Source organism: Myodes glareolus, chromosome 2 (assembly GCF_982192425.1).
Source record: "Myodes glareolus chromosome 2, mMyoGla1.1, whole genome shotgun sequence".
Classification (NCBI taxonomy): domain Eukaryota; kingdom Metazoa; phylum Chordata; class Mammalia; order Rodentia; family Cricetidae; genus Myodes; species Myodes glareolus.
In genome coordinates, this window is record NC_142027.1 from 70,913,431 (window position 1) to 70,984,310 (window position 70,880).

The 70,880-nt window shown below is 49.4% G+C and overlaps 2 protein-coding genes across 6 annotated transcripts; both read left to right on the forward strand.

Annotated features, from left to right (window-relative positions):
- Positions 1-3,952: 3,952 nt before the first annotated feature.
- On the forward strand, positions 3,953-17,653 carry Lrrc15 (leucine rich repeat containing 15). The gene is made up of 2 exons (XM_048453955.3): positions 3,953-4,034; positions 12,488-17,653. The coding sequence occupies exon 2, from the start codon at positions 12,491-12,493 to the stop codon at positions 14,246-14,248; it is 1,758 nt and encodes a 585-aa protein (XP_048309912.3). The 5' UTR covers positions 3,953-4,034; positions 12,488-12,490; the 3' UTR covers positions 14,249-17,653.
- A 2,890-nt stretch (positions 17,654-20,543) lies between these two features.
- Cpn2 (carboxypeptidase N subunit 2) lies at positions 20,544-33,129 on the forward strand. Of its 5 annotated transcripts, none has more exons than XM_048453951.3 (3): positions 20,554-20,678; positions 22,081-22,267; positions 27,431-33,129. In XM_048453951.3, exons 2-3 carry the CDS (start codon positions 22,238-22,240, stop codon positions 29,075-29,077), a joined length of 1,677 nt encoding a protein of 558 aa, XP_048309908.2. In that variant the 5' UTR covers positions 20,554-20,678; positions 22,081-22,237; the 3' UTR covers positions 29,078-33,129. The 5 variants fall into 5 exon arrangements, with proteins under 5 accessions (XP_048309906.2, XP_048309908.2, XP_048309907.2 ...); XM_048453950.3 differs by having other exon boundaries at positions 22,099-22,267; XM_085685391.2 differs by having other exon boundaries at positions 22,099-22,267; positions 27,434-33,129.
- Positions 33,130-70,880: the final 37,751 nt, after the last annotated feature.

The following is a 70,880-nucleotide window of genomic DNA, read 5'->3' on the forward strand; positions in this document are numbered from 1 at the left end:
TAAACAAACAAAACACAAACAACCTGTATCTACGAATCTCTTTGAGATTCACAGCTTTGGGACTCAAACTAGACTTCAGAGAATAGCTGAGAACCATAAGCCACCCATTGGCACCTTAGAGGCCCATGACCATTGCTGCCTCAGAGATGGAGGGATCATGGCGAGGGGTGGCGTGAGTTGAGGGGACCTAGAAGGAGAGAGGTGGAACGGCTTTGAAGGCTATTTAAAGGGGATGCTGGGGCTTTGTTCTGTCCTCTGACTTCTGGGGGGCCATGATTGACAGCCAGCAAGATTGTTCCCCATAGGCTGAGGTGTAACTGAGGAACAGTGTTGCTCTACAGCATGGTGATAATGCATCCAGAAACGACTGCTACCTTGCTGTAGCCATGCTGTCATCTGTAGAAAAGCTGGAACAAGGGCCAGGAAAAGTGCTGTGCAGGGCTAGCAGGGAGAGTGGCAGGTCATCACACTGTTCCCCTGGGAGGGGTCTCCTCTGGCAGTTAGAGCCTCAACTATCCTTACCCCCACTGTGGTAAGTTGTGTTGTTGTTGGTTTTCTTTCCCTTGGTTTTCCAAGACAGGGTTTCTTTGTGTAGCTTTGGAGCATGTCCTGGAACTCACTCTGTAGACCAGGCTGGCCTCGAACTCACAGAGATCCGCCTGCCTCTACCTCCTGAGTGCTGGGATTAAAGGTTGTGCTCCACCACCGCCCAGCTTCCTGGACGAATTTTAATTCTTTTGGCCCCATACATGGGTCCAAGTCCTTTTTTTCCCTCCCCGGTTTTCTGTCTGAGGAAGACAGATGCCAGGCATCCGTTCCGAACACTCTTGAGCACAGGTACGTTCACCGTCATCCTGTGGGAGTGAGACGACCCTGGCAAATGGCTTTACACATCCTGCCTGTGGTAGAACAAACTAGGTTGTTGTGTTGCCCACAGCCTTGCAGCCTTCGGTGCTCGCTGTCCTTTTCATTTTGTCACTCTACTGGGAGATCCATGGGATGACAATGCCATGTGGTAGGGTGCTAAGAGGGATTTCCTCCACAGAACAGAAGCTGGATCCCAGAGTCCTAACTGCCCCATCCTTCGTGTGTGTGTGTGTGTGTGTGTGTGTGTGTGTGTCTGTCTGTCTGCCTGTGTGTCTGTGTGTCCAAGAGAGAAAGTTCATGTGTATGAGATTTGTTGTGTGAGTCTGGGTGCTAGCATACCGCGTGCATACACAAGCCAGAAGACACCTTTTGGGAGGCCTTCTCTCTTTCTGCCTTGCTGAGGGAATCTTCCATTCCTGCTCTGCAGCAGCTCCAGGCTGACTGACCTACGAACTCCCAGGTGCCTCTGCTGTCTCCTGCTCCTATCTTGACTTAGGAGGTTTGAGACTGCAGGGGTGCGGGCGGCTTTTTCATCCAGTTCTGTGGATCCATCTCCGGCTGTGAGGCTTGTGTTGCAAGGACTTTGACCCATAGAACCATCTCCAGCTCCCCTGTACCCTTCTTAACCAAAATAGATCCACGTGGGTTTGGGGGAGGGGGACAGATTTCCCTTGAGCTCTTCAGCAAACCTGGCCCTTCTGGTTCTCCCCCACAGGATAGACAGAAAGTGTGCCCTGAGGCCACAGGGCCTAGGGCGGGTGAGTCAGACTTTTCCTTTTAGTGGTAATGTGCCTCACTTGTGGGGGCTGACTGGGCACCAGCTTGCTTTCTCATACTTGAGGAAGCGCACGTGTAGGAGGATGGGCAGGGCACCCAGGGTGGTCCTCCTGCATGTCCTGGTTACCGTACATCAGCTGCGTGTTAGTATGAGAACCAGAAACTTGGCCCCCGCTCCCCATGCCAGCGTCCTACAGATAGCTCTGCTCATGCTTCTTGTCCCTCCCCACTGCCTGCAAGGCCACACACACAAGGCATCCCAGGCTCCCTCAACTCCATCCCAAATCTGGGCTTCAGACAAATGCGACATTTGCTTCCTTGTTCCGCCTTGATGGTTTCCCTTATCCGCTCCGTTGTGTTTCAGCACCGTGCCTGCAAACCTGCAAACGCTTCCTTCCACCCTTACCCCAAGGACTGCTCAGTCTTTCATACCCCACCCTCTGTTCACGGTTCTCCCGCCACAGAGCCTGTCGAAACTGTGCGGTGTTTTTAATCTCTTGAAGTCATAGCCTGTCTGAGCAATTAGTCCTTTGGATATATGAACAGCATAGAAGCCACAAATTTGGATCCTCTCTGCCCCTTGATGTGTGACCTCTGGGGAGTCAGCATGGGCCTGGGTCTTGTGTTGGAGACAATGACATCATTTGCAGTATAGAGAACCATCGACAGACCCTCCGTCACCCCTCCCCATGGAAGGCGATATTTGGCAATGTCTCAGGACATTTTCTGTTGTCACCACTACACAAGTGATGCTGCTGGCTTTTAGAGGATAGAGACCAGAGATGCTCTTGGGTATCTGAGCCTGCAAAGCACTGGGCAGCTACACACACACACACACACACACACACACACACAAATCACCAAGCCCTGAACATCACCGTAGTATGGTTGAAAACAAAGTGTAGAGGAAGCAATAGAGAAATGCAGCCCAGGTCCTTCCTGACATCCATCTACAGTCGTGCCGCTTGGACGGCCATCCTGACATGCGTCCTCTGTCGACTACAGCTCTCAGCACAGAGCCAAGCACTCTGACTGTGTGTAGGAACTGGATGAAGGAAACAGGACACACAAAATATTCTTATTTTTGAAGGGACACAGGCAGGAAATTGATGCCTTTGGGTTCAAGAGGTGGACCAGGGTTGTGGGGGGTGAGAAGGGAGGAGTTCTTCTGGGGGCTATTAGTGGGAGAGGAGTCTGAGGCCCCGAGAGCTGGTGCTGGGGGTGTGGCGGCCGAGCTCCCAGGCTCCTTGTTTAACAGCCAGGACACTTGTCTCTGGCCATGATTCATAGTGCCATGGTGAGGCGTGATTCAGGCTGTTGGGTTTGAGCACCCAAATGACTGTTTCAGTAATAACCCGGCACTTTTATGTCCTCCTTTCATGGCAGATCTTAAAGCTCTCTGCAAACATTAATTAAGGCTCTTGGCGTTCCACCAGGTGCTGGGTGCAAGCACCGCTCTCGCCGCTTGGTGGAGAAGGTGAACTGAGTCAAGTCACCTTCAGTCTCTAAGTGGTTCCTGCTTTGTTTGAGGGTCGCGAAGCCCCTCCCCAACTGTGACAACCCTTTCTTCTTCCCCAGAATCTCTTTGGGGGGGGGGATGACCTTGAAGAGAAACTGTATCTTGGTTCCCTACCAGGGTAGGGGCAGCAGGGCAGGCTCAGGCTCTGATGCAGAGGTGGGAGGTGTGGAGAAACCTCAATCTCAGTCACCATCTCCATGGCTGTCACAGTCCAGGGAAGATGGCCTCAGAGGGACATGAAGGGCTGCTTTTGGAAGAGCCATGGTTCTTCCTTGGAACTTAAAATAAATGTCTTTTCTAAAATGTTAGCCGTGGCAGAATTGGGTGAAGTATCTGAGTATTCCTTATATTGGTCTTGCATATTTTCTGGAAAATAGGAGCTATTTCTTTATACAAACTTTAGAATTAGGGGGAAGGGAAGGGAGGGGGAGAGGAGGAGGAAGACGAGAATGGCCACAGAAAACAGGACTTGAACCACCCCTGGGCTGGTGCCTCAGGCAAGTACAGGGTCTCAGTCACTCAGATTCAACGAGGTGGCAGAAAACCCCCTTTCCAGCATCACAGTGGACACAGAGTACAAATTCGGGGAAGATGGGGAAGGGCGGGGCGGGGTGGGGGAGAGAAACTTATTTTCCAATTCAGTCAATGAACACCGCTTGAGCTTGAACGCAGTTCCCTGATGATGTGCCCAGAGTCGGGTGCCCCGCCCCGCAGGCCGACACTGCCCCCTGCGGTGACTCACGAGGGGATATTTAAATGACAGGGAGGACCCAGAAGGCCCGCACTCATGCTGCAGCCTTGAGCCCGCCAGGTCCTCCTCCTCTCCTCACCGGCTCCCTCTTGTTGACCGGGCAGCCGCGTGGAGCTGCTGGTAAGTGAGTGCCAGCCCTTCCCTCCCGGCCGCGCCCCACCTCCCGGCTGACCAGAGGATCCCGGGAGAGATTCCAGAAGGGGCAGGGCTGGCTCGTGCCTGGGATGCTCTGAGGACCTGGACAGGTACAGCCTGCGCAGGAGCTGGGAGAGCCTGCCCCCCACTGCTCCGGTCCCAGGGTCTAGCTGTGTATCTTGATGCCCTTGTTTGCTTCCCTTGTCTTTATGGTCTGTGGAGTCAGCTTGGGGTGCAGCCGGGAAAACTTTTGACATGCAGGGAATTAGTTGAAAGTTGACTGAAGTACAAGGTTTACCTCTTCCAGGATATCAGATCCACAAGGGTAGGAGTTTCTCTTAGGTTTCAGCTGTTGGAACCTGTATAATTTTTTTTTGCACCTACTGAGGTGGCTGCTTATAGGGGTCCTTGCGCAGAGATCTGTCCAGGATGGTGCACTTTGCCTCACGGGGTTTCTGCCTGGGAGAAGTCAGCTCTCTGTCATAGATTGACAGGGTTGTCTGCTGGATTCCAACGGATGTGTGGTCTCTCTTTAGGAATGCCAATATGTAATCCAACTATCAGCTCAGGTGTCCAGATTCTAGCTCTGTGTGTGGCTTAGATGGTCCCATTCTGGTCACCTCGAAGTGTCACAGGGCCTAGGTCAGGGGAACTGATGAGTTTGGGAAGGAGTGGCTGGAGGTGGATTTGTGATGAGAATTGGGTGCTGTGTGTGTATACATATACGTATATATGTAGATGCATGCATTCATGCATATATGTACATGTGCATATATGCATACACGCGTGTGTATATGTGCGTGCGTATATATGCATACATGCATATATGTATATGTATATATATATACATGTATGTGTGTATGTATGTATGTATTCCAGGGCTGAGGATCAGGGAGCTGACTGGGTGGGTTTTAATCCCATCCTTACCTGAGTCTCTGCACACAGGCATAGGAATCAACTGTGGAAAAGCAGAGGCTTCTGAACCTTTCAACCTGAGCCATTCTACCTTTAGGGTCCAATGCACTGCCCCAGCACAGACTCATGACTCCCATGATGACACATGTGCTCACTGAGTGTTGCCTGTCCCCCCTCCCCCCGCGCCAGCCTCTCTTCCAGGGTAGCTCGCTGCCACTACCTATAGCAGGCAGCTCTCAGATGTGCGGCTGAGCCCGCTCTGTGACTTGGAAATTCCCTTACTGGGTCTTTTTTTTTTTTCCCCCTTTCTGCATTGCCTGAACATCTGGAGTAAATTCAGGGCCAGACAGTCCAATTGTCCTGTGGTCGTGAGTCAGCTGTTGGTCTCAGCAGGGACAGTGGCAGGGGAGGCACGTGAGAGGGTCCTGGCCAGGAAGAGCTCTGAGAAGACCCCACAGCAAGTAGAGGGAGACCCGTCCCAAGGCTGGCTAGCTAGTCCCCAGGTTAGCTCTGCAAATGGAGGCTGTGAGGCATGGGTGGAAGTCACCCCAGAAGTGCAGCTATGGCAGCTGGGAAAGACGTTGCCCAGACTTTGTCCTGCCAGCGCACACACGAAAGCTGTGATTACAGATGAGAGTTTGCTTCCTGACTCCTGACCACAGTAGAGCCGCTGAAGCTGCCCGTGCCGGTGCCTGCCTTGGCTGTGGGATGCAGGACAGGGTTGCTTCTGAGATGTTCTGATTGGAGACCACAACGTTTTCCGCTGCTTCAGACCAGTGCTCCACTGGGAAGGAGCCTCCCATTGCTCCACTGGGAAGCAGCCTCCGTCTCTGTGCTCTGTGACTTCTTATAAAAAGGCCCCACTTCCCGACGTCTGCCATGGTGCCAGGCAGTTTGTACTCTTCCAGCTCTTGTCTAGCAAATTACAGCCCTGCTCTGGCCTCTGCAGGAAGCCAGGCTGGGCCTACCCCAGGCTTGGGAGGGTCCCCACAGAGGGCCTGGGGAGAAATTGCTTTTTCTTATTTATTCTCTTTTTCAAAAACAAAACAATGAACAATATTTTGGCTTTGAAGGGCCCTGGAGGATGTGGTTGTGACAGTCTTACTGTGGGATTCAAGGGTCCATTGTCTCTGGTGTATTAGTGTTCCTAAATCATGGGCTATGTATGCAGAGATTACCAAATTCAACCCTTCTGGTGCCCCCTCCTTCTGAACTTCTCTCCCCTCTTCCAGGTTACTCCGTTAACCCTTAACAGCACAACATCAGGGCAGCCTTGCGGAGTGAGTTGGAGGAGGACTTGGACTTGGCTAATAATACTGGATGGTGGAGGGTGATTGTATATTGGCCAGTCAGGTTAGGGGGAGGGACAAGGTGTCTCCCTCTCTCTCCCTGACACTGCCCAAGGTGGTAACTCTCACAGACAAGGCCCTGTAGTAGCCCATGGGGAGGTCCAGAGGTTCACCGAGCTCCGTGTTGAGTCTTCGATTGCCTGTGTGACCTTGGGTGAGTTCTTTCTTCTCTACGGACCCATCAATTTCTCAACTACAAAACAGCCAAATGGTCTGACCTGATGACTTCAAAGGGCCCTTGTACTGATGCTGTCCCGGATTCCATGAACTCTCTCTGGAAACAGCTTGTAGGCTCAACTCGTACAAGTGGCAGACTCCAGGTGTGTCTAGAAGACGAAACAGCCTCCAGTCTCTCCTATTCCCGTGCTTTCTCTGTTCTTGGTGACTAAATAACACAGGCTATGAGCGTAGAGCCCAACCTAGAGGTTAGGAGCGCTGTGGGTGGAGCCCCCAGAGATTTGATTTTGCTCAATAACAAGCTAGCAATAACCAGCCTCACTTTCTTTTATTGGGAGCCCACTTTGGTCCCAGAAACACATTAGGTCCCTTCATAGTCGTAGTAGTGATGCTGGGAGATCAGATCTAGTGTGTGTGTGTGTGTGTGTGTGCGTGTGTGTGTGTGTGTGTGTGAGAGAGAGAGAGAGAGAGAGAGAGAGAGAGAGAGAGATCCCGAGGTCTGACCAGGCCCAGCCTCTTCTGATTTCACGCCTCTTAGACTGCACCCAAGAGCAGCCAGTCTGAGGACAACACGGGTGGGACTGGGCAGTGCAGGCCCAAGCCTGGCCTCTCTGACTTGGCTTAGGGGCCATCTCACTCCAGAAGAGGCCTTGATTAGGAAGCCATCTTCAGCAAGGGTCACGGGCATGAAATAAGATCCTCTTTGTGGGCCTCTGTTCCTTCCGGTGCACTGAGAAGGGCGGGAGAGGCCCTTTAGGGTCTTCTCAGGTCTTGGGCTGTGTGAAGATACAGCGGTTAACTCATGGGATTGTCCTGCCAGGGAAACTTCTGAAACATGCAGGTGTGAGAGAGTTAGGGTTTTCAAGCCTTGGGGTACAGTGGGACCTAGGTGGGCGGCTCTTCATGGGGAATAGAGGACGGAAGAAAGCTAAGTCTTCATTTTAGGTTCCTTTTTGCCTTTAGCAGAGACAACACTAGAGCTATAAGGGCTTCAGAAGCTTTTCCAGAAGGGAAAGCCAAGGCCTACAGTATTTACCTAAACTCGGCTTGCTAATGTCAAGACCACTGTAGAATAGGTGTCTCCCTGGATCTCTTCAAAACTCTCACTTTGTGGCCTTGGAATAAGGAGTCTCTTTCCAGGGAACACTGTGCTTAGGGAACATGAACAATGGTACGAATCCAAGAAAGCCCAGCTCCCAAGCAGAGACGTCCAGGGCTTCAAAGCTAATTATGTGTTCGCTTGTGAGTCACAGGGTGTTTCTGCAAAGAGACCCACAGCCAGCACCCTGTTCAATCGTTTCCACTCCTGGGGAGGGGCTGCGTCCATGTCCAGGTGAGCCATCTGTCCTTCTGTCTGTCTGCCCAGCTTTTCTGACTACATGGGTCCGACTGACGCCAGGTGTTCCCCCCTCCCCAGGGGCTGGCCCAAATGATTGAGGACGCGCTCAATGCCTGGAGGAGGAGGCTGTAATTAGGGCAGCTTTGAGGGCCTTTAACTGCCATTGTCGTGGCTGCCAAGCAGCACTGGGCAGCGTGGGCTATTAGGCCGACATCGGCGGTCTCCTTGAGGCCAAGGGCCATGGGCTGCAGCACTGCCAAGAGTTTAAGGTCTAGCCCCAGGCAGGCTTTGAGTGCTGCATCTGCTGGTGTAGGGCACCTTCGTGGTGCTCTCTGCAAGGGTCAGGAGCAGGCAGGTGGGAGGAGCGGGGCTCCAGCTGTCACAACCACTGGAAAACTGGAAACAGCTGCAGGCAGCACTGGGTGGGCCCAGCAGAGGGGGGAGGATTTATAAAAAGACATTGGGAATTCTTGAAATATTTGTTGTGCTGAGTGTGGTCCATTTTAGACAGCAATGCCTGTTCCCACAGGGAAATATCTCTTTGGTTTTCCTCCTAGGCTACCACCAACCCTTCCACCACCACCACCACCACCACCACCACCACCACACACACGCACACACACACACACAGCTCCAGAGCTCGGAGTCTTCACGGGGCTGGCCTGATATCCCTGCCTAGCTGGGGGATTGGTCCTCAAAGGAGCTGCTTCCTATAAGAAAAGCAACAGTCAGGGCTTCCGGGTGACAGGCACATAATCACTCTCCATTACTTGGGCTATGACATCGTCCTTGGAGCTGGGCAAAGGAATATTTATGAAAACTTAGTAGTTCAGACTCAGCCGGGGTGAGTCTCACACACATCTACCAAGGGGATGGACAGACACAAGCCCTGACTGCCCAGCCTTCTGGAAGATGGGTGGTTCTCACTTCCATTCTCTGGGACTCTGCCATGGAACCTGAAGTCTTAGCCACGGTCTGGGCATCTGCTGTCTTCTCCACTGACTGCTTGCTCGGAGTGCAGGGAGGAATCTTCTCTTCGTCTCAGTCTGAAAGTGCGCAGCTATGCTTGAACACGGAGCTTGCTGCCTCGGTGAGACTGTGCACACTAAGTGTGAACTGAACTCGGCTGCGCCACAACCCAGGCACGCTGGTGTTGGTCTCTGGCAGTTCCTCACACTCTGGAAAAGCTCGTGGATTCTCTGTCTCCTTCCGGCTATCTCTCTGCTGCTCCTTCAGTGGATGCTTGGGTGGTCTATTCCTCTCGCCAGCCTCCAGGCCACTGGTTCTCAAAAGTTACAGTGATGGAGTAGCAACGAAAATAATCTTACGGTTACCATAATGTGAGTAACTGTATTAAAGGGTTGCAGCGTTAGGAAGGTTGAGAACCCCTGATCTAGGAGTTCTTTAAGAAACCAGTTTGTCAGCCGGGCGGTGGTGGCGCACATCTTTAATCCCAGCACTCGGGAGGCAGAGGCAGGTGGATCTCTGTGAGTTCGAGACCAGCCTGGTCTACAAGAGCTAGTTCCAGAACAGGCTCTAAAACTGCAGCGAAACCCTGTCTTGGAAAAAAGCCATAAAAAAAGGAAACCAGTTTGCCATTAGCTTTAATGTTCAGAGTGGAACCAAGCATGGCACAATAAGAAGGGGCCTGATCCGGGGCTTCTGAGTAAGACCAACACCCCTTCCCCACCACACTCCCTACTTCTCTCGAGACTGTTAGTTTTTGTTGCAGCGTTGTTTCCTTGTTCTTGGCAACACAAAACCTGACATTTTGGAGATGAAGCCATTTTTTCCTGCGCTCTCTTTGTGTGTGTGTTTGTTAGGGATGGGGTGGGAGGTGTGCCCTTGTGCCTTTGGGTACACACGCGGAGGCCAGAGGTCAACTTCACGTGTCTTTCTTGATTACACCCCTTCTTAATTTTTGAGATAAAATCTTCCACTGTACCTGGAGCGCCTCCATTCTGCTAGGCTGGCTGTCCAGCTGGAGAGCTCCCAGGGTCCACCTGTCTCCACTCACCCAGCACTGGGTTGACAGCTCTTTGTGCCTAGACTTTTTTTTTTTAATTTTTTTATTAATTTTTATGGTTTATTTATCTTTTATGTGCATTGGTGTGAAGGTGTCAGATCCTCTGGAACTGGATTTTCAGACAGTTGTGAGCTGCCATGTGGGTGCTGGGAATTGAACCCGGGTCCTCTGGAAGAGCAGTCAGTGCTCTTAACCGCTGAGCCATTTCTCCAGCCCTGTCCCTAGACTTTTTAATTAATTTTCTTAATTTTTTTTTTTGACCAGCTCTCACTCCATAGTCCAAGCTAGCCCCAGGCTTGCGGGAATCTTCCTGCCTCAACTTGAGTCACTATGCTTGGATCTGTGTGTCCTCTGTGTAAAAATTTTTCTCTCTCTTTTTGGACCTGACTCGCCGTTTAAATGTGGTCCGCATCTTTACCTGCCTCCTAGACTTTTGCCACCAGACTCGAGGGGCCATGCAGTTCTTTTGTCTTCCCCCATAGTCATGCATACTTAGGCAAGTCCTTCATCAAAGTTCAGCAAGAAAGGGCGGAGAATAAATGAAAAGTTGAGGGCTCTGTGGGTGGGAGATAATAATAGGGTGTTTCTCAGCTGCTTTTTTGGTCAGGGAATGAAAGGGGTGTAGGAAGCCTAGGCCAGGGTGGGGAGCTAGGTTCAGGACCCCATCATCTCAGGGTACCGAGAGAAGCTACCGAGCGCCCCACCTTGCCCAGTGTGTGCCTTGACTGCCCACTGGCATCCCTGCCTGTCATCAGTTTTGCCCCTTAGGAGGGGCACTGCACGCCACCCAAAGTTTTCACCTGGAAGTCTGGGGACCGGAGCCTTAAGACTGGAGCCTCAGTTTCCCTGCTGCCTGCCTCCCCATAAAATCATGAGCGGTGGCAACTTCTTAGGCCTCAGGAGTTATAGGCTTCTTTGAACTGTGGGCAGAGATCATGGCCTCTCATGTCTACACAAAAAATCCTTAGTCCTTTAGCTAAGCCGGCCAGACAAGAGACACGCGGAGGGCTTGCTGCCTTCAGGGGCCCATCAATGTGTACTATGGGTAAATTGGGAACAAGAGCGTGCATTAATACAGCCATGCATAGGATGCCCTTTGAGTCTGTTCTCCCATCTAACTCACACAACCACCCCAAGAAAAAACAGAGGTTGTCTCCCCTACTTAGCAGATGAGGAAGCTGAAGTTTGAGGCCTGAGAATTCTCATTCAAGGCCAAGCAGTACCTCGAATACCCATGTAGGGAACTACGCCCTTGGCTCTGTATTTAGCATTGCCATAGGTGACTTCAAACCCCAAGCCTTCCCTGTATTTGGCTCCTGCGTCTAAGGAGACATCTGGACCCACTTACACCCTTCAACTTTAAGTGTGTCTTTGTTTTCAGGGACTTACTCCAGGCCACCCAGTGTTTTCCTGTGGGAACCAGGACTCACACCAGGAGCCACACCCTAGGCATCAGCTGAGGCCCAGCCCCCTCTTCCAGACAGGCAGCCTGTGGTGCAGACAGCGGCTGCTTATCAGAAGATGGCTTGGATTAAATCTAAATGAAGCACATGTGGACAGCCTGAGAAAGGGCCAGGGTGGTGTTGGTGGCCAGGGGCTGGTAGGGAGGGTCAGGAGAGAGGGCAGGAAGAGCTACTTGGGGTTAGTAGCTCCTCCCTCTGCTGGCCCTCACTGCCCCTTCCTGTGGCCCGAACATCCCAGGCTCAAACCTTATTGATAGACTGACTTATTTTCAATGCCTTTCTGGTCCTTCCAACCAGGCCATGTTCTGCCAGCCATGGGCTGAGAACTATAGAGGTCATATGGTACAGTTCCTCAGGGAATTGAAGAGGGGGCAGGAGACTGTGAGAGTCTCAGGTGGGGGAGGGCCTGACAAGGACTCGCCACAGCTGCCTAAGACCTGCACACAATCGAGCCAGTCCACATTCCAGCAGGGGTTTGGGGAGGGGGCTTGTGAGCCCCCACCCCTAGCCGAGGAGCTATTGAAAGTTGAGTTTTATTTAAGGGTGTGGCCCCTGGTAGGTAGACTCTGCTCGAGTGGCTGGCCCCACACCCATGTGTGTATGGGCAACACAAACTGGACTGCGTGGGTTACTTTTAAAAATAAAGAGGACGTGAATTGGGATGAGATGAGTAGAGAGGTGGGATGTGGAACCAGGCAGAACTAGGAGGAACAAAGAGGGGCGGGAATAAGATCGAAATACAACATATGTAGGCACAAAAATTCTCAAAGACTTAATTAGCAATATAATACATATTTAAAAAGATACAGTTTCTGTCTTAGCAAGCTGCAAGATGGAAGACAACACCCTTAAAAAGCTTGTTGGCTAGGGAAGGAGACAGATAACATCCACCTAAGCTTAGCTGGCTGTGACATGGTGGTGGCAGGGTTATTACCCGCACAAGGGGCATAGGGGGTGACTAATACCTACTGATGAGATCTAGAAAACTTCTTTGAACTTGACCCAGAAGCAGGAGGAAGGCTTGAGCAAGCACAAGGAGCTTTTGGGTGAGGCGATTGCTCAGGCAAGGGTGCAGACGTGGGAAGGCCAGGGGCTCTCTGGTCAAAGCAGAGAGAATGTTGAGTTCCATGTATGACCACAACTCACACGTCTTCTCTCTTCCCACACAGGCCATGTCACCGAAATATTATCTCCTCTTGCTGGTGGGCTGCCAAGCCTGGGCTGCAGGCTTGGCCTACTATGGCTGCCCTAGCGAGTGTACCTGTTCCCGGGCCTCCCAGGTAGAGTGTACAGGGGCACGGATTGTGGCAGTGCCCACCCCTCTGCCCTGGAATGCTATGAGCCTGCAGATCCTCAATACGCACATCACCGAGATCCCAGATACCCCGTTCCTCAACGTCTCAGCCCTCATCGCCCTGAGGATGGAGAAGAACGAACTGTCCAACATCATGCCGGGCGCCTTCCGCAACCTGGGCTCGCTGCGCTACCTCAGCCTGGCCAACAACAAAATACAGATGCTGCCTCCAGATCTCTTCCAGGGCATGGACAATCTGGAATCCCTCCTTCTGTCCAATAACCAGCTGGTTCAGATCCAGCCAGCACAGTTCTCCCGGTTTAGTAATCTTAAGGAACTCCAGTTGCATGGCAACAATCTGGAGTACATCCCCGAAGGTACCTTTGACCACCTGGTGGGACTCACCAAGCTCAACCTGGGCAAGAACGGCTTCACCCACCTGCCACCTAGGGTCTTCCAGAATCTTGGCAACCTCCAGGTGCTCCGGCTGTATGAGAACAGGCTTTCAGACATCCCCATGGGCACGTTTGATGCTCTCGGCAACCTCCAGGAGCTGGCCCTCCAGGAGAACCAGATCAGCACACTGTCCCCCGGCCTGTTCCACAATAACCGCAATCTCCAGAAGCTGTATCTGTCCAACAACCACATCTCGCAGCTGCCCCCGGGCATCTTCATGCAGCTGCCCCAGCTTAACAGGCTCACGCTCTTTGGCAATTCCCTGAAGGAGCTCTCCCCAGGAGTCTTTGGGCCTATGCCCAACCTGCGGGAGCTTTGGCTCTACAACAACCACATCTCCTCCCTCCCCGACAACACCTTCATCAACCTGCCCCAGCTGCAAGTTCTGATTCTTAGTCACAATCAGCTCAACTCCATCTCCCCGGGAGCCTTCAACGGCTTGACGAACCTGCGGGAACTGTCCCTCCATACCAATGCTCTGCAGGACCTGGATGGGAATGTCTTCCGCGCCCTGTCCAACCTGCAGAATATCTCCCTCCAAAATAACCGCCTCCGACAGCTCCCCGGCAGCATCTTCGCCAATGTCAACGGCCTCATGACCATCCAGCTGCAGAACAACAACCTAGAAAACTTGCCCTTGGGCATCTTTGACCACCTGGGGAACCTGTGTGAGCTTCGTCTCTACGACAACCCCTGGAGATGTGACTCGGGCATCCTCCCACTTCATAACTGGCTCCTTCTCAACAGAGCCCGACTGGGGACAGACACTCTTCCGGTGTGTTCCAGCCCAGCCAATGTCCGAGGCCAGTCTCTCGTCATCATCAATATCATCCCTGGACCCAGTGCCCAGGGTCCTGAAGTATCTAGCTACCCAGAAGTGCCACGCTATGCTGACCCTAATCTGCCAGGGTCACCCAGCTATCCCGACACCACCTCCATTTCCTCTACCACAGAGATCACCACCGCTATGGAAGACTACACAGATCTGACCACCGTGGAAGTCTCCGATGACCGCAATACCTGGGGCATGACTGACGCCCAGACGGGGCTGGCTATTGCTGCCATTGTGATCGGCATCATTGCTTTGGCCTGTTCCCTAGCTGCTTGCATCTGCTGCTGTTGCTGTAAGAAGAGGAGCCAGGCGGTCCTGATGCAGATGAAGGCTCCCAGTGAGTGTTAGGGAAGCAGGCTAAAGCAGGGCTGGGGAAAGATGACACCAGAGGACCAAAGCGTGCAATCATTCAGCTTCCAAACCTGGGTCCACACAGACAAGCTCGAATGGCCCAAGGGGAAAATGCCTCCATCTTGTCCTGAGCCCCCAAGTCTTCTGTAGAGAAGCAGGCATTTCAGGACCTTTTACTCCCAGAGAAATCGAATTGGTCATTAAGCAAACAAACAAGCAACCCCAGAGGGATCCTTCGGAAAGCCCCTCTGTCAAATCCTCACTGCTACCGAGAACAAGCTTCCTTGCACCCAGCCCCTCTCAGCCTCTGTAGACTCAATGATGACAAGGCCTGCTCACGTTATAAGATAGTTCTCTGCCGGGACAACCCGCGCCTCAAAGTATTATATAAGTTGATTTTTTTTCTTGCTTCTCTTTTTGTGACATAGCTTGACTCTGTTCCCTCAAGTGAGAGGTCTCTCTTGTGTTTTTGCTGCCAAAGGCAGTCTTAAGTTCTCTCCGTGAGAAGGTTTGGATCTTTTAGCTCACTGCACTGGCTTGGAGCATGCGCTGTAAGTCAGAAAGACACCTCTGCTGTTGGTCCCTCGGGCAGAGCTGTCATCAGCATCTGTTGCAACAAGTCCAGCCCTTTGGAGAAGAATGTTTAGAGCCACCAGTGTCCCTCCGAAGATCTTAGCCCTTTACAGTATAAAATCACGCAGTCACTAAGCTCTCAAAACATGGAAGTCAGCTCATTACCACTGGCTAAAGGACGCAGCCTGCTGCCCAGGGTCCTTGTACTCAGCCCTTCGCTTTCCCTTTCCGATTGTGTATTGAAGGATCACGTTCATACGAAAAGCGGGAGTGATCGCGTGCAGCCTGAGGCATTCTCCCAGTCTCAGTAGATACCTGTGTGATCAGCGTGATACCAAGAACTGACATCCCAGTGTCTCCACTCCAAGCTTGTTCTGAAGGACTTCTGGAGACGCTGTGGACTTTTCCTAGCTTTCCGTGGGCTAGGGAGGGATCCTCCCAGCCTCCCCTACCCCTCCGTGGGCAGCTTTTGCAAAGGTGTAGCTGTCGGGAGTGAGAAAGAGAGAGAGGTACAGTCAGGACAAGTGACAACTGAGCTGGCCAGACCAGAAGCATCTGAACTACAGTAGCCTGTGCAAGCACGCTTCTTCCCCGCCAACAAGCCCTGTTCTGTTCATTCGCATCCCCTCAACCCGTCCTTGTATGGGTATTATATGCCCATATCTGTTTCTAATTTTTATTCTCCATTTGGGGGAAGCAAAATAGCTCAGAGATGAGATCTTCCAATTGAATAACCAAGTGTAATGGAAACCAGGAATTGTGGTCAAATTCTTCATCAACACTAGTCAGCTGGTAGCCAGACTACAGGGTGTTCAGAGGCAGCAGATCTCAGGGCATGCTGGAAGTTCACGTGAGGGCGTGGGCTCACTTTGCTCTGGGTTCTGGTTATGAGCTGCATGGTTTAGTTTAGAGTCTTCTCTTTGAGTGGCAGTCACAATACATCTGCCTTGGCTGTGTTTTCTGTTACACGTGTGCCTATTTCTACACTTTCAATAGTTATGATCAAGGCGACCTAGCTCTCTCAGGACAACTGATACACCTGTGTAGAACACAGTGGGAACACACCTTGAATCCCAGCATGGGAAGGCAGAGGCAGGCAGACCTCTGAGTTCGAGGCCAGCCTGGTCTACAGAGTGAGTTCCAGGACAGCCAGGGCTGTGTATAAAAACCCTCCCTCGAAAAACAAAAGAGTGAAACAGAGAATGTCAGGTTTTCCTATCCATGAGGGAAGGACTCCGGCTGACTGCTGGACTCAGGAAATGTATCTCCAACCTGCAGTGGTGCTTACAGGGCAACAGAGAGCCTCCCCTCCAGTTCCATAACAGAATAATACAGAAAGAATGCCAGCACACTCTGCCCTGGGGAATCTGATGTCACATGGACCAAGGCTGTCCCTAACCTCAGAGAGAGTGTGAGCGTGTTTCTGCTGACTGGCCTGTTGGTGGGCCCTGAGCTGAAGAGAGGGAGCTGGGCCTGTTTTATGGCAGATGGAAGCTTGGCATGGTGCTGCATTCCCCAGAATCATCTGATGATCCTTGTGAGCTACATCCAGCCTCAGGGAGCTAGGGCTGGGGAGAGGTGAAATCCGCAGTATCCAGGGTCCCCTACCAGTTATAACCTGGAGCTGGTGATCACTTCTGACATTGGCCACGACAGTGATATACCTTACTGGTCCAAAGGCTGGCCTGGGAGCAGCTGTCTCTCATGGCCTGCCTAGGAGCTCGCAGACAGTGAGTAAGCTCACGGGTGCTAGTGACGTGGGAGCCTCTTCCTTCCTCCCCACTCCGGTGTCCAGATGGTGTCATCGGACCTGTTCCTTATCCATGGGCCTTTCGATTTCTCCACATCTTCTCGTCAGAGAGGGAGATGCTGGGAACACTGTGGAGGGTTCTTTCCAGTAGGGTAATGCATTTGCTCAATTCTTGGAGCTGGAATGAGCTCTGTAGCCCATAGAAGACTGTGATCTAGCGCAGAGTTCAGCCCTCTTACCCTCTCTGTTCACTGTTTCTGGACTACCACTGCCAGCATTTATGTGGAGCAGGGAGGGGAGTGGATGCTGTAAGAAGTTAATAAAGGCTAACGAGAGTCACCATGTTAACAGATGCTGGGCGCCTGGGTGCATCTCCTTCTCACCTTCTCCACTCCTTGTGAGTTTAGTCCCACCGCTATCCTCCTGTGTTGGAGCCTTTTCTGCACAGTGCCCGGCAGACCATCCCTACAAAGTCTCGTGGGCTGTCTAGGGCTTCCATCACGGGACCAGAGGAAACAGGCTGTACACATACATCTGGGTTCTTGGAGCTTTTCACTGGCAGCTCTACAGTTCCCACAGGCATCCAGATGGAACTCTGGAATCTGCTTCCAGCCTTGGGAAGGATATGGAGAGCGGGCCAGTAACCAGAGTCAGGGAGCAGGCCTTGCGGTATCCTAGACTTAGCTACAAGCTACTCCAAGGTTCAGGCTCAGACCCCACGGTCCGAACCAGATCTGGCCATTGAATGATGGTGATCTCAGGAAGGAAGCCACCAGTGTGGTGCAAACAGGGCAGCAGGAAGCTGCAGGGTGAAATACCACCTGGTCCCAGAGCCCTAGGAGAGAGTGTTCTTGCCTCCCGCTGCCTTTGCTCTGCGTTCTAGAACAATCACAGTTGCCTTACTAGACGATCCTTGCAAATAGTCCCAGCTGCTTGGCAGTGCATTTAGAGCTTTCTAGGCCCCTGGTGTTTGATAGAATGTGAGCCCTGGTGGGCAGGTTGGGGGTCTGTCCTTCGCTAGATGCTGCTTGTGATAGATTTGGTGCACAGAATCAACAATAAACGTATACGTGGGACAAGTGTGTTCTCTGTGGACATCTTGGTGAAGGGGGTCTCACATCTGTGAATGTTGCCCTTGCTGCCATTATAAAACTGGCCTGGATGGGTTGATTCTTCACAAAAATTTGATTCTGGGTAGTGAACAGCAGTGGCAAATAATATCCACAGGCCACTGTGGCCAGGGGGACCTTTAAGAAAAAGTTGACCCGTTTGACAGATGAAAAAAGTGAACTCAATACAATGAATTTCCCAGAGTCACCTTGTGAACTATTGGCTGGCTGCCCTCCCCTAATCACCCAGAGTCCCCTGGGACAGGCTTCTAGAATTCCAGATAATGGGGAGAAGGACCAAAGCTGCATGCTTATTTCATGCAGGATCCCCAAAGCTCTTGATGCAAATATTCCTTCATACTGCATACACATATGCACACATGTCTTCAGTCTGGACACATAAACACACAGGCATATACACAGAGACACATATACCACACACACAGAGATACACACACACAGACACACAGGACACACAGGCACAGATACACACAGAGACACACAGACACAAATACATACACAGACACACAGACACAGATACACAGACACACAGACAGACAGACATACTTATGCACACACAGACACCCAGACAGACACACCCAGACACATAGATCACACACATACAGATACACACACACAGAGACACATAGATCACACATAGATACACACACAGACACAGACACACATATACACACACACTTCCCTAGTGCCTCCCATGGGAGAGAACACAGATTTGCAGAGATCAAATCACTTGTCTTATGATTAGTTTTTTGAAAAGTCAGAATTCAAACTCTGCTCTGGCACTAGATTCCTCTTGTGTGCTCTGACATGCGGACAAGTGAGTCAAGGCCCCGAGAGCACAGGATACGACAGCTGTCTGCCAGCCTGGGTGTGAGCCTCCCAAGATTTGCAGGTTGCATGCCCTGCCATTCCTCAAAGCAAACATTCTGCCTCCACCAGGTTGGACACCATCCAGGGTGAGCCTGGGTACACCGGATTTGTTGTCGGAGGCTGCTTGTTCGTTCCTGGCTGCATGGGCTCGAATTAATCACACAGAATCTGTTTTAATTAAACCACGGCTTGGCCTATTAGCTCTAGCTTCTTTCTATCTAGCTCTTACACCTTAAATTAGCCCATTTCTATTATTTTATATTTTACCACGAGGCTTGTGGTTTACTGGTGAGGTTCCTGGGCATCTGTCTCCTTGGCGGCCAGCTAAATGGTGTCTCCCTGACTCTGCCTACTCTCTCTCTACATCTCTGTTTGGATTTTCCACCTGGCTTTACTCTGTTAAGCCATTGGCTGAAAGCAGCTTCTTTATTAACCAATGGTATTCACAGAATACAGAGGGTAACCCCACATCACAGGTTCACTGCTTGTCTGCCTCTTAAAGACTCCTGTCAGCGGGGCTGGAGTGATGACTCAGAGGTTAAGAATGCTGACTGTTCTTCCAGAGGTCCTGAGTTCAATTCTCAGCAACCACATGGTGGCTCACAACCATCTACAATGAGCTCTGGTGCCCTCTTCTGACCTGCAGATGTACATGCAGGCAGGACACTGTATACATAATAAATGAATAAATAAATCTTTAAAAAAAAAAAACTCCTGTCAGCTGGGTGGTGGTGGTGCATGCCTTTAATCCCAGCACTCGGGAGACAGAGGCAGGTGGATCTCTGAGTTCGAGGTCAGCCTGGCCTACAGCATGAGTTTCAGTACAGCTAGGGCTACACAGAGAAATCCTGTCTCAAAGCACAAACAAACAAACAAACAAAAAGACTCCTGTCTTCTTCTGTACTGAAAGGAAGTGCTTCCTACTGGTTGGTCAGAACTGTGCACAGTGGGATGTCATCTGTTCATATGCAAAAGAAGTAATAAGTCACAGTAGTTTTTCACAATGAACAACAGTTAAACAGCTTCAGATTACACTGGATGATAGACTCCCAGCACTGAGACATTATATTGCTTCTCTTGGTCACCCCTTCATGCTATACCTCATGAACACTCACGTATAACTAATTACATGCATATGCACACACAACACATCCCTCACCCGGTCATACCCACCACACAGTCACTCTCATTTTTATTATACATACTACATCCGAGTGAATGCACGCATATACAACTCAACTTACATGTTCACTACACACCCCTCCACTCACACTCACGTGTTCACTTCACATACACACCCTAACTCACACCCTCACTTGCTCACTTCAAGCCCACATACCCATCCACTCACTCTCTCATATGCCTACATCACACAACACACACGCACACACACACACACTATATATATATATATATATATATATATATATATATATATAATCTATCTATCTATCTATCTATCTATCTATCTATCTATCTATCTAGTGTGTGTGTCTGTGTGTGTTTAAGAAGAGAGCAGTACATCTTTAGGCTTTCTCTTAGTGGCAGTACTGAATGCTGAGCAGGTGGCCTCCTTAGCCCACACCTCTGAAATGAAATGCCCCTCATCTCAGTGCAATGCAGCCTGGGGGGACTTTTGTTTTTGTTTTTGAGGCAGGGTTTCTCTGTGTAGCCCTGGCTGTCTTGGAACTCACTTTGTAGACCAGGCTGGCCTCAAACTCACAATCTGCCTGCCTCTGCCTCCTAAATGCTGGGATTAAAGGCGTGCACCACCACCGCCCAGCTTCTGGAGGCACCTTTTAAGGTATAGTGCATTTTAGGGTCATAGAGCTGCCAAACCTATATATAGTCTCACTGGGATTTTAGCTCTACCGGGCATCTGTCTATGGGAACCATTCAGGGTCATTTTGTAATCTTCAGAGGCCTTGCCCAAGTGACCTTGGTGTCATTCCGGGAACAGTCAATCCACACGAGGGGGAGGAACCCTTCTCAGGACTTTGGTCAGTGCCGAGGCTGGATTCAGCTGGGCACAGAGCACATGAAATACTTCTCTGCTTCTGAGAAAAACACAGGGCGTCTGGCCCCAACTGCCCGGCCCCTCACGGTAGGTTTCCTGCCTCCCTCCCGGGTCTGTGGGGATGTGGGGACATCTGCAAAGGGACTTGCTGCTCTTACCCAGAAGGCCACAATAGCTGAGTCCCCTGGGAGGAGAAGCCGCTCAGTGGATCAGCTAGCCTTGGCTGGGAGGGGGTGGAGAAGGTGTGCCAAGAAGATTCAACAATGGCCTGTCCTGACTCTCGGGGAACTTGATGTGAACAGGGGGCCTGCAGCATGGTCACAGGTTTATGGTCCACCCTGGTTGGTGTCCGTTGTCTGGCATAGTTAATGCTGTCCCCTTTACATCCCATGTCCAGCTTAGATGATGATGTTCACATTCACTTCAGGACTAAAAGGAATGTTTGCCATTTGCCAGTCACTATACAGTGCTTCAAATATACTGTCTGCTTAAAATTTCAACTTTAAGGGCTAGGACTCTAATGAGGAAATTAAGGCTTTGATAGATGGGGAGGAGAACCTTTGGAGTCTACACAACTAGTAAGTACAGTATCTGAATTTGAACACAGATCTGGCTAGGCTGACAGAACCCGAGTGATTGTCCACTTCATTAGGCAGCTAAGGAGTGGCCACAGAGAGCCACACATATTCCATTTCTCCAGCCTAGTGACATTCCCGTGCCCAGCCCACACCCAGGTGCTGGGATGCAGAGCTGGGAGTGAAAATCCTTCAGGACCCTGACCCCTGGGGGTCCAGTTGGAATACAATTCACTAGAGCACAGAAGGATCCAGCACTCAGTGAATGACAGCAGTGACAGGCCAGGTGAAGAAGGGGCAGTCTGGGAAGGATTTCTGGGGCCACTGGCCTTGAAGGGTGGGAAGGACAGAAGCAGGCAGTGGGGAACAGTGGTAGGCACAGGTAATTTGCAGCATTACTCGGGGGCTGGAAGTGTGGCCGAGTGGGAAGGTGACACATCCAGCCCACGCCTTCTTAAGTCAAAGTGCCAGCTCTCCCACAAAACCAATGCAGCAAAGAGCCAAGCTACCCTGATCCTTTGCGATGCCAGGTCTGAGGGCTACAGACCAGCAGGTTCTACTGTGGGGTGCTGGAGTTGACGTCTGTGTGCGGGGTCAGGCCTCACACCTTCCAGGGGATCCTGGGATCTCTGCCTGGTGGTTCACACAGTTACCTCCATTTTATAAAACAGTTTTCTTGTTCCTCACTTTAAAGCTGATGCGTTTATTATTTTAAAATATATAGAAATACGTACATAATTGTAAGCAGAGCCAATGTAGATTTATTAAGGAAAAATAAGAAAGAACTCCCAAGAGTGACAGAAGATCCAAGGAAGAGATGTCCTAGGACACTTTTTTAAATAGAAAATCTTTTATGTATTCTTTGTCAGTTTCATACATGTAAACAATGTATCTTGGTCATGTCTGTCCCTAAGATTCCTCATTCCCCCAAGGTATCCCCCACACATCCGCCGCCCACCTTCATGTCCTTGACCCACTGAGTCTGGTCAATACACCTGCTGGAACATTGACTTATCCTGTTGGCTTGATCTGGTGCAGTCTTGTGACGGTAACCACAGTTGCAGCGGGTTCATGAGGGCGACATCCATGTCATGGCCGGAGGTCAGTAATTCGTATCACTTCTTCCTATTCATACACTCTTAAGTTCTTACATCCCCTCTTCGAGATGTCCCTTCAGCCTTGGGGGGTATTGATAGAGATGTCCCATTTGTGACTGAGCACCCAAATCACTCACTATCAGCACTGTGGCCAGTTCTGAGTCTCTGCTTCAGCTGCTGACCCCTGACTCCTGCAGAGAGAAGCATTTTCTGGCCAAGGATGAGGGCAACACTAAACATGTGGGGTGTGTGTGTGTGTGTGTGTGTGTGTGTGTGAGAGAGAGAGAGAGAGAGAGAGAGAGAGAGAGAGAACAGTCTTTTTCAGAACTGATTAGATTTTATTGATTTTACAAACCAAACAGAAACTTGCTCAGCTTAAGCGCCTATAGCCCAAATTCTACCCATCACACAAAAGAATATTGATACGAAACATTAGAATTGCAAAGCTCTTTAATTTCTTGTGTTGGGCCTAAGTGCAGGCAGCATTGCGGTGGTCTTAAATGTTGGCTGCATCTAGATTCACCTGGAAAATCGTTCAGAGAGCCTGGACATCAACAGGTGAAACTGGGGTTTTCTTTTTAATTGCCTTCGAGACAGGCATTCGGGCTTTTTTTAATTTTATAAACTTTATTATGAAAATTGCAAATACATAAGAAACATCACTTATCAAATTTTACCAGACCCAAAGTCTATACAACTCAATTATGTCTGTGCATGTCTATGTACATGAGTGTAATTACCTGTGGAGGCCAAAGAGGGCATCGGATTCAGTAGAGCTGGAGTTACTGACATGGGTGCTAGAAACTGAGCTTGGCGGGAGGCAGAAGAGGGGTCCTCTGCAAGAACTGTACATGCTCTTAACCACTGAACCATCTTTCCAGCCTGATTGCTTCTATTTCTTAAAAAAAAAAAAAAAGATTTGTTTTCACTGTGCCTGACTGTGTGTGTGTGCATGCGTGCGTGCGTGCGTGCGTGCGTGCGTGCGTGTGTGTGTGTGTGTGTGTGTGTGTATGCAGAAGCCTGAAGAGGGCAGTGGGGTCTGAAATCTGGAACTGAAATCACAGGCAGTTGTGAGCCACCATTATGGGTGTTGAAAATAAACGCAGGTCCTCTGCAAGAGCTTAGTCGCTGAGCCATCTCTGCAGCTTCATGGCGAGTATTTTTCTGATAGTTTGTTGCTTGTGGTCTCCTTTGGGTACCACACTAGCAGTAATAATGTTGCACTCTAAGTGTAACTATTGTGATTGTCACCATGGTTCTGGATTAACCAACGCAGAGTTGGCTCTACTGTCTGGGGCTCAAGTGGACCTGGAGGTGGGGGGAGGGGGGTTAGAGAGCGGCTGTGCAAGTCCCAACCTACCTACCTGAGACCCTCAGCCCTTAGATTTGTTTGCTGGGTAGAGAAGAAAGGCAATCGGGTGTGGGAAGCAGCCAGGGGCACAGATGAGCCCAGAGCGGTTTGAGAAGATGAAGGCTGTTTGCACCCAGTCGGCCTAAACAATCAGACAATACTCCACACTTCAGACTAGAGGAAAGGCCAGATGCCCTCCCTTGACCTTCTGAAGTATGGGGCATGGGCGTGGCCATTCCCTGGTCTTCCTAGATGCACAGCAGGCACTGTCCACAGCTGCGACCTCTGGTGCAGACCTCCACTGTCTCTGGAGGTGGGAGTGCCCGGTGACTTGTTCTCTTGAGAGGGGGCTAAGCAGGGGACCCAAGGAAAGGCTCTGAGAGTCTGTGCCTTTCTTGTCACTGAGAAGGAAAGTCTTAGGAACGGGGCTGTGGGAGGGCTTGCTCTGTTCCATGGAGAAGGAAATCTTAGGAACGGGGCTGTGGGAAGGCTCGCTCTGCTCCTTGGTGGTGAAATCCCATGAGCTCATCAGGTTTTCCACAGCAAACCTCTGATGACATCTTACCAGAGCGGAGCCTTGCTGAGCTCAGGAGAACTGTGGCCAGTTTCAGGCCGAATCACTCACAACACACCCACTCTGGGCTTGGGATTTTCTGTATATTCCCTCATTTTATCCTCATGAGAACCCCGCATAGGAAACAGTGCTCACTGCTTTAATGATGAAGAAAGCGAAGCACAGAGAATGAATACAGATGGGCCTGCGCCCTTGGCTTTGTCAACTTCTCAATCTTTGGGAGTGGCCTTAGGAGAGGGGCCAGAACAGTGCCCTCCCAGGTTTAGGACAAGACTCCCCTTGTCTCATTCTACAGGAATGGGATGGGAAGACAGAAGGAAATGATCCATTCCTAACCCTAGGCTCGTTCCCATTCCAGAGTAACCAAGAACTAGCACTCTGTAGCTAGACAGTATGGGTCTAATCCTGATTAGCTGTGGACTTTAGCTAGATTGTGCAACCTCTCTGCGCTTCGCTGTTTTCCCCACTCCCAAAGTTCTCAGACATGCAACTTGCTCCTTAGAGAAGCCCGGAGAAGCCCAGCACAGGGCAACCAGGACTCCCACAGCAAGTGACTCAGACATTAAGGGGTTGGAGTTAGGACCACACCTGTGTTCTAAGGGTCTTCACTGAGCCCACATGGCTTTCCTATCAGACAGGAAATGGATAGGGAAGACAGGCTCGCTCCTCACAGTTACAGGTCCAGAGTTTTTCCACCCTCTGTCTGCCCTTGTCTCTTTTCATTTGAATCTTGAAGGGCTGAGTAGACTCGCAAGGCCAGGAGGCCTGTGGTCTGCGGAGGGACTCCTGGCTTGTGTCACTGACTTCATTGCTGTTCTATTGTTGCAAAGAGACATACCAAACAAGGCAACTTCTGTAAGGGAACGTTTGGTTGGGGACCTGCTTACAGTCTCAGAGGGTGAGTCTGTGATCACAGGTCAAGAAGCATGGCAGCCGGCAGGCAGGCAGGGTGCTGGAGCAGTAGCTGAGAGCTCACACATCTGCTTCACGAGCAGCAGACAGAAAGAGAAACTGGGCTTGATGTGGGCGCCACTGACACACCTCCTCCAACAAGGCCACACCTCCTAATCCTCCCTAAGCCGTCTATCAGCTGGGAAACAAACATTCAAATATATGAGCCATGGGGGGCCATTCTCACGCGAACCTCCACACTTACTATCCCAGTGAAAAGGCCTTCAGAACCCTTACATCCCCTGAGTTGTATAGATTTTTATTATGAGGGACCTTTTCCTGGAAACTTCCTTTGAGAACCTTTAGTTAGGAAGGGTGACGGGCAACTGGATCCCCTTCGGCACGTTAATAGCATGAACTGCACGCCTCTTATTCTCAGGAGCTCTCTAGACCACGTTCCCAGCCCGCTGATAGCGAGGGTCTGTAGAGCCGAAGGGTGGCTGCCCGCAAGCTGTTCCTCCCGCCTGCGGAGCTCCAACGGAGTCTGCAGGCGCCACTCCTGACCGCCAGCAGAGGGCAGCAGAGAAACAGCCAGAGTATTTTCTTGCCTCTTTGACTTTTATTTTTTAATTTTTTTAAATTTTTTTTTCTGTGAAGTCACACGTATTCTAGTTATAAAATATTTTCGCTGTTATTGTTCAAATAGTCTTTTTTTGTAATGACGGCGCCTTTTAACCTAACAGTCAGCATAGTTTCCTGATTACACGTTCATTCCGTGCCCCTGATCTGAGCATGCTCAACCAGTACTCACAGTCACTGCTGTGGTCAGGACTGTTATTATCCCCAGCCTGCACATAAGGAAGCTGAGGCACAGATAACAACACGCCTCAGGTCACTCGACTAGAAAGTCATGAACCTGGGATTTGTACTTGTGGGGTTGGAACCTCCACAAGTCATGTGAACAGGGGAGAAGATCCCCCTGTGGTTCGCAGAGTGCCTGTCTTCTGATGGGCAGGTGCTGCTGACGCCCGGTTGGTCTTGCCGGGTGGGAAGGTGAACCTCCTGTTTCTAGATAATTCTGAAATGTGGACTTTCTATATGGGAGTCCCAGTTTTTATGGGTGACCTGCAAGTCCACCAAGGACTAAACTAAACGCACTGGGGACCTGTAACACTCGTCTGTGATCTGTTAGTAGATGCTGACGGCGTCTTCTGTAGTTTGTTTATAGCCAGCACCTCTCAAGACAGCCCAAGTTGGCAGGAGCTTATTAGGTAGCCGAGGTTAGCCTAAAACTTCCAACTTCCAACTAAAACTCCTGCCCTATCTCTGCCCCAGCATCCAGAGTGCTGTGATTGGTGCGCACACTGGTGTGGACCACCATCCTAGACTATTTAATTATTTATTTTTGTTTTTTTGAGACAGGGTTTCTCAGTAGCTACAGAGCCTGTCCTGGAACTCACTCTGTAGACCAGGCTGGCCTTAAACTCACAGAGATCTGCCTGCCTCTGCCTCCGAGTGCTGGGATTAAAGGCACGCGCCACCACTGCTCAGCTCGACCTTTTTGTTTTTTTAATGAATACATAGTAAATGCAGCTTGGTTTCCCTGAGTTTCCTGTAAAGCCTTTGTGTCTGGACCCTAGGAGGTTCCCTGATATTGGAACCACGGGGGACAGGCAAGGCAGCAAGGGCTTGTTCTGAGGAGCCCAGTTCCTGCACTGTGTCACCCTTAGCAGACCCAACTAAGAGCAGGGTGTAGGGACCCCTCTTAGCCATGCCCTGAAGTATGCTGAGATCTGGAAATCAAGAAGGATTATGGGTTAGAAATCTCTAATCTAGGGCTAATTTGCCTATATTTTACTTATTATCCCTAATAATTCCACACAGCCTGTGCCCCTCTCCCTTGTTTTTTTTTTTTTCTCTTTGCATATCATTCTCCAATCTGGGAAGAACACAGACACTCTAGAAGATCCAGGTCTTACTCTTGTCATGACCACTAACTTGAAGGGTACCTGGGCAGGCGATGTGGTTGACACTTTTGCTTCCAGGAACTAAGAATTGGGCCACTACCGTCTGTAATTGGTTTGAACAAGGTGCTCAAAACACAGCCTGGGACTGGGGCTTAGTGCCAAAGCTTTCCTGGCATATACAGCCCTGGGTTCTGTCCCCAGCAATGGATCACACAAGCAACTGTTGCCAAAACCATAGCCTCCTTGAAGAGGCCAATTCTTGCTTGCAGCCTGAGCTTGTCCTGAGTGGGGTGGTGGTCACTTTCCAGTGCTCTGGGCACTGCGGTGTGATGCCCTTATTAAAGGCACTCTTTCTGTCTTGTTTTCTGTCATCCTTGGATCCAGAAGATGTTCCCAGGAGTCTGGTTGTGCTGGGCCTCCCTCCTGCTCCTGACCAGGCCCACCCAGCCTTGCCCTGTGGGCTGTGACTGCTTTGACAGAGAGGTATTCTGCTCGGATGAGCAGCTGGCCACCATTCCACCGGACATCCCCTCACACGTCACAAACATCGTCTTCATGGAGACCGCCTTCACCACAGTGGGGACCAGGGCTTTCAACAGTAGCCGCAACCTGACCAAGGTGGTGTTCCTCAACACTCAGGTCCGTCACCTGGAGCCCGATGCCTTTGGGGGACTGCCCAGCCTGGTGGACCTGGAGGTGACAGGCAGCCCCTTCTTCAATCTCAGTGCCAATATCTTTTCTAACCTGAGCTCGCTGGAGAAGCTCACCTTGGACTTCGACAGGCTGGTGGCTCTGCCTGAGGACCTCTTTCACCACATGGACAACCTGGAGTCGCTTCAGCTTCAGGGAAACCAGCTTCAGACTCTGCCTGGGAGACTGTTCCAGCCCCTGATATACCTGAGAACCCTCAACCTGGAGCAGAACCTTTTGAGCAAGCTCCCGAAGGGGCTGTTCCAGTCACTCAGCAACCTGCAGACACTGAAACTGAGTAACAACATGCTTTCCAGCCTCCCCGAGGGCTTGCTGGGCAATCTGGGCAGCCTGCAGGAACTCTTTCTGGACAGCAACGGCATCACGGAGCTGTCTCCACAGGCGTTCTCCCAGCTCCTCCGCCTGGAGAACCTGTGGCTGCAGCACAATGGCATCCGACGCCTGCCGGCCTCCGTCTTCTCCTCCCTCCGCAACCTGACCTATCTCAACCTGCAGGGCAACGCGCTGCGGGCTCTGCCTCCCACCCTCTTCACCCACAACCCAGGGCTGCTCCACCTGTCTCTGTCCCACAACCAGCTGGAGGCCATCGCCGAGGGCACCTTCGCCAACCTGTCCCGCCTTGTTTCCCTCACGCTTGCGCACAACGCCATCACACACCTTCCCGAGGATGTCTTCAGGGACCTCGAGCACTTGGTCAGTCTCTTTTTGAACAACAACAACTTGACGGCCTTGCACCCGGCCCTCTTTCAGAACCTGTCCAGGCTTGAGCAGCTCAACTTGTCGAAGAACCAGCTGACCATGCTCCCTGGGGGCATCTTTGACACTAACTATGACCTCTTCAACCTGGCCTTGTCCGGCAACCCCTGGCAGTGTGACTGCCACTTGGCCTACCTCACGAGTTGGCTCCGCCTCTACAGCGACCGGATCCTCAACACCCGTACCTACTGCGCAGGCCCAGCCTACCTTAAGGACCAGCTGGTGCCTAGCTTGAAGAAGGAGCAGCTGGTGTGCCCTGTCACCCCGGGCCACTTGGGCTTCCTGGCCCTGGGGCTGGATGACAGGGAGCCAGTGGGCAGTTGGGATCTGTCAGTGGAGGGGAGGGCAGCCCGCAGCCAGTGCATTTATAGCAACCCTGAGGGCACTGTGGTCCTCGCCTGTGAGGAGGCCCAGTGTCGCCGGATGAGCATCCAGCTGTCTTCCAGACAGGGCTCGGACACCCCGGCAATGGCTTACAATTCCAGTCAGGAGTGGGAGTTAAAGTCAAGCTGTGGTTCCATGAGGGTCGTTGTGTCTATTGAGGCTCAAGCTGCTGGGCCCTAAGTGCAGCAAATAGATCCAGAAGCCTCAACAAGTGACTTCTGGAGGCAGCGGGAGCTGAATGTCTGAAGCTAATGTAAGGGACAGGGCTGCATCTCCAGGGTAGGGAGGAGCGAGGCCTGCTTCACCCAGTGTCTCTTCATCTTTCCTCACTGTGCCTTCTTGGAGCCTGTGGCCTAACAGGGTCATCCTCAATCCCACTTTGGAAACCACACCAAGGCCTAGAGCAGTGGTTCTCAACCTTCCTGACTCCGTGACCCTTTAATACAGTTCCTCACAGTGTGGTGACCCCAAACCATAAAATAATTTTCATTGCTACTTCATAACTGTAATTTTGCTACTGTTATGAATCATAAATGTAAATATATTTTGGAGATAAGAGGTTTGTCAAAGGGGTCATGACCCACAGGCTGAGAACCACTGGTCTAGAGACTGAAACACCCCAATCACAGTATTTTCCTACTATTTAACCCCACCTTACTCCCTGATCTGAATTTTAGACTTGAGATATGCCCACCACTACTGTAGTTATACAGAGTAGAGGCCACATCCCTTTGATAGATGAAAAGCCATTTCTGCTCTCACGATAGAGAGAGGAAAGGGATGTTAGAGGAGCTGAGCTGACTAGAAAAGGCTGGGGCAGGGGTGTGTGGGGAAATGATATCGTCCTGGCAACCTCTCAAGCTGCATCCAGGAGGAATCAAGACGAGGGGCTGGCGTAGCCAGCAAAGCCTGGCTGCGTGGCTCTCAGGAGGGCAGTGTGGCTTTGCCCGTTCAGCCCACAAGATGGTTGTTCCCTGAGGAGGGAGCAAAAGCCTGAGGAGCGGGAGGAGAGGAGCTGGTAGTTGGGGGTAGCTGCCTTGTGCCATGGCTTTCAGGGCATCTAACGCTGCGCTGCTCGGTCACTGAACGGCTCTCCTCTTCCTCTGGTTTCTAAGATGTCTCCGCTACCCCATCTAAGGGTGTTCCTCAGCCACAACTCCTGATTCCCATAACCAGAGAACATCTAAACAGTGCCCCCCAACAACTCCCGATTCCCTTTAGGAGCTGGGGGTGTTCTCACACATTTCCATGCCCCATCCTTAGGCCAGTGGATGGTCGGAGGCTTCTCATTTGTTTCCCAGCCACTCAGACCTGAAATAATCACACAGAAACTTAATTAATTAAAACACTGTTTGGTCTATTAGCTTAGGATTTTTATTAACTAACTCTTATATCTTAAATTAACCCATCTCTATTATTCTATGTATTGCTATGAGGCTCGTGGTTTACCGGTAAGGTAAGGTTCTGGCGTGTTTCTTTCAGCAGCTACAAGGCGTCTCCCTGACTCTGCCTACTCTCCTCTCTCTCTCTCTGTCTCTCTGTCTCTGTCTCTCTGTCTCTCTCTGTCTCTCTGTCTCTCTCTTATGCCCTGCTATAGACGGAAACAGCTTCTTTATTAACCAATGATAATAAAACATATTCCTAGCATACTCTCTTTGCATCTTCTCTTTCTTCTTGCTCACATGCCCTTCCCCCAGACTGTTACACAACCACTGGCTTGTTTACAGGGCTGCAGAGTGGACAGGTGGAGTAAGATACAAGATGCACTGTGGCTCCCCAGCTCACAGCCCAGGAGGGAAATTAGACAGGATTTTGGGAAGTAACCTCCAAACACAAAGAGGTCTGTGTGTGAAAGTGCCAAGGGCTTGGCATTCAGGGACGAAACATCAACCAAACTAACCCAGCCTGGGGGAGGAAAGGGTTTTATTTGACTTATGAGTTCCTACCATAGTCTACCATTGCAGGAAGTCAGGGCAGGGAGTCAAGGCAGGAACTGAAGTGGACCCGTAGGGAAACACCGCTCACTGCTTGCTGTCAGGCTATGTTCAGCTACCTTTCTTACACTTTACAGGGACCACCTGCCCAGGGGGTTGCTGTCCACAGTGGCCTGTGTAGTGATATTTTGTTTGTGATCTAACAAATAAAGCTTTCCTGAAGATCAAAGTGCAGAGCTAAGCAACTAGTTAGCTATACAGGCCAGGCAGTGGTGATACACACCTTTAATCCCAGCGCTCAGGAGACAGAGGCAGACAGATCTCTGTGAGCTCAAAGGCCACGCTTTTGTTTGTCTAAAACAAAACCAGAGCTCACACAAAGGTGACCCTAGCACTTGGGAATCACATGCCTTTCATCCCAGCACTAGGGAGGTGGAGACGGGAATGGTATGGCTGGGTGGAGAGAGGGATATAAGGTGGGAGGAGACAGGAGCTCAAGGTAGTCTGAGCATGTGAGCATTCTGTCTCAGGTTTCATAGAGACAGCAGTCAGTCTGAGGATTCATGGAGACAGGCTCGCCCCTTTGGTCTGAATAATGGTAGTGGTAGGAGCTCTCTAGTGGCTGGCCGCTCTGCTTTTCTGGTCCTTCAGCTCCACCCCTGATAGCGGACTCCGAGTTTTTATTATTTATACCAATTAGAATTCGTGCTACAGGCCTGGGCCCTTCCCACATCAATCATCAATCAAGAAAAAGCCCCACTGCTGGGTGTGGTGGTGCACACCTTTAAAACATACATCCAAGAGGCAGAGGCAAGTAGATCTCTGTAAGTTCAAAGCCAGCCTGGTCTACATAGAGAGTTCCAGAACAGCCAGAGCTACACAGTGAGACTCTGTCTGACCAATAATAATAAAGAAATATAAATATGATGATGATGAAATATACTAATAAGGCCCGAAAGAGCTGCCTATAGACCAGTCTGACAGAGGCCTTTTCTCCACTGAGGTTTCCTTTCTAGCTGACCTTGCTTGTTCAAGTCAGCAAAACTAACCCATATAGGAAGACAGTGGATCCCTTGAGTAAGTCCCAGGCTGAGCAGAGTGGGATCTGGGTGTTGGGGACATGAAGTGGGGGCTGGACACTGGAGGGGGTGGAGTGGGTGATGAAGGCCAAAGCTTAGAACCCAGAGGAGCCTTGGGTCTCTGGGGTAAGATATGGAGATAAGGAGTCTGGGAACAGATCCTAGACCCTCTGCAAAAACAGAAACACTCTTAACTGCTGAGCCATCTCTACAGCCCCCTTTGAGGAATCTGTGTAGATGGAGTTTCTGTACCACTAGAAGCTCCCCAATAAACACACTGAGGCTTATATATTTATTATGAATGTTTGGCTAATACTTCAGGCTTCTTACTAGCTAACTTTTACGTTTTCAATTAACCCATATTTCTCATGCTTTTTTCTCAGAATGGCATGCCCATCTTGCTTCTCTCTGCATCTGCTTGTGACTCCAGACTCTGCCCTTCTTCCTCCCAAAAGTCTCAGTTTGGCTCTCCCACCCAATCTTATCCTGTTCAACTATTGGCCAGTCAGCTTCCTTATTAAACCAGTCATAGCTACATATATTCACATAATGTAAAGAAAATTGCACATCTCTGTTTAGTAAGGATTCTGCAGGCGATTCTCACAGAGACAGGACATGCTTCTGCCTGTGCTTCAAGTAGTTGGCCAAGAACAAGAAACTAGAAAAATAGTTTGAGCTGGTGCCTGGCTAGAGAAGAGAGCCAAAAGGGCAAGGGATGCTGCGGAAATCGAACCAGATTGATTTCAGCAATTTAACAGAGCATGCACAGATGGATTAAAAGTCCCAATGAGGAATTACAGAAATACAAGTGAAACCGTCATTGGCATGTCTCTGCATCTATCCCACAGAAACTGGAGAGCTGAGTAGCTCAAACTTAGTGGTGTGACAAGGTCCTAGACCTTAGCACGACTGACTCCATGATGGAAGTGCCATTCAGGCTGTGACACTCAGCATGTAGACAGCACCACCTGCCAATCTAAAAACAAAGACCTAATCCATCAAAGTCCATCGTTCTGAGAAAGTCTCTAAATGTAAACCTTGCTTTTTGGCATCTGTAGTTCCACATCCGGCTAACTACTCTTGTTAACTGAAGTGTGTCAACCCAGCACATGATTTTTATGCTTAAAAGCTCACCCTGAGAAAGGCTCGGGGCTACATGGAATCCCAAATACCCAGTGTAGTCGCTGGCTGGCTAATAAAGACTTTCTACTGACTTAAACCTGTGTCTGAGCCGTCTCTCCGGTGACTGCCCCACAACAGAGAGGATGTAGGCCCAGGGGAACGGCAGTGCTGCCAGGGTGTGCGGTCCTCCACTTGGGGAGTCAAGTGGGTGAGTGTGGTGGGAGATGCAGAGGAAAAGCCTGGTTCTCCTCTGAAGACAGTGAGCTTGTGAACAAGGGCAGAGGCCGGTGAGGCAAATGGAGGGGTAAGGCGCCGGCATACACTGAGAACCAAAGCTTTTCCTCCATCTTGATGCTCAAATGGATTAATTTAAAACGATGGGAATCTGATAACTGGAAGATTTGCCAAAGCAACAGATTCCCAGATCGGCTCGGTTCCATATCTAAAACCATTTGGTTAAGAGTAGTCCTGGCTGGCAGTGGTGCCTCACAGTTTTAATCCCAGGACTCAGGAGAAAGAGGCAGGCAGATCTTTGTGAGTTTGAGACTAGCCTGGTCTACAGAGCAAGTTCCAGGACAACCAGGGTTACACGAGAAATCATGTCTCAAACAAACAAACAAACAAACAAAACAAAACAAAAAACCAACCAAACAAAAAAGAGCAATCCAGACCACATCTTACAGGGGTGGACGGCTTCGCCTGGAAAGACTAAGGAAGCTCTGCTGACTCCCATTCGGTGGGAAATCTACCCCTGGGGACACAACAGCAAGGAACAAGTTAGAGGAGCTGTAGGCTGTCCATCCAAGGGACACCTGAGTTCCAGGTATGACCCAAGAAGTCATCCGCTCACTGCAGAAAGAAAGGAGAAAGGCACTAACACGTCTCTCAATTATGACTTTTGAAAAGCAGAACTCGGGCAGCCAGGATGGCTGGCTCAGCACATACAAGTATTTTCCTAGGTAAAACCGGTGGCCTGGATTTGATCCCAGATCATATGGTAGAAGGAGAGACCTGGCTTCCAAGAGCTGTCCACTGACCTTCACAAACATATCATAGTTGGTGCACACACACACATATGTATCCCTGTGCGTGCACATGTACATGCACATACACATACACACACACACAGAGTAATAATACAATATTTTAAAAATTTAAAAGCATAACTCTGGATTACATTAGAATGTAATAAGGTCTTGAACCAAATGATGCTTCTGGGGAAAGAACACTGGTCAATAACCAGCTTAAATCAAGGGAAGCATGAGCAGGCGGCTTTCGGGTTACTACTTGGTTCCCAGGGGTCCTCATGCCATGTCTTGTGAGGTGACCTGGCCTGATCCAACAGGTGAGGGTTTTTTTCCTTAAAGATTTATGTTAGTTGTAATTAAGTACATGTCTGTATATCTGTATAGAAGTACAGGAATATGCATGGAGAAGCCCTTGGAGGACAGACAGAAAAAGAGGGCTGGATCTGGAACTGGAGTTTCAGGCGGTTGTGAGCCTCCCCCACCCTCGGCATGAGCTGTAGGAACAGAACCCAGGTCTTCTGGAAGAACAGTACATGCTCCATGCTCTTAACCACTGAGCCATATTGTAGACACCAAGAGTTGAGTTTTAGGTTCTGTTTAGTTTAGTTTAGTTTAGTTTAGTTTAGTGTTTTTCATTCTGAGTTAGAAATCAGTGTATCTTATCTGTCCCCTGCTTCCAGAACATTTGACAGTTGGCAAATTATGCCCTCTTGCTAGGTCTGTTTCTGCATCTATGTCACAAAAAGATTGACTGAACCCCAGAATCATCTAGGGATCTTTAGAAACAAAGAAACATGAGGGATTGGTACTGCAGCTTGGTAGCATTTTGCTGGGCATGGTGATGTATACCAACAGTTCTAACAACTCAGGGGCCTGAGGCAGGAGGATCACCTGGACCCAGGAACTGAAGTCTCACTTGGGCTATAACATAGGAGAACTCATCTAAAAATGAAATAAGAAAGTCTAGTGAAAACCCAAGCCAAAGTATCTGGACCTCATCTTCTGAGATTCTGACTAAAATTATGCTGGGAGGTGGCCAGGAATTTGATGCCAGCCTTCATAGATAGATAGATAGATAGATAGATGATAGAATATTCATTCCTCGTGTTTCTTATCCACAGTGAGGGCTGAAAATAAGGCTCAACTTGTATATTGACAGTGGTACTACTTGTTTCCTAAGCTGCAGTTGTGGTGTGAATGCTGGCCTCATCAGACCTCCCCAGTGTGACATATTTGAATTAATGTGTTTGAATGAATCAAGCCACAAACACCGTAGAAAAACACACCTCTTCTAATCACTTCCCCCACCCATGTCATTGCAGAGCGATTCCTTCTGGCACACAGGACTCTTTTCCAGGTGGCTTTCAAAACTGGAGGTCAGGGATTTCCTGCCACCTGCCAGCCATGGAACTCTGGGCAGACCAGAGTTCTGTTCTGTCCCCCAGCCTCCTTACCGACCGTTCGACACTTGACAAAGCACCAAGACAGTGGTGGAAGGTAAGATTTTTTTAAAGAGTGATTCTCATATTATTATTATCGTTCAAAGTTATGTTTTGGTCAGTGGTGGACCACGTACATATGCTGTCTCATAAGATAATAGCAGCTGAAAACGTCTTATCTTCTAGTGACACGGTAACTGTTCAGACATCAGAGGACATTACTTACCGGCTTGTGTTGATCTACGTAAACAAACCTACTCTGTTAGCAGTCATAAAAGTATAGCATACACAATTATAGCAGCATGCTATACCTGGCATGACGAATCTACTGGCTTACCTGTTTGCTGTACTGCACTGTCATTGTTTCAGAGTGCATTCCTGCATGTATGAAAAACATTTGCTGAAGCTGGAGATGTGTGAAACTAGTATGTGTGAGGCCCTGGATGCTGTCTGCGGGGACACAAGAAAAAAAGTGTTTACTGTACTTCAGCTTGCTGTTAGACTTCGGTATCCAAATACATCTCATGGTGCCCACTGTATTGATGGCATGAGGCTACGTGGAGTGGCAAGCTGTACACTTGCATTGGCGTCAGTGTAACCGATACCCTGTCAGAACCTCTTAGCGTTATCAGAATGTGTTCCCTGTGTGATGAGACACGACAGTACTTCTAGGGAAGCGGGTGTGAGTGGGGATGGGTTTGGACAAATGCCGGCCAGCCTAGCACAGCGCAAGTCCCACCGTGAATTATTTCACAAATGTCAGCTCACGAATGAGGACACATCTGGCCTTGACCCTGCAGATGTTAGGATTCTGGTCTCGACACGCCCCCTAGTGGTCCGTGGTGACTGACGCCTTCCTTCTGCCTGCAAAGGGGCAGGGCCAGGTCCTTTCCTCGCCCACGCGCCCAGGAACGGAGATGGCAATGTGGGCGTTCAGCCTGGAGTTGCTGCGGCCGGTCTGGCACGAGGCTGGCTTGTTATGCCCCTCCCACGATCTCCAAAGGTGCCGCCTGACACCGCTAGGACGCCTATGACGTCAACAGTCTGCACTGCCTACAGCTACTACCAAGTCTGTCTGCAAAGGACGTCGTCCTCGTCTGCCTTTAGGATTCCCGGACCGCCGGGGCGATCTGGAAGAATCGAATTTCATCTCTTTAGAATTATATTGATTGTTCATCATTTTGGAAAATAATTTTTCCTTGGTGATATTTAGCCTGAATTTTAAAATCTTAATTTGAGTATAAACAGAGAACCATTTCTTTTACGTTTTTCCTTATGTAGTATAAACAGGCACACCTGTACCAGGCCCGCGGTGAGAGAAGTATTATTCCCAGCATTACACGTAGAAGGGCTGTTTCATTGTAAATAGCCTTTTATTTCCAATTCAAGCTAGAACACTGTATTTCTAAGTTCTCTCGGGGGAGGGGTCTGATTACTTTGCTGTGGATTTTTATTTCAGGAGATGAGAAGGGCTGCTACAAACAACTTGCTGTAAAAAGGGGTGCTTTCTCTATCGGTAGGGCTACAAAGCAGCCCCAAAGTAACAAGAGGCCAAACACAGTGGTCCAATCTAAAGATCTGACCTGTCTTTCCCATAGTTTCCGCTTTGCGGTAGAGGCCCTCAGCGGGCCTGTGGCTTCCCTTCTCCCTATCACATTGAGAATGTGCCTCACCTCCACATGAAGAGAGAGGGTTTATAAACAGGAAATAAGGTTCAAGCTGCGCTTGGAAAGAGAGATGGCTGGAGTACTGGGGCTCTCCGAGCAGCAGAATGGATAGGATGTGGGCTGAGCTCCTGCGTGAGTCTGCGCATGCGGGGACAGAGGCTGAACAGTCACTGTGATCTTCATAGAGCTGGAGACCCGGGAAAGCTGGCAGTGTAATGGAGTTTAAGTCCAAAGGCTTGGACACCATGGAAGCCCATGGAGGCGATGAGGTGGATGTCCCCACTGGAGCAGGGATGCAGAGAAACAGGGGTGAACTCTCCCTTCCCTCCGTCTGCTCTCCTCAGGTCCTCTGTAATGCTCTGAGCACCCTGGGAGGCAATCGGCTTGTCTGATTTCCAATGCTGCCCCTCCCTGTTCCCAAAGCCCATGTGCTAGAGCAACGGTTCTCAACCTTCCTAATGCTGTGACCCTTTAATACAGTTCCTCGTGTTGTGATGACCCAACCATTAAATTATTTCATTGATACTTCATAACTGTAATTTTGCTACTATTATGAATCATACTGTTTATATCTAATAAACAGAATGGTCTTAGGTGACCCTTGTGAGAGGGTCATTAAACCCCTAAAAGGGTTTCAATCCACAGGTTGAGAACCACTGTGCTAGAGGCTTAGTCCTTAGTTTGGCAACTTTGAGAGGTGACAGAATCTTTTAAGAGGTAGAACCTCAAGTCGGTAGCAGCCCACACCTTTAATCCCAGCACTTTGGAGACAGAGGCAGGCTGATCTCTGAGTCCGAGGCCAGCCTGGTCTATAGAGCAAGCTCCAGGTTAGCCAGAGCTACACAGAGAAACCCTGCCTGGAAAAACAAAACAAACACAAACAAGCAAGCAAACAAACAACAACAAAAGGACTGAGTGGGAAGTCTTAGGCAGCGTGGGTGTGTGTTTTTCCTTTCTCTTTTGTTCCCAGGAATGAGGTAATGAGGATTCCTCTGCTTGTGCACCCAACATGATGTGTTGTCTGCCATAAGCCAACAGTAACCCGGCCAGCTGATCAACTGACTGAGGATTGAAACCTCTAAGTTGTCATTCCAAATAAAGCCCTCCTTTTTTTCCCCTGGCTTTTTGAGGCAGGGTTTCTTTGTGTAGCCCTGGCTGTCCTGGAACTTGCTTTGTAGACCAGGCTGGCCGCGACCTCACCGAGATCCTCCTGTCTCTGTCTCCCAAGTGCTGGGATTAAAGGCGTGTGCCACCACCGCCCGGCTGCCTCTCCTGTTTTTAAGGGGCTGTCTCAGGTGCTTTGTTACAGTCACAGAAAGCTGCTCACCAAGGAGCCCATCATTCAGAAGCTCATCTCCTGAAACCCCCTTCTCGGTACACCCAGTCTATCCTGAGAACCGCACAGGCAAGAGCTTAAGAGCTGACAACGTAAAACTGGTCATCAGTCTGGAACTCTCACCCCCCCACTTCTGCACTCAGGTTTGTTCTGTGACTGAGCCTCTGGCTATTCCTTTGGTGACCAGCAACTCAAGGTCTTTGGAGAAAGAGCACTGCTCACCTGGAGGCCTGCTGTGTGGAGCTTTTCTAGAACCTTCCAGTTATGTGGTAGCTGCTGTTAGTCAGGGATCTGACTAACTTGCCAGCTGCCAAGACAAAACAGCCTGCGGAGTGACAGAATGGGCCAGGGGCTTCCGTGTAATGGCTTCGAGGGGAGGAGAATTTGTTTTGACTAATACAGATGTTTCTGTCTTGCCCAAGGGACCAGGGTTCCACATTTGCGCACTTGGCTGAGAGAGATCTCTGTCTGCCCCCAGAAAGCCTTTCAGCAGGAAAAAGCATCCAAGTCTGATCCTCAGAACCCATGAAGAAGCCAGATGGTGACAAGCGTGCGTAGTCCCGATACTCTTACAGTGAGAGAGATGGCAGGAAGATTGGGTCAGAATCTGTGGAATGGCAGAAACAATAGAGACCCTGCTTCAACAGGCAGAAGGCGGGAATGACTCCTGAAACTCATCCTCTGACCTCCACATTCGTGCCATGGCAAGTATGTATCTGCACACAAAAGACAATTTAAAATGTTTCTGAAAGACAGACAGACAGACAGACAGACAAACAGAAATAGAAGCCTTTCAGAGCTCTTCCTAAACAGAAAACGCCCTCACCAGAAGAGTTCAGCATCATATAGCTCCCTAGGATTCTCAACAACCTTGGGCCTGGTCGAATAGAGCATCTGGCGTGATAGGACCGTTGCCTGTTCCCCTCCCAACTCCCCCAGAACCAGAAACTCCTTGAGAGTACTAGCCTGACCTTTAGGTGGTGGGCTGGAAGCAGGTCTTCAGGACTGACCCTTTGGAAGTTACACCTGTTCTGGATGTGATCCGTATGCTCTGCCCTTCAGCCTGCCACTGTGTGAGCAAGAAGCTGCCGTAGATTAGGTTCCTCTGCTCTGCCTTCCCCACCATGACAGGCTTGACTCTGACTGCTGGAAAACCCCAGCCATCATAAATCTTTCTTCCCTGCATTATTTTGTCACAACGATGAGAAAAGAAACAGATACACACCTCCACCTCCAAAGCCAGCGTGTCACGTGCCTCCTCCCACCTACAAGAAGAAATGGGGTTCTTTTCTAGAGATTGGGTGCTTCTTGGTTAGACCCAGAAGCTGAAGAGAGGGATTTGTATTGGTCATTGGCATAATTTTATTTTGCTCTAAAATCACCATTTCCTGACATGTGACATTGCTTTGACATCTGTGAAACCAGGAAACTTCTGAAGTTTCCTGGCATCTTAAAAATTGGCTCTATGAAATTGGCATGTCCTAATAAATGGCGAGTCGGAGGCCTTGTGTGTGTCATCAGATACCCCAAACTCACCCACAGATAAAGCTGGTATTCAACTCGAAACGTAAAAACAACAAACAAAACCTCACTATCTGAAACATCTGCTCACCAAAGTGGAGCTTTCCAAAGCAGGGATGTTCCTCAGTAGCCAAAATCAAGCTCCCACCACCTAATTTAAAGTTTCTGCATTTGCTCAGGGTACGTTTCTCCCCTAGAATTCAATAGCATTCATGTTAGACCCAGGCCAACAGGTTTGCACACATAATTTCCAGACTGCATGAGTAAAAGCAAAAAAACTAAACAAAACAAACCGACAAGCTGGAGAACACGTAGGAATCTTGCTGAGGAAGATTTGCTGATGACAGAAAGGGATGGAAATGTGGCACCTTCAGCTACAGAGAAAAAGGCAGGGCAGGGCAGGGCAGGACAGGGCAGGGTAGGGCAGGGCAGGGCAGGTTGCACCACCGCGTGGAGAGAGTTTGCACTGCAGCCCATTCAGTCTCCCTGGGAAACCTGTGTCTCCTAGCATGTTACCTGGGGTGGCATCCCACTCCACCTCCCCTTACCCTGAAGCAGAGCTTCAGACAACGACTTAAATACCATTTAATAGGGAAATGAAGCAGGACCATGAGACAGGAGGAAGAAATCCAGCAGAAGATGTATCCTAAAGGCTACTACACGTCCTAAAAAGCATCAAGAACACTTCCAGAGCAGCCTTCTTTGGGAAAATGTGAGCCTCCACTCACCAGCATTGACCTGCAGCTCCTAACGCCCACAATTCCACAGAGGAATCAGATTAAGTGTGCAGGACCGGCCCCCAGTGACTGTTGGGAAGGGCTGGGCTGGCAGCCTGTGTGGCAAACTGTACCCATGCCGAAAAGTAAGTGCTAAGTGTGTCTCCTGGGGGCCAGACCTGGCATCCCAGAGTGCCTGCTCTTCAACAGCGGTCCCACAGAGGCGTACTGTGGAGGTGTTGCTTTGGAAGCAAGGAATGACTGCAGACTGCCTGTGAGGAGGCAGGTGGAGACGAGGAACTCCTGGTTTCAGCTTCTGGGAGCTGAAGTGCAGCATTTTCCACCCATCATGCTTGGCCCGGGGTTGTTCATGCAAGGCATTTTCTGCTATTTTGAGGGTGCTAGGAGTCACTCACTGTTTTACAAACTGCTGGCGTCTTGGGTCAAGCTTTGCAGAGTCAAACATTGAAGGACTGATCCAGGTGCAGGTAAAGCACTAAAGGGAGGGGATAGCTAGGCCCAGTGGTAGAGGGCCTACACTCCCAGTTACTGAGGAGAATGATCTTAGATCAGACGTTCAAGGACAGCCTGGGCTACAGAGTCCAAAATCAGCCTGACCAACTTTGTGAGACTCTAAATAAAAAGTAAAAGTGAGTTAGGAGTTCTGTTCAGTGGCGGAGTGCTTGTCTGCCATGCAGAAGGCCTTCCGTACAACAAAACAAACAAACAAATACAATCTAGAGAAGAGGTGATCACAGAAGAATTTGGGATTTGGAATGGAGTAGGGAACACAGGACAGCATGTAACAGGTGACCTCTCAGGTGATCAAGGGACCTCTATGGTGATCAGGAAACCTCTGAAATGCAAATTTTTTGTCACTGCTTCCTTCATAAGCAGTCAGGGACGAGAGAAATGCCCCTTCTGGTTACAGAACGCCAGCAAGTCATAGAAACTAGGAGGGAACTAAGAAGGGGTCCCTGATGTCTGACGGGACCACAGACAGTGCCTAACACAGTGGTTCCTCCATGCCGGGCACTGGGATTAGGACATTATGCCACTTTGTATGACTTCCAGGTGACCTCTACCCACTTGGAGAAGGATTGCTTTCAGGTACGAAGGGCTCTGATTTGGGCAACTTGGGTTTTCATCTGATCTATGGCTTTAAGGAAGTCACTGCCTCTTTGGGCCTCTGCTTGACTCTGTGGGGCCCCACTTTCCTCTCCCCTGGTGACTCTGGTCAGTACACTCCAGATGAGGTGCTGAGCCAGCATCTTGGCTGGCAGCCGGCTGGGCGTCTCTCACTCTTTACCTGGAAACAAATGATTGAGATCCTTCTGCAGGGCGGTTGGCGCATGTGTAAGACAGTCCTTCATCTCTGTGACAAACATGCGAGCAGGGTGGAAGGAAGCAGGTTCTGGTTCACTGTTTCTGAGATTCGGCTCATCATCACTCGACTCCGTTTCTCTGTCCCGAGGGAAAGCATCACGACAGAAGATGCGTGGAAAGAAAGATGCGGCCGCTTACAGCACAGCCTTTGAGGTGACAGAGCAAGAACTGGGTGAGGCCTGACATAAACCATTGCCTTTAAAGCCATGGTCTGACCACCCACTTCTTCCAGATAGCCTCATCTCCTGATTCTGCCTGATTCCCAATAATGCCATGACATGATGAATCCATCCATTCATTAATGGATTAATCCATTGATTATCAGAGCCTTCAAGATCCGATTGCCTGGGCTGGAGAGATGGCTCAGTGGAGGGCCATATTTTTGTATTATTTGGCAGCTAGGCTCTCAAGTCAGAGGCCACACCTGAAGTGGTCACGTAACCTTCCAGACAGGCTGTCACTAACCTAACAAAAGGTCAGGATGTAGCTCAGCTCCTTCTCTGTAATTTGGAGGATGCCTGAAAAGAGATACTAATTCAAGCTTGCATGACTGAGCTAGCATACAGATCAGGAAGACATGACCAGGAGACACATGTAGATGTGGACATAACTAAAAGCCATGTTACCTAGGAAACAGAATGCTAATGAATTTCTCCCTCAGTTTATGTTTTTGTTATATAAGGTGGTTTGGAGAAGAAAGCGAGGAATTTCTCAGGATGTGAACTCAGGATTTCATGAGTGATCACGGAGAATCTCCCTCCCGATAAAGCCATATGAGTTGTGTCTTTATTTCTGTGCCTCCACGCCAGTCAAGAGAGAGACAGTTTATGTTGGGGTCTGGTCAAGAGAAATAATTTATGGTCCAGGCTAGCACCAAACTCCGACACTTAGTGGTTAAGAGCACTGACTGCTTTTCCAAAGGTCCTTAGTTTAATTCGCATCAACCACATGGTGGCTCACAACCATCTATCGTGGGGTCCAATGCCCTCTTCTGGTGTGCAGGTGTACATGCAGAGAAAACACTCATGTACATAAAATAAATAAATCTTAAAAAAAATCCAACCATCTTTCCATAACAGTGCCACCAGCTGAGGACCAGAACTCTAACACTTGAGTCTCTGGAGGTAGGTTTCTGAGAGAGTCTTCACATGAGAAAGGGCAGGATTGTTACTTTTCGATGGACATTTTGAGGGTGATTAAAGGATGAAAAGTGATGATAAAAAGCATCTGTTGGGGCTGGAGAAGGCTTAGGGGTTAAGAGCACTTACTGCCCTTCTAGAGGACACAAGTTTGAGTCCCTGCATCCATATCAGCTGATGCACAAACACTGCAACTCCAGCTGCAGGGATAGCCAACACTTCTGGTGGTGTGGGAGAACTGTCTGTATTCTGTCAATCATGTTTTAAATAAATGCTGATTGGCCAGGCAGGAAGTATAGGTGGGAAAATCAGACAGGAAGTAGAAATGATGCAATGAGAACAGGAGAATTCTGGGAAGGAGGAAGTTGATTCCTCCTACTCCTGCCCAGATCACCAAAGCAGCAGGATGCGATCTGCCCCACTGAAAAAGGTACTGAGCCACATGGCTAACATAGATCAGAATAATGGGTTAATATAAGCTACAAGAGCTAATAAGTAGCCTGACCTAATGGGCCAATCAGTTTTATAACTTACGGAGTCCTCTGTGTGATTTTCTTTGGGGCTTGCTGGCTATGGGGTACCAGGCAGGACAGAAAACCCCAACAAGCCAGCCCATCATGTTACACTCTGGCCTCTATGGTCAGCTGCACTCATGTGTATATAAGGCCTCTATGGGCACCTGTGATCATGTGCACATATGGCCTTTATGGGCACCTGGACTCAAGTGCACATACAGCTTCTATGGACACCTGCACTCAAGTGCACATATGGCCTCTATGGGCACCTGCACTCAGGTGCACATACGGCCTCTATGGGCACCTGCACTCATGTGCACATACGGCCTCTATGGGCACCTGCACTCATGTGCACGTACAGCTTCTATAGGCACCTGCACTCATATGCACAGATGGCCTTTACGGGCACCTGCACTCAAGTGCACATATGGCCTCTATGGGCACCTGTGATCATGTGCACATATGGCCTCTATGGGTACCTGCATGCATGTGTACATACCCAGACATACAGACACAATTAAAAGTAATTTTTAATTTTTTTTGAAAAAGTAACTGCCATAGCCCAGTCTAGAACAAGAGTGTAGCCAGTTGAGTTTTCACACTTTGACTTGTGCCCACCCATACTGAAAGAGCCACAGAGAGCAACTTGTCCATGTGGTCCAGGGAAGCAGCTGCTGTGCAGGACCAGTGTGACTCAGCATCCACCCTGACCGGCCCAGCAGAGTGTCTGCAGCTCTGCTTTGTGATGCCTGGCTTGGGAGGGACTGTTTGGGCTGATGAAAAATGCCCCACTTGTCTCTGTCATTCAGGAAGCGTGCTGGCAAGGCACCAAACAGTCTACCTGTTCTGGGCCCAGGAGGGGATGCTGCCTCCTGAAAGAATGTTTGGGGCCCACCGGAACCGGGTCAGGCGGAAGCCCGAGTGCCAAGCAGTCAATTCAAGAGATTGATGGAAGAGGCGCGTGCCCCGGGGAGGCTACAGCCTGCTGTAGTTCCATTGCTCTTATTTACAGCCCGCTCCTGGGCGTCCATCACCCACTGACGGCTCACCATAAACTGACGACTGCTGGCTGCACAGCCTGTGGCCTTGCTGCCCAGCTCTTAGCTGGGGTGATGCTAGGCTAGCCTCAGAGACACAGACAAGATGGAGGCATGTAGAAAGCGGTTACAGACCCTTATGAGCTCATTATCCAAAGATAAGGTGTATGCACTCATGTTTGCCCCCCTAAATGTTTATATAGCCAGCATTGGTGAGATAGACATAGCCTATAACTTAATTCTTAGTTTAGTACTGGAGAAACAAGCACATTTAACCTAAGAGTAAGGAACCCACGCAGCCATTTGAAGCTGGTTTGGGAAGAAGACATCAAAGAGTCTTTGTCATCTAGGTTAGTTGACTGGTGTTTACTGTGTGTGTGTGTAAGAGTCTGTATGTATTATGCTGAGCAATAGTGGTGCACACCTTTAATCCCAGCACTCAGGAGGCAGAGGCAGGTGGATCTCTGTAAGTTCGAGGCCGGGAGCCAGGGCTACACAGTGAAACCCTGTCTTAAAAAAACAACCAAACCAAAAAAAAAAAGTATGAGTCTATGTGTGTAAGAGTGTATCTGCCTGTGTGTTTATGTGTATATGTAAGAGAATGTATGTGTGTGTGTATACATGTATGTGCATGGTATATGTCTGTGAATTTGTGTGTGACTGTGTATACGTGTGTATGTGAGTACATGTGTATATATTGTGTGCATACATGTGTGTATCTGTATGTGTATGCATGTGTGTATGTGATTGTGTGTGTCTGTGTGTTTGTGAGAGAGAATATGTATTTGTGTTTTTCTTCAGGCAGCAGGTGTACTAGTGCACTTGTTCTCAACATGTGAGTTGTGATCCCCTTTGGAGTCCTTGCATAGCTGATATTTACATTACAATTCATAACAGTAACAAAATTACAGCTATGCAGTAGCAACAAAATAATCTTATGGTTGGGGGTCACCACTACATGAGGAACCATACCAAAGGGTCGCAGCATTAGAAAGGTTGAGAGCCACGGTCCTAGTGAAATCCAGTGCAGTATGGCTCCTTGTGGATTTCCTGTGCTTAGTTAGCATGGAGGATGTGCAGTATTCCAGGTGCTAAGAGCTAGAGAATGTCTACATGGTCACTCAATCCCAAGAATATTCCAGCGAGACCTGTGGCTAGTAGCAGCTGCCCCCATTGTGGTTGGAGTGTGTATGGGCTAGGATTTGGACTCGGAAGTCCAGGTGAAGGTCCCCAGGTAGACACTTTCTTTATTATTGTTGTTGTTGTTGTTGTTGTTGTTGTTGTTGTTTTGAGACAGGGTTTCTCTGTGTGTCTTCAGCTGTCTTGGAACTCACACTGTAGACCAGACTGGCCTTGAACTCACAAAGATCTGCCTGCCTCTTCCTCCTGAGTGCTGGGATTAAAGGTGTGTGCCACGACTGCCCAGCCGATATTTCCTTTATTGACAGCTGGTCTTTGTTCCTGTCTTGTCAGTGGAAAGGGTGCCAGTCAAATGTCAAGACTCAGAAGAGCTGAGACCTACAAGTGCTCCTGGGAGGTTTGCTATTGCCAAGGACTGGCTCAGGGGAGCCACTCAGACCGTGGGGGAACAGAACGAAGGCTCAGGAGTAATCAGGATATGGTGATGAATGACAGGCAGACACCCTCAATGTATTTTTAAAATGCTGCTGCAATTTTACTTTTTCAGTGCAAGGCTTTTATATTTTTTACAAACAAAGAACTTGGCAAAGGCATACATCATCAGATTATAAAAAAAAGCATAAAACAGTTTACAAAAAGAATCTTTGAAAAATGCTTTGACTTGGGCACAAGGACTTTCGCCAAGTCTGTACCAGGCGGCTGTCTGGGCTAAGTGACCTTGTGCTCAGAATATCTTGGGGTGTGAGAGGAGAAGGCCACTATCTTCCTGGGAAAGCTTTCTGCTAGGAAATTTCTAATACATAGTCTTGAATCTCTCTGAAGTTCACTCTATATCACTAACCTCAATTCTCCTCCCTTCTCAATTCTCAGGCTCAGATATTGTCAGCTTAGGTTAGGTCTTTTTCTTCCCACAAGAAAGGTTTCATAGACCTTCTATTTACAACTGTACATATTTCCCAGGCAAATGCCTAAGGCTTCTAAGGTTTTTCCTAGTAAAATTAACTCCTTTTGTTCCACATCATCAAGGAATTGTCCTAATGATGACCCTGCCAATTCCCAGAACTGGCTACTTCTTTTGAGGCTTTAATGAATAGTGGGGCAGAAATCAAAAATGTCCTCAGCAGTCTTGTTTGTATCCGCAACTGCCTGGAATAGTCTGATCTGTTAGCAATATGTAAGGATCACAAAGAACACACAGACAAGGGAAAAGACAGACATATGGCTCCAAGTCAAGTCAGTACAAATGGCGACTCAGGTGGCATCATGACCACAGCTGATTGCCAAGGGACCGCCTGGAATACAGCTCCAAGAAGCACAGATCCCAATCCTCCGGCAATACTTGCCTGCCTAGTCAGCATTTCTGCTACACTGGTGAGACAGCCGTGGATGTAGCATGCTATGACTGTAAATCTCTGCTTAGGGGGCCCTTGAGGTACAGTGTAGACCTGGTACTTGGACAGATGATTTCCACGGGAGACAAACAAACCTCGACACGCCCAGAGAACACATCCTCAACAAATGCTGCTTTTGCTTTACAGCATCCTTCTTGTGTGGCCAGAGATATAGATCATAGTTCTGTCATCGGAACGCTAACCTTTGACACACCAGATTCCATCTTCCTTCCTAGGGCCCACCGAGTAAACCTCTGTGGAATGTGTCTGGCCAGGGAAGGCAGCTGGTGCAATGACCAGTCCCTAAGTGACTGAAATGTAGCAGGAGGACAGTCACTGTCACCACTTGGTGACAAAGTGCTCTGACAGTGAGCAGGAGGCAAGGGTCCCCGGGGAATTGTTTCTGCCCATTGCTGAGGGACAAATTGTCTTCAAATGTCATGATTTAAAATAGCAGTGTTCATTGAGGCTCTTGTGTTACTGTGGGTCACGGTGCAGAGAAGGGAGCTTAATCAGGAAGTGTTCCTGGTCCACTGGCTGCCAGTGCCTCTGAGAACTAAAGGAAATGAGCTCTTAGATTTTCACACCGTTTGGGAGACCTGGGTTAAAGTCCTCTGGGAAAGTGATCTTCCTGCCTGTGCATCTGCTGAATCCCATCCACGACCAAAAGCAGGTTGGGGAGAAAAGGGTTTATTTGGCTTACATTTCCACATCACTGTTCATCATTGAAGAAGTAAGGGCAGGAACTCACACAGGGCCGGAACCTAGAGGCAGGAGCTGATGCAGAGGTCATGGAGGGGAGCTGCTTACTATCTTGCTTCCCATGGCTTGCTCAGCCTGCTTTCTTATAGAACCCAGAACCACCAGTCAAGGGATGGCACCACCCACCATGGGCTGGGCCCTTCTCCTTCAATCAATAACTAAGAAAATGCCCTACAGGCTAGCCTTATGGAGTCATTTTTTTTTTAAATCGAGGTTCCCTCCTTTAAGATGACTCTAGCCTGTGTCAAGTTGACATAAAACTATCCAACACACCAACCGTGGCTTGAAAACTTCAAAACCCTGAGCCAAAATAAATCTTCCATCCCAGGGCCACTGAGATGGCTCAGTAGGTACAAAAAGAGTTTGCTGTGCAAGTCCAGTGACCCTCGTTTGATCCCTGGAAGCCACATAAAGGTGAACCAACCCCACAAAGCTGTCTTCTGACCTCCACACATGTGCAGAGGCACTAACGCTCCTATACATACATGTTACACACAGTCATATCTCTTAGTCACGTGTACTTCCATGGGGCATCTGTGTTGGGTCCAGAACCCAGGCGTCCATGCTCCCCCAGGCACTCCCCCTTAGCTCAATCACTTCCCTGCTGTCTGTGATGAGGCCACAGGCCCACGCTGCAAAGAGACAAGGCCAGATGGCTGCCATTGGTGGCCCCCATGTTGCTCTGCCTTCTGAGTCAGTTCAAATGCAAGCAGTTGGTCTCGGAGGGAATGTTCAGAGATGGCACCAGCCTGCTAAAACTCACTGGACATCAACCTTCCAGAACAGCAGTCGGCAGCAAAACTGTGGTATCTCTTCTGTGGGTGTCATAACTCCAAGAAGCCTGCCAGCCTCAAATAAGTTCTGGGCCCATATGACTCACGCGGATGGTAGCATTGCCAAGCCTAGACTACACCTGGTACCTGGATGGCATCTTGTATCCTGAAAGCCTTATAAAGTGCTCACAAAGTACCCTGATGTGATTTTGATTCTGGAAATAGGGGAGGTGTGAACTCCAGTTTATGGGTGGGAATTGAGGTTCAAAGAGCATGGTCCATGTGTCCAAAGCCACACTATCTTGTTGTCAGAACTGGGAAGATGTCCCAGGCCTCAGAGCATCTCCAGACCAGGCCTGTTTTTATCACGTTATCCTTGTTATTGGAGTTGGTAGAGTCGGAGCCTGGAGCCTCGGAGCCCCAACAAGTTGTTAGGTCATCTGCCCTCAATCCATCAATTCAAGAGATTCCTAGCGGTGAGAAGCAGAGAAGAGAGACTTATTCAATGTGGCTGCACCAGGGAAAGGAACACACGGCAAGGGACAGTAAGCCCAAATCCATCTTTGAGGGACGCACCTGTAGTTTAGGTTAATAGAAAACAAGAGGTCTGCGTAGCTCAGCAGACCTGGTCCAGGTGTGGTCCCAGGCATCGTCATTTCAGCTCCAGGCTCTCCCTCAAGATAATCTGAGAAGGTGTCAGAACTGGGTGACATCTCTTCCCCCAGCATGACTCTCCTGGGGAAATCCCGGGTCCTGAGGCTCCATTGTCCCAATAATCCAGTAGTCAAAGTGTGGGGCACAGGTCTCGTCATTCATACCAGGACAGTTACCTCCTCTCTCCCAGTCCTGAGGCCTGGCGTCACTGAGCTGCCCGACACCGCTCTGTGTGGTTTCCCCAAGAGACTCAGTTCCAGGACTAGGTGACTCCTGTGTGAATGATCGTTGTCCCAGTCAAGGAAGCATGCTCACACCTGACCTCCTGAGCCCCCACTGGTTTGGGTAAACTGCAGACTGGGTGCTCCTTCCCTTCTGGGACCCCCCCCCCCCACTTTCCATGCTCAGCACTGAGCTCTCTGTATCTGCACACCTCACTCAGCTGCCTCCTCTGGTGTCCTGCCATTGGGTGTTTGCTAGTGTCCTTGTGTCCACTCTTGGTACCCTTACGCCTGTTTTCTCTATGAAAACACATGTCCCTGGTTTCTGGTTCTCCAGCCTCCCAAATAGGTTTGGCCAAAAGCAGGTGGTAGAGCAGAGTAGGAGGGAGGAGGAGGAGGAGGAGCTAGCTTGAGGGGGAAGCAGAGCCTGAAAGACCTGAGCTCAGACCCACCCACAGAACTGCTCTGACTTTTGTTCCAGTCCCTTGCTGCCATTTCCCACCGCTCCTTCTGCAGATGGTATCCGGAGCCTTCCGCCTGCTGCTCAACTCTAGGCTGCCTCGACATTCTGTTCAGCCCCTCTGTTTGAAATGCCAGTTTGGCTCCTGCTGGGTTGTGGCTGATATCACTTCCAGGGGACAGCACCAAGTCAGAGGGTGACAGTGGTGGGGGTCTGTCCTCCTTCCGTTTCTCTGATAAAATGCTGATCAGAAGAGAAGTGGGAGTGGAAAGGGTTTATTCGGTGGAGGACGGAAGAGGGTGTCTGATCTCCTGGCACTCAAATTACAGACAATGTGAGCTGCCACGTGAGGGCTGAGAACTAGAGCCGGCTCCTCTACAAGAGTAACAAGTGCCCTTTGTAGGGGACCTTGGAGTCAGTTCAAGACACCCCAAGACCAAGTTCTCAGCACAAAGATTTATTTGCCCAAGAGGGACAGAGACAACAACAGGAGATAGAAGACCAGGGAGAAGGGGAAGGAATAAAGGAGAGGGGGAAGGGGTGTTTGTCCTACAGGGATGAAGGACTGTCTCTGGGTAGAGAGAGACAGACATGGTCCATAGGCAAATGGCAGTTTATAAAGGTAAAAGGGGGAAACCCTGTGTTAGGATGAGGTGTTTAATTGTAACTGGGTATGTTAACTAGGGCAGCCAAAGGGAACTTTTGATTGCTGGACTTCAATATTTTGATAGCTAAACCTTGGTAGTCAGCCTCAGGAGGAGAAAGTTGCCAGATAAGGGAACAGATGTTGGTTCTTTAGGAATGTAATCTAGTGGTTTCTAACAGTGCAGAGGGAATGGGAGAGAAGGGTAAGGCCTGTAAAGGCCAAGTCTGCCATGCTCTAGCTGGCCTGAGTCCCTCCACTTTTAACTGAAGGGTAATTTCTCCAATCCCCTTAGCATTTTTGCTGTTGTTGTTTTAAAAAACCAGAACCACCTGCCTAGGGAAGACAAGTGGATGCTCCTACATCAACCACTGATTAAGAATATGTCCCCACAGACATGCTCACAGGACAATCTGTTAGAGGCAGTTCATTAATTGAGGCTTCCTCTTCCCAGGTGACTCCCCGGCTTCTGTCGGGCTGACAAGAACGAGCACATAGCATAGTATCACCTCCCGCTTGCCCAGTAAGTCAGAAGACAGTCATTCCACCCCTCCTCTGATGGTCTGACCCTTGTGATCGCCATCCAGAGGCTCCCCAGTGAGCCACTTTCTCTCCCACTGTCCCTGGGTCATTTTAAGGCATCTATCTGATCAGTCCATGACTTAGATGAGATCATTTAACGTCTAAACTTAAGCCTGTTTCAGAACTACCATTCCCTATTTGATCCTGTGATGACTGTTCTTGGTGTCAATTTGACTACATCTGGAATTAGCTAAAACTCAAATGGTTGAGCACATCTGTGAGAGACTTTTGCTTAATCTCTTCTTTTTCCTTTCTTCTTCTTCTTCTTCTTCTTCTTCTTCTTCTTCTTCTTCTTCTTCTTCTTCTTCTTCTTCTTCTTCTTCTCCTCCTTTTCCTCCTCCTCCTCTTCTTCCTCCTCCTCCTCTCCTCCTTCTCCTTTCTTTGAGACAGAGTTTCTCTGTGTAGCTCTGGCAGACAGTCATTGATGGACTAGCTCAGGGGTTCTCAACCTTTCTAATGCTGCAACCCTTTAATACAGCTTCACATGTTGTGGTGACCCCCAACCATAAATTATTTTCATTGCTATTTTGTAACTGTAATTTTACTACTGTTATGAATTATAATGTAAATATCTGATACACAGATGATCTTGGGCAACCCCTGTGAAAAGGCTGTTTGAACCCCCAAAGGCGTCAGGTGAGAACTGCTGGACAGGTGGGACCACGGCCTGTTAGTCTTTCTAATAAATTTGCTTTATAGATGTGTGTGTGTGTGTGTGTGTGTGTGTGTGTGTGTGTGTGTGTGTGTGGAGAGAGAGAGAGAGAGAGAGACAGAGAGACAGAGGGAGAGAGAGAGAGAGATTCAGTCTATGAATTCTGCTACTCAAGAGAACCCCTCCTAATACAGGTCCCAAGTTGTCCTCCAGTCCTGTGCCATTGTCCAAATTCCCTCCTCACACTGTGCACCCCAAATCCTGTCACCACTTTGACCATTTACTAAACACTCTGTGTTGTCCTCTGTACCTTTGTTCATGCTGTCCCCTTTATCTAGGCCTCTGCATCCCCCTCTTCTTCTGTTGATGCCCCCAGACCCTCCTTCCTGCCTCCCTGAGAGCTCCTCTTCCATGTGATTGGAGTTTCCCTGCCTGAACCCTCTTGTGCCCTGGTGTGGCTGGCCCCACACAGGAATTCAGTAAATATTTATTGACAGCAACGAAAGTATTTCTTGGAATCAACTGGCCTCCAGTTCCTTGGAGATGTGGCCCGTCACAGGGTTTCTTCCTGTTTGAACAATCATCCAGGGTTAGGGGGCTCCACTCCCCTAAGCCGGGGCTGTGCATTTTGCCACCTTCTCAGTCATTCTGGTTAATGCTTAACTTCGATGTCTTTGTTTTCTGTAAAGCAAATGACAGGGCAGTGTAGCTGGGAACACTAAAGAGCGAGGCCCACAAGAAAACAAATACCTGCTCCATCTCGACTTAACATGAAAAATTGATCTTCTGGGAGCTGGTGAGATAACTTTGCAGTTCAGAGCCCTTGCAGCTCTTGCAGAGGACCTGGGTTCAGTTTCTGGCTCAGATCTGCCTGTGCTCCAATTCCAGGGCACCAGACGCCTTCTGGCTTCTGCAGGTCCTGCGTATGTCTATGATGCAGCTACACACGTGCAGGAAAAATACGCATATACCTAAAATACGCATAATGTAATTAAATCTGAAAAAAATAGATTATTTGCTCCGAGCTTTTTGGGGAAAAATGGAAATGAATATATAGAATATAGAATGCTGTAACTGGGCAAAGACCACGAGGAATACATCAGTCACACATCCTACATGTCAGGTCCCAAAGAAACTCAAGACAAATGGCTAACTGTGGTGCCTACTAGCAGATCAAAGCGGATGCTGGCCTCCAGGCTCACTCGGTACCTGTGGCTCCATCAGATCTTCTCACCACGCCCTCTCTCTTAAGCCTCTCCAGCCCAGGAGCTTCCCTTTCCCCAGCTTCTCACTCCTATGTAATCCTGCTATTTTGGCAGTGGCTATCTTGTTTCTCTCTCTCTCTCTCTCTCTCTCTCTCTCTCTCGTCTTTGTCCTGTCTCTCTGTCTCCTATGCTTTCTCTTCTATTCTTCCCCAGCCCGCTCCTCTCAAGCACAGGTCAGTCTTCTGCTCATGTTCAGGGTACCGCTTTCTCTCCCTGTGCTGGACTCTTCCAGATGTCTCTGACCGCACTCTCCCTCCCCGGGTCTACCTTGGAGCAGTCCTCATTTCATCCCCAGCAGCCAGAGCTTGATACCCTGCTGGCCTCTGAAAAGACTCAGTCTTCCTGAAGCTTCCACCGCCTTCACAAGCGGCATTGGAGTGTCGATGGCTTTCTGTCAGATCCTGGAGAAAACTCGAGTGCACCAACTTCAAATTCAAGGCTTTCTCTCCAGAACCCTCCTCCCTCTTCAGCCTGGGCCGTCTTGGTATGAGCCCTCCTTCTAGACAGACATCCTTTTTACAGCTGTTAAACAGTCTTGAAGTGAGGCTCCCTCACTCCTGGCCCTCTGGGGACTGGATAGGGGGTGACTAGGACCGTGTTGTGGTTTCAGTGAGAATGGTCCCCATACACTCATATGTTTGAATGCTTAGTCACTAGGGTGTGGAACTCTTTGAGAAGGATTAGTGGGTGTGGCTTTGTTGGAGTGTGGAGGGCCGCAACCACATTCTCCATTACTTTAAGGGGCAGAGGTAGTTGACCTCTGTGACTTCAGGGTGTGGCAGTACACACCTTTAATCCCAATGCCTGGGAGGCAGAGACAGATCTCTGTGAGTTCAAGGTGTTGTAGCACATGCCTTTAGTCCCAGCATTGGGGAGGCAGAGACAGTGGGACTATAATGCGCATGTGCTTGGTAACTTTCCACTGCTGCGTCCCTGCCTACTCCCGAGGCGTCATCTGGGTTGATGGGCAGTGGACCAATCCAAGAGTGACACGTCCGAAGCGAGGACTATTTCCTATATAAGGGATGGGTTCCCCTCATTCTGGACCTCCGCTTTGTAAGCTTATGTTCTCTCTCTCAAGCTGCATTAAAGCTTTTCTGCAGAAGGATCCTAAGTGTGTCGCGTCGTTCTTGCTGGCGAGACGGTAGTGCGGGACATTGGAGGAGGTGTGGCCTTGCTGGTGTAGGTGTGTCACCAGCTTTGAGGTTTCAAAAGCCCACTCCAGGCCCATTCTCTCTCTCCCTCTGCCTACTGCCCGTAGGTAAGGACGCAAAGCTCTCAGCTGGTGCTCTAGAGCCCTGTCCATCTGATTCCCATCACGATGGTCATAGACTAGTCCTCTAAAACTCTAAGCAAATCCCCAGTTAAATGCTTTCTTTGATAAGAGTTGCCTTGGTCATGGTGTCTCTTCCAAACAGTAAAGCAGTAAGGTGAAGTGTGGTTCCCATCCAACAATCACTGTGCCCCCCCCCCCGTAGCCCCTGTAATAACCACCACATCTCCAGACAGCCTGCTCTGGTGCTCCTGGGCCACACAAGTGTTTCTTCAGTAACCAGCTACCTGCTCTTTTGTGGATGCCGAACTCTTCAGACATGTGAAGTTATTTCTCATGTATTCATATGTTTATTTGGCGTCTTACATGGACTCTAAACTATGGTCCAAGTACGACTTGTATATGTCTCTGTGTACCCCTGAGACTACCCACAAGAATAATGGCTGCCAGAAGTTCTTACATTGGCTCTTCGAGCCTAAACTTGCAGTCAGCATGATCCAGAGCCGTGATCTCCTGTACAACCTCACTGGTCACTCAATACTTAGCCAAAAAAAAAAAAAAATGGACAGCAACAATAAAAACTACGGACACTTACCATAAGCTGCAGTCAGAGCTCAGCACCCTTTGGGGCCAGGATGCTCAGTGCTACAGACTTGCTTCTGTTTTTTTAAGATAGGCTTTTTGTCCATCCCTGGTAGTTCAGAACAATCACAAGCAAGTAATGGCTGTGAGTCTAGGCAGGGAGGGTCAGAAGCTGACAGACCCTCCCAACCAGCCGCCCTGGGCCACCTTGCACACCTGCCTACCTTCCACTCTCCACGGCCATTTTCCTGTGTCTCAGTTTGCTTCCTCAGCCCCTTCTATGAAACGGAGCAGAGCTAAGGCAATGGTAGGTAGCTCTTGTTAATTTGCTAACTGACTGGTGGAGACGGAGCAGAGCTCATAGGGAACGCTAGGTCGCCCTGGAACCCAGGCTCTGGGACATCCTTACATCTTCTGGGTCTCAGTTTCTTTCATGCAACCTACAAGAGAATTGAGTCTGGGGATCTGGGAAGTCCTATCCGGCCCGTCTGATCCGGGCACTCTTGGGGACAGCCGGAAGCACTCCGGCCAACTCGGTCTCGGTCTGTGAGCTCTGACCAAACAGTGCGTAGAATAGCGCTGCTTGTCTGCGATAGCATAGGACTCACCCGTTTGTGTCAAAACAGATAAGTGCGGGTGGGAGGTAATTTCTAAGCCTGAATTTCTAGCAAGCTTCCAGCCAGTGCTCTGTCTCTGCCAGCCCGGTTAATGCCCTGGAGAGTGAAAAGCTGATTCAAAAGACCCAACAACAAACCTATGGCATCATAAACGCTGGGGTGTCCGCCCAGCAATCCGTGCCTTATGCTGTCTGTCCCCCAGGTTGTTCCAATGCAGCACAAATTCAGAACTACCGCTCCAGGACAGCTGCTTCTGAATTTAGGTGTGGACTGAAATCTCCTGCAGAGAGTTTTTGAGACCCTGGTGCCTGAGTCCAGCTCCCATATTTAAATTTAATAAGCATGGACTGCCGACGAGGTGTCAGGATTTTAAAACACGCTCTAGGTAACTAGAATGTGCATGGAATGGACTGAAGGCGCAGGCTTCTAGGCACCTGGCTGCGAATCAGCTGTTCTCGGCCGTGAGGGGGCGCTATGGCGCCGTGGGGGAGGATGCTCTGGGCTCCGACTGCTGCAGGTCCCGGCTGCACAAGCGGTGGCTGCGCCTGTGGCGTGCGCCTCCGGGAGTGGCTCCTGGCCTAGCCTGCCCTACGCCTGCATCTGTACCTAATTAATGCTGGCGGCTGCCTAGCCAGGCTTGACGTTAGTGATGTGCTGGTGCTGGGGGAACGTCTGCAGCCGCCCGGCACAGGTTGCTTCACTCCACCAGCGTTGCTCTCTGCCTCCTCCAGAACTATGGTTCACCTCTGGAGCTGCGCCCTGACACTTGCTGCCTGTCCCAACTTTACTCCGCCGGGTTCCTTGTCCCATTCTGAGGCTCCCAGTAAGCTCCCCAAGTTAAGGGACCTGCTGGTCAGATTTAGAAGCCAGCTCCTGCCTTTCTCTCTTACGGTTTCTCTCTCTCTTCTGCCCTTAGCTGAGCTGTGTGGGTCTTGATAATAAAGGTTTTCATACACCGGGTTTGCCTCTGGTTTTGTGACATATAAAGCAGGGCCCTTTGTAAGGGACTTTCAGTGTCTGTGGGGGTGGGAGCTTGCTTCTGAGTTTTGAAATTTTTTTTTTCAGTACTCTATTTTTAGGGATGGGGCTTTATCCTGGAAAGGAGGGTCTCTTGTTTAGCTTCTTAGCTGGCTGGAGACATCACCCTCACAGGGGCGGGAGTGGGGGAGGCTCCCAGCAGGCAGCTGGAGTGACCTTTATCATAATCACTTTGTATTTCCTCTCACCCACCTCCCCATCAGCTTGATAGTCTGCCTTCCCTGGTGTGAGGCCTCATCTGGAGACAAGCCACGTGGGTAGAAGAAGCTTGCCCACCCCTGGTCTGGAGACTGCTCGCTGCCCTGCCCTGCCTGCTTCCTCGGAGCCCCCTTTTGAGGGGACAGAACAGGAGTGGCAATTGAAGAGGCTGTGTGCTTCCTTCCTGACCCCTGCCTTCATTGCCAGGGCCTGCTTCCCTCCTGTGAGGCCCACTCCACCTGCTGGGAGCCAGGGCCTCATTCCCAGGCAGCTGACAGGCTACCAGTCCAGTCCAGGGAAAACTGAAGGCCAAAGAGATTTGAAGGAACTCCTCAGAGTCACACAACAACTGATTCCTGGCAGAGTCCTTTTCTATGGAATTGTTGAAGGCTCTCCCTAGGGTCAGTGGATACGTCCGAGTAACTGGTTTAATTTGAAGAACAGTCTTCCTTCTTAGAATCCAAATGAGCAATGTCACCACAGAGCTCAGCCTGACTCCAAGGTGTCAGAGACTGGGCCTGGGCTACTGGCAGAAAACTGACCCAAGGGCTCAGAGGGGGTGGTTTGTCAGGCATGGTGTGTGTGGGGGTGGTGGGGGTGGGGGAGTTGAGGGGGTTGATTACAGGGACAGGTAGACAGGGAATAGATACAGTATGCCAGAATGAGTCCTGCCCCCCTCCCAATATCGACGCCAAAATGAAGGCTCTCAGGTGGGACTAGGGGCTAGTCAGGAAAATTTGGGCAGCCACCAGTAGGACGAGTTTCCCTGCTGGCTTGGCCGTGTATTTGGCCAAAGCCCAGCTGGAAATCGTGGCTTTGAAACAGCAGCTCAGGAGGACAGAGCTGTGTGCTGGGTTTTGTTGGTTGCTGAGGGGAGATTAGGGGAGATGCTGGCAAGGTCATGGGACAATTAGCAGCCCGGTTGGTGCTTGGGTGCAGGCTCCGGACACAGAGCCAGGTGTCCCACTACTGTTCTTCCCTGTGGGTGGATGCCCTGACCCTGCTCTTTCCGTTCCGTTGAAGTGCGCCGTGTCTTGTTGAGACCGTGTAGACATTTTCAGTTGTGTCTTTTGGCTTCCAAATCGGTGTTTTGTTTGTTTGTTTTTTTCTTTTTTAAATCTCAGAGAAAAAAGACCCTGTAACCCCAGGCACCTATTCCGGAACCCTGCCCGGAAATCGTGGCTCCACTGCAGTCGGAGCCCGCACATTCTATGTCCTTCCGGGTGGAGGTGGCAAGAGTCCATGGAACCTACTCAAGCCTGACTGGGAGCCTCAAATCTAATTTGTAGTCCTCAGCCATCCCCGCGGGTCTTTGCCTGACGCTGTGGAGGGAGATTGTGCTGACTCTGGGTAGGTGGTATATCATCTGCTCACTCAGAGAAACAGCTCCGAGTGCAGGGATATCCAGACTCTCGGCTAGCTGGTGCCTAAGCGCATGCACTTCCTGGTTTCCGGCAGTTCAGGTCTCTCTGGCCACCTGCAATAGTGTCACTTCCTTGTTCAGGCAGTTGTTTGAAGCAAACAGTCGGTGGAGTAGGCCTTGCTTCAGGCTCATGGGGTTTAGCAGTGACTGAGGTAGTTCCTCCCTTCCTTCATGGACTGTCTATTTAGATTGGGAGACCAATAACTAGTATGAAAAATACGTTAATTGCATAACATAGTAGAAAGTAACAGTGATTTGAAAAATAAAGAGCGTTAGATAGGGGGCTAAGGAGGAAGAATGTTGGTTGCAAATGCATGTATGTATTTATGTATGTATCTATACAGGCATGTATCAAGTTTTTGAGACAAGGTATATGTAGTGCCTGTTGATCTCAACTTCGGGATCGTCCTGCCTCAGTGCAAGGCTTATAGGTATGCACCACCATACCTGGCCTTTGTAATTTTAAACGTAGCAGTTGGGAGAATTCTTACTGTACAAATGACATATGAGCCAAGACTTCAAAGAGATAAGCCCGTGGCTATCTGAACTGGTTCTTGTGCCTGTTCTAACCTGCTCACAAGCACCTCGGGGAGCGGGCCTAGGAACCTGAACCTCCCAAGTCCTTTATACAGGGCACTTGGCAATCCTCACTGTTCACCTTGATTCTAATGCAGGCACAGAACTTTCCGCTCACAGCCTGGAAAGTACGGGAAATACGTGCCCAGGTGTGACTCAAGGGGTCCCATCTCGGAGGAAGCTAACTCCAGAGGGGCAACAACACTTCTCACTGTCACGTGATAATTAGCTGCTGAGCACACGTTTCTCACGCCTGTGACAAATCTGGAGAGATCCAGTGGGAACAAGAAGGATGCAGCTGCAGGTGGAGGTTTCCAGAGCAGCAAGGGTATCACAGAGAGAGCGCAGCTTAGATGTGGGCTTCTGTCCAGGAACCGCGGTGAACCCAGCAAGTCATTTGTTTGAAGGCTTCTCACCTTCTAAGTCTGGGCCCATGAAACGGCAACAGTCCCCCCTTCTAACTTCCCAGGGCTATGGCCACCAGCCAGTCTGTTTGTCTACCCACCCGTCCACCATTGCCACCACCACCGATCCTCATTACATTAGCATCGGTTTCTTTCCGTGTGCCCCATGCCAGGATCAACAGAATTCCAAACCCAATAAAATAATTTGGATCAGGGCTGGGACTTTATGGTAAAGCAACCCAATGTGAAAAAATTACTGAAGAAATATGGGATGGGGTACAATTAACTGGAAAACAGAAACCTTGAGTCTTGGAACCTCTGTTCGGCCAGGTCCAAGGGATTGTGCCACTTGCTTTTCTGGGAGAGTCAGACAAGTGTCTTGTAACTCAGTTGCAGTGAAGGCTGCTCTAACAGCAGCCCAGATTTTCCCCCAGTGGCAGGGAGCCCTGCCTCAGTGCCCAGCCCTATTAACTCTTGGCTTCCCAGTTGCTGGCTTGAGCCAAAAACATGCTCTGCTGTTTGAAGTGCTTATTGGAAAAGCAGACCTCTCTTGGCTGCAGCTCTGAGCCGTTCCTTGTGTGGGGTGCTCCCCAGGGCCGTAATGAACACAAGAAAGCATTCCCTGCTTTGGGCATTCTTGCTTTTATCTCCAAGTCACGTTTTTTTTTTTTTTTAAAAAAAAATTCGAAGTTAAAGAAAGTCAGGGAAAGGGGCCAACACAGCTCATGCAGCCCCTCGTACCAGAGCACCCAACACAGCGGTTCCAGAGACAAGGCTTCAGAGGATTAGCGGGAATTAGAACCACACCGTGTGGCGAAGCGGCGGGCCAGGCTTCCGTGAGCTTTGCAGCCCGACCTGGAGGGGTTGGGGAGACTGCACGGTAGTGCCATCTGGGCTGCACACAGCAAGAGTTCTCAGGGTTCTGCTGGGGCTAACCCTCCACTCCACTGGGTGTGGATTTTCTCAAGGTCTCAGAGGACGCGGAAGTTCAAAGCTTTCCTGGCCGCTTAACCTAGAGTCTGGTTGGCCCCACCCCACGGGGCTACTGGTGAGACTGCTGCCCTCGGCTTGTTTTCTACACTGAGTGGGAAATAATGGTTGAGGGAAAAGACTTTAATATTGTCGCCCTTCTCCTGCTCTTCTACGGGATTCTGGAACAGTAGGGTCTAATGATGGTTGCTATCTCTCTCTCTCTCACCTTCAAAAGGATGGGACTCACCGGCTCTTACAGCTCTGAGAGCCTTTCAAGGGTCCAAAGGAAGCTGAAACACCTAGCTGTGTTTTGGTTTGTTTTCCAGTGCTAGGAGTCAAGCTCAGGACTTCACGCTAAGTAGACACTCTGCTACTGAGCACCATCTCTGGAAGACAGAGTCAAAATTGCATCCCAACTGGGGCCTCTAATTCCAGCACTGGGAGGCAGAGATGGGAGGATAGATCTCTCTGAGTTTCGAGGCTGGCTTAGTCTACATAGTGAGTTTCAGGACAGTTGGGCTATGTCTTTATTTTGAGACCTTGTCTCAAAACAAAACAAAACAAACAAACAAAAACCCACCACCAACAAAAAACTTCCTTTTCCAAAATAATAATAAAAAAAGAGTCCAACATCCCAGGGAAGAGTCCCACAGTCAAATACAAGCACACACCTAAATTCCACTGTCTTCAGCCCTGCGGCCGGCATGCAAATTATTGTGGTGTCATTAGCTTGTGTCCCCCTCTGACCCTTGCTCTTCTCAGGAATGTTGGTTTATGGGATGCCGTCAGTATTTCTGCACATGACTTCTCAGGGTGCAGCCCCCTTTGTTTATCCCTGTTTCGTGCAGAGCTTATTGACACTCTGTGTTTTAAAATAGGAGAACGGGCCTGGGAGTAAAGCTCAGTGGGCAGAGTGTATGGAGTTCAGGGTTCAGTTTCCAGCACTTGCTAAACCTGGAGTGGCAGAGGCAGGAGGATCGGGAGTTTGACGTCTTCATACTCTGCTCCTGAATGAACTGAAGGCTAGCCTGAGCTACATAATACCTGATCTACTAAACTGCGGGAGTCAGAGGAGACATTGAGTGACTTATGACAAACAGTGATACCAAGGGTATTGAAATAGTTCTCTTCTTCTCAGACTCCGAGGAAACGGAAGGAAGCAAATATGCAGAATAAATTTTTAGAAATATTTTAGTGCAACTGGCAGTGGTGGTTCACACTTTTAATCCTAGCACTCGGGAGGCAGAGGCAGGCAGATCTCTGTGAGTTCAAGGCCAGCCTGGTCTACAGAGTGAGTTTCCAAGACTGCCAAGGCTACACATAGAAACCCTGTCTGGAAAAACCAATATATATAACATATTATGTTATATATTAATGTATTATATCCACAATTAATACTAATAACATGGAAATCAAACAGTTAACAATATATTAATATTTTACATTGTATATAATAATATAGTATTGCATTTATTCATTCATTTATTTATCGGTGTATGTGTGTTCACACGCCATGGGGTGCTTAGGAGGTCAGAGGGCGACTGTGTGCATCAGTTCTCTCCTTTCTCCTCACGGGTCCTGAGGATTAGTCAGTCAGGTTTGCAGCAAACACGTGTCCCTACTAAGCCATCCCAACAGCCCCAAACCTGTCGCCTTTACCAAACTGAACTCAGAGGCTGCTAGTGACGGAGACAGGGAGATTATTATATGGATTCTCAGAGAGATAAAACTTATACCGTTTTTGAGTCCTGGAAGAAACTCGTGAGGGATTTCTGTAGGCAATGGACACTCCTGTTGGCCATGTCTGTAAGCAAGACACAGATGTATTTCTCATGATTACTTTGTTGTAATGACCCGGGGCCACCACACAGGGAGTTGCTTTAGTGACCCAGTTGGTGTGCAATAGTAACCTGGGGGTAGAATGGATGTAGGAAATTCCAGGACTGCTCTCATCACTGGGTCTGCACAAATGCATCCCATGCTTCAGGGCACTTTGAGTCGGATCTGGGGCAAAAGAGAAGCTTGGTAAGCTGCAGAACGGACAAATGCACGGGTTGGCAAGTACCGGAGGTGGCTAGCTGCGCCGCAGAGCTATGCCCATCCCCAGCACAAAGTGGCTCTGCTTGCCGAATCAGCGGATGCTTAAGTGTTGGTGCACATTTGCAGCACAAACCGTCTCCCCTTTCTCCCTCCCCAGTCCTGACTCACAGCCCAGCACTGAGCCGAAAAGCCTCAGCAGCCTTAAATCAGCTCTGGCTGAGTTTGAGAGCCAGCCAAAAGCACAAGGTGTTTCAAAGTCCAAAGATGATCACCTGTTTGGAAGCACGGGACAGTTTTTGAATGCCCGGGACTGAGCCTGGGGCAAGGTGTAGACTCTATGACCTGAGCACAGCCAGGCAACTGGACAGAATCCAGGGGAGGCTTTGGCCTCACTCTGTGGATTCCCAGCTAGATGGCTCTTTTTATTGATCCCGTATATTCCTAGCTAGAGTGCCCTGAGCTGAGCTCTGCCGGCCCAGGCCCTCTGCCCATCATGATATTCCCTCTTTATTCCCTCTTTGGGAGGCTTTAGCTTTAGAACGCAATTGAACAAATTTGTCAAAGTCCTGGGAGGCCTTGGAATGGCAAGCGGGCTCCCTGCCTGAGCAAGTAGGAGAATCCACACCTTCTCCACCACGTGTGTAATGGTGAGACAATGCGATCTCAGTGCAGTGGGAACATTCTAGGAAATGAAAGGAGCTTCGGGAGCTCTGCCTTTCCTGGACTGTGGCTTTTCTGCTCTCCGCAGGGGTGTTTTCTCTGTGTGCTGCGATTGCAACTGTTACTGACATTCTGCGTGTAGCTGGACTTTGTGTAAATGATGTATACATTTGGTTGCCACAATGTCCCTATGAATTTCAAGAGTGGGACCTCTGTCTCTGGGTAGAGAGTATCTTCCATAGCTGGGAGGACGAAGCCTGGAAGAGTGGGTGGTCACTGGAGTCAAGGGTGTCTTGCTCCTGCATTCACTTCTTGCCTTCGTGTGAACCACATTTCCTGAGAGAACTCCCATACTCTCTGCTCCCTCCCAAGAGAGCAGAGATGCCGCTCAGAGCCTATTTTCCCAGCTGGGACAAGGACAGCAACTCAAGATCTGTAAATGCTGACACCTGCGAGTAGCAATGCATGCAGGGCCTTGATCTGAAGCGCAGAGTCTCGGCCATTTCCCTAGCCTTTCAGCACTTGGGAGAAGAGCAATTGAGAAGCCCTCCCATGCCTACACAGTAAATAACAGAGGTACTTTTGCAAAGCAACTGTTTTCCCCCCCATTTCCAACATCAGACTTTTCAGGGTTGTTCCCGGACCAGCATCACCCGGAACTTGCTAGAAGCCCGCAGAAGCTTGGGTGGCCTGAGTGGTCGGTCTGAGTTCCACCAGTGGTGTTTGTGGTGCCGCTCACTGTGGTTTGGAGCCACCGAGGACAAATGCTGGCTTTGGTAGTATTCTTGGCTGGAGAAGCCACGCCAGGAGCTCCAAAAGGGGAGGGGGTGGCGGTTCACAGTTTGAAAAAGTCTGTGGGATGGTTCCAACTCCCTCCTCTATTGGAGAGTCACGGCTCTGGAACCCACCTTTACGTCAGAGAATAACCTCCTAACACTCTGTATTTTGACGGCTTCTTTTTGAAAAGCTTTGAAATTTATTCCAGTGTTGGAGTAGCTTGTGTTTGGCCTGGAACTCTCCCTCAGGGCTGCTACATAAAGATCGCCCCCCCCCCCCCGGGACCATTGGATGCTTGGGTTAGGAGACCCTGTGTGTCAGGACTGGAGTATGGCTTCGCCAGTCACCAGCAAGCGTGTGCTTGCAATATTCTGCTTCAGGTACTCTTTAACGGCTGTCAGGAACCTCTTCTAGCCTCCAACAAGGAAAACCTACACCCTAAATTACCTGAAGTGTTTGGAGACGCTGACCATAGCGGGTGTTTTAGCTGGGAGGCACCCGAGACCTGAGGAGATGGTTTGTGTATAAACGTAGGGAGTGTCCCCTTGCCCACCCATCTCCACTATCTGCAGGTGTTCTCCCCACCCCTTCCTTCCCAACCCCACGGGGAGAAGATAGGCTTCTTAGAAACCGCGCTTTCCTATCACAGTGGGCAGGGTTTATCTCAGCTTCTCCAAGTGACAGGCTCCACCTCTTCCAAGGCTAGTGTTTCCCTTGTGGCCACTGCGGCAGGAAGCAGGTGGCAGGGAGTTGACCTCACAGGCACATCGCTGAGCGGATCGCTGGGTACGCCACCAACTGTGGCAGGGGCTGCTGTGGCTGATGCCCCTGAGAGGGTCTGAGCCACTGAGAGACAGGAACAGACTATGTGCTCTGATTGGCAGATCCTCGTGGCAGACCAGGGTGGGGGCATTGGGACTGCCACCTGGGAACTGAAGGGCTGGAAGGGTCCAACTCTGCCACTCACTCTGAGATGATGATGCCAGCTCTGCACAGCCCTGGCTGGGGAAAGGAAAACTGAGTTGTCTGGAGCGGCATCTGGTATAGGATAAGTTCTCAATAAGGATGTACTGACTTAGTAAGTAGGTTTGCCACCAACCTTTCTCCCTCAGACTTCCCTTAGCCTGACAAGGAAGGACATAAAAACCTGTTCCAGCTGGATATGACAGATAATGCTTACCTGTAATTCCAGCACTTGAGAAACTGAGGCAGGAGGATGTCCCATTCCAGGTCAGTCTGGACTACACAGGACTCTTACAAAACAAAACAAAAAACACAAAACAAACAAACAAAAAAGCCAACCAACAAGTGACAAACAACAGCCTATACACAATCAACTGATTAGTAGAAAAAAACAAAGACTAGAGAGATGGCTTAGAGGTTAAGAGCACTGACTGCTCTTTCAGAGGTCCTGAGTTCAATTCCCAGCAACAACACGTTGGCTCACATCCATCTATAGTGGGATCTGATGCCCTCTTCTGGCATAAAGGCATACATGCAGATAGAGCACTCATATACACAAAATAAATAAATAAATAAATCCTTTAAAATAAATAAGTAAATAAATACTAAAAACAAGGACTTGTACCTGGCCGTGGTGGTTACCTGCTGTTTTGGTACCCTGGGGGCCAACAAGAAAACTAGAAGGATAACTCTGCAGATGTGGCCAAGGAGGAGAAGCTCAGAGTGACTGATAAAATTAGTGTCTGCTACCAGGAACACCAGAAGAGTTGGGGTGCATGTGTGTGCACATGGGGATGGGCAACGGGGCGGGGTTTACTATCCTACCCTCCCAGACCTCTCACTGGCTTTCCGGGTAGAGGTGGAAAGGGTGACTCGTTCAGATTTTTGCTGACATTTAAGGCAACTGCTTCTCTATCATTTCTCTCTCTCTCTTTCTCTCTCTCTCTCTCTCTCTCTCTCTCTCTCTCATACTTGTTTATATGTGCATGCACATGTGTATGCGTGGAGGCCAGGGTCAACTTTGGGTATCTCCCTTGTTCACGGCCCACATTGTTGTTGTTATTATTGGAGATCCAAGGTCCAGTCATTTCTTTGCTCCTCTTAAAGATTTATTTTTGACTAGATTCAGACTTCAAAGTAGAAGCGCTCAGCGAGCGCAGCCTGTCTCTTGGCAGTCTGCTCTTGGCATTTTATCTGGCGTCCTTCATTCTCCTGGCCCAAAGTTTAGCTTGCTCTGCAGCCCCCTCCTTGTTTCTCCTAGTGTGTGGTTTCCTCAGGGCAATGTGTCTGTGTTTGTGCTTCAGGACAGGTGGAGTCGCAGCATGCTGAATCCTGAGTACTTTGCTCTGAGCTTCCAAGCTTCTTTGTTTAAGGGCTTTCTGATAACACATTGGTTGGTATCATCTTCTCTAGAGAGACTGAAAGGCTTTTGGATTTGGCTAGTTTTTTGGGGGCCCCAATGGCACAGTAGTGTCTGTTCGTCCAGGAATATGCTTTTCTCTCTCTCTCTCTCTCTCTCTCTCTCTCTCTCTCTCTCTCTCTCAATATCTCTTTCCACAACACATCCACAAACAGCCTTGAATTTCTCCTCTCTAGTTTTCTCCAGCTGGCCTACAACAAGAATGTCCCTTACTCAGCAGCAGGCACACTCTGCCCTGGGCAAAGACGCCTTGCTTCATGGGAAAACCTCCTCTGTCATTCCGACCCCTGATTCAGACCATATAACCCTTCCAGTCTTCAGCTGGAGAGCATCAGCAGCTAAGGTGTGTGGCCATGGCTTCACCTTGTGGGTTGTGACCCCCAGGGGTCACCTAAGAACACAGGTATCTACATTACAATTCGTAACTGTAGCCAAATTACAGTTATGAAGTAGCAACACAAATAATTTTATGGTTGGGGGGAGGGCTCACCATAACGTGAGGAACTGTATTAAAGGGTCGTAGCCTTTGGAAGGTTGAGAATCACTGTCACAGACAGTATGAAGCTTTTGTTCATCATCCACTTTGGAGAACTTGACAGTGGTGGCTGGGAAGTAGACATTTAACTTCCTCTTTACAGAGCTGACAACCTAGAAGGAGCCAAAAAAAAGAGTGTTTTAAAATGCAGGGCCCCTCTTACTGAACCGAGAGCCCACAGATTCGGCTAAAGTAGCTAGCCAGTGAGTATCCGTGGCTCTCTCAGCTCTCCCGGCCAGCCCTGGGGTTACAGGCTCACACCATCATGCCTGTCTTTTCTTTTTCTTTTCTTTTTTTTTTTTCTTATGTGGATGCCGGGGATCTAAACTAAGGTCCTCATGCTTGCTTAGCATACTTTGCTGACTGAGCCACCTTCCTAGCCTCTTGGGCATCTTCCTTTTAAACCAGAAGTTCATTCAAAAGTGAGGGCCACCAGTCAGAGCTCTAGGAAGGGATGGTAATGGCTTGACTCAAAGGTGTAATAGATTGTGGGTCTGTGATTGCAGTTGTAGTGTGGCAGGGAGCTAGCTTTCTGCCCCTGGGATACAGCTACATGTCCTTGGATAAAGGTATCTTGGAGGACCCTTACCTCCACAGCTCTGCCTTGGACCAGAAGATTCCAGATGGTTCAAACTGCTAGTCATATGCATGGGATGGATATTAGTGTTATGATGAAATGGCATTCCCTGGGCCTTGACTCACCGATGGAGTTATAATAGAGTCCATAAAAAAATATGTGTTTTTCAAACTTTCATTTCCCCCTAGAGATACTAACATTGATCATGAGGTCTTCTCCTTGGTGGGGTCAGCAACAACTACGACAGCGTGTGAGTGACTGGGAACAAGAACAAGAGCCTTGGATGCATGCAGATGTGACATGCTACATTGAGCTTGAATCAGACACAGCTGGACACTTGACAGGGAGGCCTGAGCTCACCCCTCCTAAGCTAAGCTCACAAGGAGGCAGGGGAGAGAACGGCTGGAGGTCCAGGGAAGCCCTAGATGGGACAGCTACACATCTGCTTGGGTCAGGATAGCCATGGGCTCTGTCTGGGGGACTGTTTAGGACATCGACTAGCTAGCTTCAGGTCCCATGACAATTTTCTCATCACCTGGCAAGTATCCTTTGAATGCCTAATGCCTGACCAGCCCCAGAGGACAAGGCTCTTGCCCTCGTGGATTGACAGTACAACCAGACCAACAGGAGTTGTCCTGTCCTATGGAGGCAACATGCTATGGGTTTCACTGTGGGGAGATGGTCATGAAACATCATGCCCACCTTTCTGTGGGCTAATATCCTGCCTCTGCCTCTCCTGTCATCGTGGACCAGTTTTCCATGCTGTCTAAGGCTAGCCCTCTGCTGCACTTTCATTCTTTGTCCCCTGATTGCTTAAGGATGCCTCTCTCCATTTTCCTTCCCATAGTAGACCACCAGCCTCTCCCTGTCTACTGGGCCTCTCTAGCACATGGCTACACCACCAGCCTCTCCCTGTCTCCTGGGCCTCCCTAGCACACGGCTACACCACCAGCCTCTCCCTGTCTACTGGGCCTCTCTAGCACATGGCTACACCACCAGCCTCTCCCTGTCTACTGGGCCTCTCTAGCACATGGCTACACCACCAGCCTCTCCCTGTCTCCTGGGCACCTCTAGCACATGGCTACACCACCAGCCTCTCCCTGTCTCCTGGGCACCTCTAGCACATGGCTACACCACCAGCCTCTCCCTGTCTCCCGGGTCTCTCTAGCATACAACCACATCACCAGTCTCCCATCCGCTGATCTCCCTCCTCTTGCCCTTGCTGTCCTCTTCAAACAGCTCAGTGCTTGTCACCTCCAAAGCCTCACCTCTCATTGTCCTTCAATCCATCCCAGTCAGGTGGTCTTTATTTGTCTAATTCAGTGTGCATTTTTTGGTTTCCACCTTGCTTGGCTCCTTAACACTATGGGGCAGAGGCCCAAGACCACTCATAATCAAGATGAGCTCTGTGGAGGAGCTAGAAGCCAGGGAACTGACTCATGCACAGCCAGCAGGTGCGTGGTTTACCTTCATGTCCAGAACAGAAACCTTATAGACTTTAAAAATAAAGGTATTGTGTCTCTTAACAATCGTTGAAAGTCATTAAGAGTCCCCAATCGGTCTCTCCTAATTTATGCCTTTTGTGTTCTAATTTTCTGTATACCTATTTTGTAACCTAGGTAATTGACAGAATCTCCTCTTTGTATTTCTTTTTTCAGGAGCAATTTGTAATTCCCATTTAGGTAAAACTTTCTTTACTTCTCCAAACATTCTTTCTAAGGTATCTGCATTTGAGTCAGATAACAAAATATTATCCATGTAATGGTAAATTATAGACTTAGGAAATTGCTTGCATATTATTTCCAATTGTTGACTTACAAAGTATTGTCACAGGGTGGGGCTATTGAGCATTTCCTGTGGGAGGACGGTCCCCTGGTATCTCCTAGTAGTCTAAGAATTATTATTATTATTTTTTTTTTTAAATTTTTTTTTATTATTTTTATTATGTATACAGTGTTCTGTCTGTCTGTAGGCTTGCTGGCCAGAAGAGTGCCCCGGATCTCATTACAGGTGGCTGTGAGCCACCATGTGGTTGCTGGGAACTGAACTCACGACCTATGGAAGAGCAGTCAGTGCTCTTAACCTCTGAGCCATCTCTCCAGCCCAAGAATTATTATTAGTAGGCACTGTGAAAGCAAATTTTCCTCTACCCTTTTCTTGTAGAGGTATAGTGAAGAAATAATCCTTTAAATCAATAACTGTAAGTGGCCATCCTTTTGATAATAGAGAAGGTAGAGGAATTCCAGATTGTAGAGGGCCCATAGGTTGAATAACCTTGTTGGCAGCTCTTAGATCTGTCACCATTCTCCCTTTTCCAGATTTCTTTTTTAACAACAAATACAGGAGAATTCCAAGGGCTGGTTGATTCTTTGACATGGTGAGCATCTAGTTGCTCCTGTACCAGCTGTTCTAAAGCTTGCAGTTTGTCTTCTGTTAAAGGCCATTGTTTAACCCATATAGGTTCCTCAGTTAACTAGTTATTTTAAAGGCAAGGCCGTTAGTACCTCTGAAGTGGCTTTGTGTTCTTGTACACCCCAAATGGTTGGTGACCTTTGCTTATAATATCTTATAATATCCTTGCCAGAAACATGAGTTTTTGGGATGACAGGAATGTTAACCTGGGTATTCCATTGCTGCAGCAGGTCATGACCACATAAATTCACTGCAATATTAGCTACATATGGCCTCAGCTTTCCTTTCTGTCCTTTTCTGGTCCTATGCATTCAACCCACCTGGTGCTTTGTTTTACTTGAGATAGAAGGCAGGAAGTAGAGGTAGGGCAATGAGAACAGGAGAATTCTGGGAAGAGGAAAGATTCAGTCTGCAGTTGTCACCCAGGTGCAGAGAAAGCAAGATGAGAATGCCTCATTGATAAAAGGTACCAAGCCACGTACCTTTACATAGGTAACATAGACAAGAATCATGGGCTAATTTAAGATGTAAGAATTAATTAATAAGAAGCCTGAGCTATTAGGCCAACCTGTTTATAATTAATGTAGACCTCTGGGTATTACTTTGGGAATGAATGGCTGCAGGATTGGGTGGGACTGAAACCTCGGTCGACAGTACTGAAATAAGATTTTTTTTGACTAGTTCAAAATTAGAGTTCAAAAATGGATCCGTTAATATTTAGGTTAAGATAGGTGGTTGAACAAAATTAATTTTGAAACTTTCACCGTTTTAAGAAATTGAACCTTTAAAAATCCAAAAAACCAAAGACTTAAACCAACCATTTAATTATCCACAGTGTGTTAAAATATTGAATAGATATTATTCCTGCCCAGACTTTTAAAAACCACTGCCAAGGCACACATATTTTCTTCCTCTTTCAAGCCTCTCCCCTGTAGCATGGATACTGCTCACTTTGAGGCTCCCGATTGCCCATGAGCGCCTTCTGTGGGCAGCTCCTGGGATTCTGCTCCCCCAGAACAGGGTTCTGGCCCTTGGGTAATTTCACCACCTGCCT

Bases quoted from the DNA above. Each gene is read 5' to 3' on its own strand.
- Cpn2 (XM_048453948.3), top strand. From the start codon at position 20,613: ATGAAATACTTCTCTGCTTCTGAGAAAAACACAGGGCGTCTGGCCCCA. The intron at 20,679-27,430 runs GTAGGTTTCCTG...CCTTGGATCCAG, and splicing joins CAACTGCCCGGCCCCTCACG to AAGATGTTCCCAGGAGTCTG.
- Lrrc15 (XM_048453955.3), top strand. From the start codon at position 12,491: ATGTCACCGAAATATTATCTCCTCTTGCTGGTGGGCTGCCAAGCCTGG.